Source organism: Melozone crissalis, unplaced genomic scaffold, assembly GCF_028551555.1.
Source record: "Melozone crissalis strain CALT ecotype California unplaced genomic scaffold, PUWL_Pcris_2 ptg000043l_1, whole genome shotgun sequence".
Lineage (NCBI taxonomy): Eukaryota > Metazoa > Chordata > Aves > Passeriformes > Passerellidae > Melozone > Melozone crissalis.
This window is the reverse complement of record NW_026535821.1, coordinates 1,173,846-1,245,325: the sequence shown is the minus strand read 5'-3', so window position 1 is coordinate 1,245,325 and position 71,480 is coordinate 1,173,846. Positions and strand designations below refer to the sequence as shown.

Sequence of the window (71,480 nt, the reverse complement as noted above, 5' to 3'; positions counted from 1 at the left end):
CTGATCAGCCACCAGATGATCCACAATGGGGAACGGCCCTACGAGCGCTTGGAATGCGGGATGAACTTCAGCCACAGGTCCGACCTGGTTGTCCACCAGAGGTTCCACACTGGGGAGAGGCCCTAAGAGTGTCCCAAGTGTCAGAAGAGGTTTCACACCAGCACCCACCTCCTTGTACATGAGCGGATTCACACAGATGAGAGGCCCTTCTGCTGCCCCAACTGTGGGATGGGCTTCAGGCATAACTCCACCCTCGTCACCCACCGGCGTATCCATGCCGGGGAGAGGCCCTACGAGTGTCCCTAGGGTCAGAAGAGCTTCTCAGACCGCTCGTTCTTTACCCGACACCAACGGAGGCACCGGTAAGGGGAGCCCTGTGAATGCCCCAACTGCAGGAGGAGCTTCATGCACTGCTCCAGCTTCATCCCCCATGGGAGGACCCACATTCCCAGTGATCTGCATTGAGCAGATGGCTGGGTATTCTTTTGTTTTGACCCTAATTTTCTTTGGATTCATCTTCATCCCTTTAAAACAGAGAAAATTGGGGCAAAAATCAATAAATTCATCAAAGGCATCTGAATCCTCACTTTTTACTTGTGTTTCAGGGCAATTTGGGATTCAGGGAAATAATTGCCAGAATTTGGGGGTTTTGGGGGTATTTGGTTTAGTTTTCTCCCTCTCTTGGCACTCAAAGAGACAAGAGGGTTTGATCTGTCAGCTCAATAGCACTGAAACTACTCACTCCCACCCCAAAATTCCAGCCTCTTGGTGTGGAATGGGGTTGGAAATGGATTGGGTAAAGTGGGATGCAAATCAGGAGGGGTGAGATGGGCATTGGGTGGGGCATGATGGGTGGGATGGGGTTTGGGAAGTGGGAAATGGGGGAAATACAGCTTGGGTAGGGGGTCATGATGTCCACGAAGGGTGGGATGGGTTGGGGTTGGGACTGGGGAGGTGGATTGGGGTCTGGAATGAGACAGCCAAAGTTTGGGGATGATGAAGAGAGGAGGAGCCCATTACTGAGAGAGTTTTTGAATAATCCACATTCCTGAAGAGATTTTGGGGTATTTCATGTTTCTGAGGCAGTTCTGAGGCACTCTTCAGCTCTTGGGGGTTTCCTGAGAGCAGCTCCATGGAGCCCCATTGCCAGGGGTGGTTGCCTTGGGCATGAGCACAGAGCTATAGCCAGAGTCTGTTGCCTCAGTGCTGGAGAGCAGAGAAATGATGAACGGCCCCCGACATCTCCAGTGTGTGTTTGGGGGCAGGGAGGGTTCTGCACAGGTGGGGTGGTCACTGCCCCATCCCAGACACTGCAGCCTCTGGCCCAGGCCCAAACTTGCTGCCAAGTCCCTGGTACCCCAAAAACCTCACCTGTGAGAGGAACCAGAGCAGGTCAGGCTGTGACACGGGTGTGACACTGTCACATCCGACGGCCTTGGAGCTCACAGCTACTGAGACCCAAGACTGACTGTGGATCTCTCTCTCCCTCTCTCTTCTCCTGACTTCCTCTTCTCGAAATCTGGATAACTTGAAGTTGGACAGTTTAGAGTTTGCGGAGTCAATGCTTTATGAAGTGCTTTACTGTAATTCAATGCTCCTCTCCCCCTGAGGTACCTCATTCTCTGAAGTTTGCACTAGAAGTTTGTTCTCCACCCTCCTGAGAAGTTTTTCTCCCCTTGGCCATCTGTCCTGCCGGCTGTGCCCCCTGGGCGTGCTGCTCCTCTGCCCTGGCCGGCTGCACTCGCCCATCTTGCTGTGCCCCAGCATTTCTCACCCAGCGTTTCTGTGCCCTCCCTGGGCTCCCTGCACCCAGCGCTGCCGGCTCCTGGCACACAGAGCCAGGGCAGGAGCCCACCCTGCCAAGGGGCTCTGGAGCAGGGCGGGGGCTGCAATGGCTTCTGAGCTCAGCAGCTGCTCCTGGCATGGTTCCATGGAGACCAAGCATAGCAACACTGCTGAGCATTGTCCCTGCTGAGGGTCACACACTGCCGGAGCACATTCCCTGCCTGCAGGATTCGGGCCTGACCCCAGCACTGCACTGATGGTTCCAGCATTGCTTTCCAACAAAAACAGGGGAAGGCAAACTGTGTGGAGCTCATGGTATTTTAGAGTGTCTAAAACTCACTAAAGCATTGATCATAAAGCGAGATCCATTTGGAACTCATGGCATGGAGAAGAAGTGCAACATGGAAAAGGGGAGCATAGAAATAAACTGAGGAAAACATTTCAGATGATTTCTTTCTATTTTCATTTCACTTCTGGAAAGCTGGTTCAGTTTTCCAGGAACCTTCTCCACAGTCCTGTCTGCTCTTCTCAAAAACCTTTCCTGGACAATGAGGTTGAGCTCCTGTCACAAGATGTGCCACCACCTACAGCTTCTCTTGGCTTTCCACACTGTGCATGCAGCAGGACTCTTGCACCAAAGCAAGACAAAGGTTTGGAGAATTTGACAGCTTGTCCTTTTATTTTCCTGGTGGACTGGGGAGTTGTGCCATTGGTGTGGTTTTCATTGTGACTGTTCCAATCTTGGAAAACAGGAGGTGGTACCAGGACTTGTTGGGGAATGCAACCCTGACTGAATTCAGAGAAAGAATCTCCAAGAGCTGCAGCCAGAAATGGAGAGTTGTGTGATAATCATTCACACATCTCCATAGACACCTGGAAAGTGATCTAGAACATGAAAATCGGTTGTCAGAGGCAGTTTCTTTCTGTTTTCAGTTTAGATGATTCTACATCTCTCATGCTGGTATAAATCAAGAGCACAATCAGTTCATGATAAGCAGCAGAACAAGCTGCACCTCCCAGAGTAGAAGACTGAAAGAATCTGAAAAGGAGAATTGCAGGGAATGACTTGGTGAACCTCGTCTGTAAGAAGGGTAATTTTTCCGAAGAATTTCTAATCAATTTCCTTTTGCTTTTCTCCTTTTTAATATGGCCATTTCCATCCCAGATTCCTCATGAAATGAGAAGCCTGAGCTTGTGGAAGTGCCTGAAACATGCCCTGTTCCTCTGCAGGGACAGTCAGGGTGAAACAGGAAGCAGTTTTGAAATAATGGTGTGATAGATCAGTAAAGCAATGGTTGAGTCACACAATTAAAAGGCAGATAACATGGATATCTTAAGACAAGTTTTATAGATTTATAGTTATGTTTTAGATTTATAGTTATGTTTTATCCCCCTTGTTATCAGAGGGTTACCTGGTAGTTGGGGTATTTGGGAGGGTTGGCTTGTTACTATGGCAACACCTGACCTCCAATCAAGATGTAAGGAAGTGACCTCCACTGCTGGACAGCGAAGAAAGAGTTTTATAACAAGATTTTGAGAGGGGCTAAAGGGTTAAAAGGTGAAACATCCATTGTGTGGACACGGAAATGGTGGGAAAAAATCCTTTGCTCGAGGTGCCATAATATTTTCTGTATTCAGTCCTGTGTTGTATTTTTTATAAGGTTTTAATAATCCTTTTAAATTTTTGGAAGTGATCATCATTTCTCACAAATGGGGACTCATCCAGGAAATACAACTGGTGGCCTTAGGAGTTTTCAAAAGGGGCATCCCCTCCCAAAGATTGGGCGGAGTCTATTGGACTGTCCCAGTTCCACCAGTGGTTGCAGGTTGGAAGCCCAAAGACACCAGGAGACTGGATAAATAAAAGAGGGGAAGACGGGGTGAGTACCACCCACATAACTATTTTTGGCCAGATTGTGACACCATTATTCCGGTGTATGAAAGTGAGCTTCGCATTAGTAATATACTGGATCCATCCTGGTCCCTTGAAGCATCAGGATATTGGACGGTAGAAAGGAAAAAGGAACAGCAGGATGCATGGAGGGGGGAGGAAAGCGGGGATCCCATAGACAAGGACCCCATGGCCGGCGGGGCACGTAGGGTTGAAGGGTTTGTGGGGACTTGGGAGCAGGGTTCACCCATCGGGGAAACCATGTTTGTGCCGGGATGGGGACCCACGGTGGGATTCCCATCCAGTGCACACCAAGGGACCTGGTGAGCTCCACATTGCGCGGCGGCTTACATGGTGCTCAGAGCGGGGGCAGCCTCTGGGGCGCAGTCAGTGCTAAAATTTCCAGGGCCAGGTTGAAACTGGGCTGGAAGCAGGGTGACTGCCAAGGGGTTTGCTGCAGGGGGTCACCCAGGAGCCAGTGGAGTAGTTTCTGTGCTGCCGAGCCAAGGGGGTCAGGGCAGTCTGGCCAAGCCAAGTTGTGTCAGGGCGGAGCTGCCAAAGCGAGGGGGTCAGGCTGGGCTGGCTGCTGAGCTGAGCCAAATCGGGGCAGGCGGAGACACTGAGGCTGAGCCGAGTCAGGCCAGGAACAGGAACTCCTGAAGTGGAGCGGACTGAGCCTCTGAGTTGAATTGGGGTGAGCACAGCCACCGAAGCTGAACCAAGTTGGGTCAGAAGTTGGATGGAAGCCACTGAGTTGAATTGGAGTGGGTGGAGCCACCAAAACTGAGCCAGGCTGGGCCAGGGCTGGGACTGCAGCAGCTGAGGTGAATTGGGCCAGGGGCAGGCCACAGCCGAGCTGAGCCAGGTGAGACAGAGAGTAGAGTGCGACCGTGGGACCAGAGCTTGGAACCGAGGAGGAGAGGAAGGGCAGGGACCAATCCGGTGATATGGAAGCCCCTGGATCATAAGATTTTTTTAATTTTTACTTGTCAAAAGAGAAGTACAGTTTTTTGGTTTTTATCCCCCTCTTCCCTTTCCTTCTCTTTCATCCTTTCCTTGTTTAGTTTTTTCCTGGCCCCCTTTCCTTTTCCCTTCTGAGAAAGGCAGGCTCTGTCCGGAGGGCCTGTGGTTGGAAAGGTGGGATCTGTCGGAGCAGGGCCTGTGATCACCAGTCAGGATGGGACTATGGGCAAATAGAGAATCCCCAAGGGGAGGAGTAGAAATTGAAGAGGTACCAATAGGTATGCCCCCAGATAGCCCACTGGGAAGGAAGCTAGCCCGGTGGAAATATGACCCAAATACCAGAGATAAGGATCAGCTCAAAGTGATTCACTATTGCATGGTAGGATGGACCAGAAGGGAAATTAGGAGTGATTATGTATACTAGTCGAGATATGGGTCAGATGAAGGGTGGATGTGTCAGGCATTAAACATTCATGTAAGAGCTAAGAAAGCAATCAGGAAGAGAGTGACTACGCTGGCTGCTGGGAGGGGGAGAGTTCACCCTCAAAGGTGAACATGTTTAAGGTTTAAGAAAATAAAGAATGGGACCCATTGGAACACTTACCCCTCCACCTCCAATAGCCCCAGATGCACCTCCCCTACCCTCTGATGGGCCTAGTCAAAACACCAGAAACAGGGTGGCACAATGAGCAGAAAGTAGATCAGGGGATGGGAATCAAGCAGCGGGATTATGTCCTGTGAGGGAAGTACCCCTGTGTGGGGTGCAGGGAGGAATTAGATTTGTAACCGTGCCTCTAAGTTCTTTTGATGTGAGAATGTTCAAGAAATAATAGTAAGGATTACTAGAGGACTTCACTGGATGAGTGGAACAGTTTCTGGGGCCCAATATTTATACATGGGAGGAGATGCAATTGATAATGATTTAGTTGTTTACATCAGAGGAAAGACGGCACAAAGATGATCCAAATGGCTGAGATATGGATTTGGGAAAGGGAGCATGTGAAAGGACCTCCTGGGGACCTGAAAATGCCCATAGTGCACCCCACCTGGGACCAAAACAGCACTGGGGGGAAGAAAGACATGGAGGAATACAGAACACTGATTACAAGAGGTATCAAAGAGGCAGCTCCATGTAATCAAAATGCCCGAAAGGCTTTCTATGAGCAGCAAAGGAGGGAAGAAACCCCGACAGAGTGGCTAGAAAGACTGAGAAGGAATATGAGGCAATATTCAGGGGTTGACCCTGATACAGTGGCTGGACAGATCTTACCAAAGATAAATTTCGTCACTCACATTTGGCCAGATACATGTAGAAAGTTAGAAAAGTTAGATGGTTGGCAAGAAAGGAGGTTAGAGGATCTTTTAAGGGAAGCACAGAAAATGTATGCAAAGAGGGACTAAGAGAAGACCAATACAAAAACCAAGGTAATGGTAACTGCCATTAGGAAAGGAAACCAGCATGTAAAGAACAACCTATGTAAGGGAGTGGGACACCAAATGAGAGAAGATAGACTGGCAGGGAGAGGCAGCACCTTGGGACTGGACACAAAAAGGAGTTTAGAAAACATGGAAACCTAGGACCAGTTTGCTTATACTGTAAAGAGAGTGGGCATGTCAGAAATATTTGCCCCCAGAAGGAAAAGGACCTGAGGGTCGATGAGACTGAGCAAAAAGGAGAAGTGGAAGACTAGGAGTGTCAGGGGCTCTACCTCCTGGGGACAGAATACCATCAGGAGCCCTTGAGAACTTTAAAAATAGATCTCCAGGAGGAAGAATTTGAATTCTTAGTAGACACGGGTGTAGCCATGATATTTTCTGAAAAATCCTTTCCTTAGGATTTTTTCTCCTGAGAAGCTGAGAGGCCTCAGGAACAAAATGTAAACAATGGTTATCTGCTGCTGTGGAATGCAAAGGTGGATCTGTGATTGGTCTCATGTGGTTGTTTCTAATTAATGGCCAATCTCAGTCCAGCTGTCTGAACTGTCTCGGTCAATCACAAGCCTTTGTTATCATTCCTTTTCTATTCTTAGCTAACCTGATGACATCCTTTCTTCTATTATTTTAGTATAGTTTTAATATATATCATAAAATAATAAATGAAGCCTTCTGAAACATGGAGTCAGATCCTCATCTCTTCTCTCATCCTAAGACCCCTGTGAACACTACCACACACGAGGGCTGAAAGAACTTGTGTTTGTAGAATCCAAAAGGGTGCAAAAAGGGCCAAGATACCATGCAAGTAGTAAGTGCTAAAGGGGAAGGGTTCAAAGCCTCAGTTATGAAGCAAATAAAGTTTGAATGAACAAATAAAATAGGAATTGGGGATGTTCTAGTAGATCCAGAAGCAGGGTGAAATTTATTAGGACAGGATTTACAGGTTTAGTTTGACATTGGAGTGCTCCCAGAGAAAGGGAAAATGGTAGTTAAGCTTCTCCAATTAAGGGAAGAAAATGAGGAGAAAATTCATGAGATGGTGTGGGCAAAACTGAAAAACTGAGGTAAATTAAACATCAAACCTATAGCAATAAAAATAGTTAATGAGAACCATCCAGTTCAGGTACAACAATATCCACTCTTCCTGGAGGGGAGACAAGGACTACGGCCACTGATCCAGGACCTACTTGAGGATGGGATCTTAGAACCATGTATGTCCTCCCATACATGGTTCTAATACATCCATATTACCAGTAAAGAAGTCAGATGGGACTTACAGGCTTGTCAAAGATTTGACAGGAGTGAACAAAAGAACTGTGAATTGATACCCAGCAGTGCCTAATCCCAATACACTACTGAGTAATATCCCCCCAGCACACCAGTGGTTTAGTGTCATAGACCTAAAAGATGCTTTTTGTGTGTGTCCACTGGCAGAGGAAAGTGGGATATATTTACCTTTGAATGAGAGGACCCTGATTCTGGGAGGAAGCAACAGCTTTGGTGGACTAGGTTACCCAAGGGTTTTCCGAATCCCCAAACCTGTTTGGTCAAGCCTAGGAGAAGTACTACAACTCTTCTCCATTAAACCAGAGATAAAGTTCATACAATATGTAAATTATTTGCTTTTCTCAGGACAGGAAGAAAAAGAAGTTTGGGAATCCACCATAGTGTTGTTAAATTTTCTGGGGGACCAAGGACTTCGGGTATCAAAAGGAAAGCTCGAATTTGTAGATTGAGAAGTAAAATACCTACGACGTGTGACAAGGGAGCTGGCAGCTGAACCCTGAGAGAATTATGGGGATAGTCTCACTCCCACGGCCAAAAACTAAGAGGGAAGTCAGAAGGTTTTTAGGCCTGTTGGGATATTGTAGACTATGGATTGAAGGATGCATGCAGGCCATCCAGTTCTTGTATGAAAAGTTAAATGAAGAAATGAAGAAGAGATTAGGTGGGAAAAAGATGATGAACGAAAGTTTGAAGCTTTGAAGCAAAATTTAGTCAGTGCACCAGCATTGAGTCTTCCTGCCTTAGACAAACCCTTCTATTGTTTCTGGATATAGAAAAAAGTCGTAACACATGGAGTATTAGCCCAGGACTGGAGATAATCCAGGAAACCAGTGGCCAATTTATCAAAATTACTAGCTCTTGTCAGCTGCGGGTGGCCAATCTGCATTCAGGCTGTGGCAACGACTGCCTTACTCATATCAGAAAGCAAAAAATTAACCTTTGGGGGAAAATTGAAAGTATACACCCCTCACTTGCTGTAGGAAGGAGACCAGGACACCAGATGGTTCATCACAGGTCCAGTTTATTAAAGAAAGCATCGAACACTTATACAGCAAATAATAAGCTCATGAATATTCTGTAAGCCAAGCAATCTATTGGTTAAACTATACCATTAACTCATCCACATTCCTTTGGGCCTACGCTCTCTACTTCTCACACCTCGCTGTCCATTTCTTTATCATCCTCCACTAGGCCCAAGGACACATTATCTTTGCAGGTGCAAGATTTGGAATTAACCACTGTCTTGTACTTTTCCATTCTTTAGCCTGCTACTTTCTCAACAGACACTCTGCCTGCAAAAAGGCCTCTGCCCTAGTTAGGACATCTCTACCAAATCAATTCGGCTGTGTCCTCTCTCCTCAAGTCACTCTTTGAATAACTCTCCACACTGACCCCACAGGCTGAGCCCTGCTTTTGTAGCATCCATTCATGGGAAATGGAACCATGTTGCTCTAAGGTCCTCCAAGGGGAAAGAACAAAGCTACAGGACAGAAGAAACCCCATGAGCCATCTGAACAAATGAGGGAAATGCTGAAGGAAATGCAGCAGGCAGGACAAGGTGGGTTCATTCCCTCAGCCTTCACCTGGGGCTCAGCAGCCGAGGGCTCTGGCTGCACATCTGGACACGCTGAGCCCGGCACAGCAGGAAGGGATCCATGGCAGCCTCGCTGCCCCGCTGCTGCTTCCACGCCCTGCAGGGCAGTTTCCCAGCCTGGCCTGGCTGCAGCTTCTCCCCAGCCTCTGCAGGAAGGCATTGGGCATCAGCTGACAGGCAGACCAAACCGCACCACAGGCATGAGATTCCCTGCAATTTCCCATCTCCAGGCAAATCAGAAGGGGCACCTATATGGAGAAGGGAGAGCCCTGCCCTACCCAAAAAGTTGAAAGGGATTTCCTGAATCTTAACCATGTCTTTGAGAGGCATACCCTGCTCCAGTGTGTCCTGAGAGGGCTTGGCCATGTGCCCATGTGCTGGGGGATTTGTCCCAGGGGAAAGACGGTTGGAGGGATAGAAGTAGGTAGAAAGGGAGGGAGAAAGGGCAGGAGGGACGGAGGGGGACAGGGGGATAGCTGTGGCACTGCCTGCTGCAGTTTTCCCCAGGGATTTAGCAAGAGTTGCAGCTGTGGAAGTGAGAGCTCCCAGGGCCCTGGGTTGCTTCAGCCGTCCCACCATGGATGTTGCACAGCGCATGGAAAGAGGGTGCAGAGTGACCAGGAGCCTGCCCAGAGCTCCCCCGGCCCCTGTGCAGTTTGACCTTGCCCATTCACACCTGGCTCCCACGGCCTTACCCGACCCCGTTGCAGTGCCCAATTCCCAAAGCAGAAGGAGATCCCAACACACCCTGAAAAATGTTCTCATCTGTGCTCCGTTCTAGATGAGGGTGCTGGAAAGGCTTCCCCATTAGATTGGTTGAAAAAAGTGTTGAAGCCTTTGGAGCCTCCTTCAGGTATGTTCTCACTGTCCTACACAGTAATAATTGTTGACAACTTCACAGCAACCAGGTTACACAAGCTACTGTGGCTGTTGTGTTACAGATGTGTCTGCAGGGAGGACTTTTCCTGCCTCTCTGCTGATTCCTACCGAGAAGCCTGGCTCCCATCGCAGGGGTGAGTAGTGTTGTCCCTGCTGACCCCACAGGCTGAGCCCTGCTTCTGTGGCATCCATTCCTAGGAAATGGAACTACTTTCTGTTAAGGTCCTCTGAGAGGGAAGAACAAAGCCCCAGGACACAAGAAACCACATGAGCCAAACAACATCTTGAAACGAATAGTGACAGAACTGCTGAAAGGGAATGGTGAGAGCATTTCCCTCAGCCTTGTCCTGGGGCTCAGCAGCCGAGGGCTCTGGCTGCACATCTGGACACGCCGTGCCCGGAACAGCGGGAAGGGATCCATGGCGGCCTTGCTGCCCCGCTGCTGCTTCCATGCCCTGCAGGGCTGTTTCCCAGCCTGGCCTGGCTGCAGCTTCTCCCCAGCCTCTGCAGGAAGGCATTGGGCATCAGCTGCCGTGCAGCCCAAACTCAGCAGGGATCCCCTGCATTTTCCCGGTCCCCAGTAACATCCTGAGGTGTGGCTGCTTGGAGGAGGGAGGGCCAGAGCTAGCCCCAAAGGCCAGGGGGTATCAGGATTTTACCGATCCTTATCCATGTTTTGGAGAAGTATTGCCTCCTGAAGAGGCCACTTCCTGGATGTGCAATGATTCCATCTGATCCAGCTGTGCCTCTTCCTTTCTCAAGGGATGGACAGAGGGGCTCTATGGAAGGTGGTATTTCCTGCAGGAAGGGAGGTGATGCCAGGCACAGCCACAGGAGGTAATTGCTGTGCCTCTGGGCCTGAGCCCTGCTGAGGCTTGAGCTGCCCTCTCTGCTGCTTGGCACTGCGGGAACAGCCCGGACAAGACGGGCACAGCCCAGAGGAATTGTCCCGAGCAGGCTCAGGGCACTCGGATACTGAGCTGTCCTGCTGGGCTCCCTCTGTGGGAGACATGTCCCGAAACCTGGGAGCGGCTGCACGGGGTGCCCATGGTGGGGAAAGGGCAGAGGGGGAGAGCAAGGCTCCAGTGTGTCCTGAGAGGGCCTGGCTATGTGCTCGTGTGCTGTGGGAGCTGTTCCATGGGCAGGTGGGCAAGCAGGAGGGAGGTACGGAGGTTGGGAGTGACAGCTGTGGCACTGCATCTTTCCCCAAGCATTTAGTGAGGGTTTCCTGTGTGGGAGGGAGAGAGCCCCAGGGCCCTGGGCTGCTCCAGCTGCCCCTCCAGGCATGTTGCACAGGACCTGCAAAGAGCGTGGAGAGTGACCAGGAGGCACGGGCTCCCACAGCCTTACCCCACCCCCTTGCATTGCCCAATTCCCCATGGCAGAAGGGGATCCCAGCACACCATGGCAATGGTTCGATAGGATCTGTGCTCCCTTCTCGACTAGCACATGACTTGGATTACTTGGAAATGCTGGTGAATGGTGCTTTAAAGACCTTGCCAGATGTTGAAGACAAGGTCTGAATGTACCTTTCCTGACAGAATAATCTGTGTCAGTGGGGCAAGAGCTCACTCATGAGCCAGTTCCCTTAAGTTTCTCTGAAGGTTGATCAGTTCTGGAAACCTTGCCCTGATCCCTTCTGGAGCCCTGAGGGATCCCACAGGATCACTGTCAGTGGGAAGAAGGAGCATTTATCTGTCCATCCTCCTCCCGTGTGCAATGCCACTGTGGCCTTCTGTGTGCTCTGTGCAGCCACAGAGAAGAGCAGAGAGGGAAGGGGCTGGGCCCAGGGCTGTGCCCCGGGGCTGAGCCTTTCTCAGCTCATTTCCTGCCCCGAGGGAGCCTGAGCTGCTCCTGCTGCCTCTGCCAAGCCCTGGCCCTGCCTGGGGCTGGGTTTGGAGGTGCTGGCAGCTCCAGAGAGTCCTTTCTGCCCCCGACTGCCCCGCAAGGGGCTCCTTCAATCCCAGTGTGGGGCCACTGCAGGCACGAGGTGCCCCTGGCCCTGCTCCTGAGTGGAAGGCAGAGCCAAGGGAGTGCCTTGGAAGGCACCAATCACCCAGGTGCCCTCACTGCCACTCGGGCCTGAAGGAGAATCTTCAGCAGTGCCACTGGACCTGTTGTGTCCTGCCTTTCTTTGCAGCTGAGCCTGTAGGCAAAGGTGATCTGGCTTCCCAGCCCACATTCAGGATTGAGCCTCTGGGAGATGGTGAGGGTAGGCCAAGGCTTTTCCCCTGGGAGAGCTGCCAGCTCAGATCCCAAAGCTCGGCCAGGGGGCATCGCTGCAGGTGCCAGGACAGAGCCATGGCTGTGTGTGCCCTCGCCCTGCACGATCCACTCACAACTTCTGCTCAGCACTGGCAGCTGTTTGGAGGAGGGTGGGCCCTAGCCCAGCTGAAAAAGACCAGATGATTTGTTGATTTTATCCGATTTTGCATAAGCATGACATCCTGAACATGCCATTAAAGAAATGGAGAATTTCTCCATCTGTTGAAGTGTACTTTTTGTTTCTCAAGCGATGGGCCAAAATTCAGGACAGAAGGAGGTGTTTCCCCAATGAAGCAGAGGCCGATTGGGAGCCGCTCCTGCCAGAAGGAAGGCCAAGCCAAACACAGGCATGGGCACAGGCATAGGCTCAGAAGGTAATTGCTGTGCCAGGTTCAGCAGGGCTGAGAAGGGCTCAGCCCTGTGCAGGGCTGAGTGGCTTCAGCTGTTCCCCCAGGGCCTGCCCTTGCACGGCCCAGCAGCAGCCAAAGCTGGAGGCGCCTCTGGAGTCCTTGAGGCCTCTGGAGCTCGTTCAGAGCCCCGGGAAAAGGGGACTCGTGCACTCGTCCCTCCTGCTGCAGCTGCTCTGGAGCTGGCCCTGAGTGCCCAGAGGCCCAAGGCACAGGAGCAGCCCCGAGCGAGAGCCCTGCCGCGAGCCCAGGGCCAGAGCCAGCCTTGGCTCCCGACTGGGCAGGGGCTGCACTGGGTCCTGACAGGGCCTGACTCTGTGCCCTGGGGCTGGGGGAGCTGTCACGGGGCAGGGAGGGCCAGGGCTGGCAGTGGCTGCTCAGGGATGGTTTTGGCCGGCGTCCCTCCAAGCAGCGACTGCCCAAGAAGCTGCACAGCCCCCAGGCTCTCCTCCCGGCCTGCTAGGCTTTGTTGAGTGGTACAGCCATTGCCAAGGGGCAGCAAGGTGCCTGCAGGCCACAGCTCTGGGGGAAACGGAGAACGTCCTGCCCGCATCCACCGTGCCGCCAGCTCAGCAGTCCAGCACAGCACGGGCTGACGCTCCCCATTGCTCCCACAGGTGCAGCTGGAACCACAGCACATGTTCCTGATGCCCAGAAGGGCCTTGGAAGGGGTTTCTGTCAGGGAAGAGGCTGCTGGCTAGGGTTACTGGCAGGCCTGCTTGTCTTGGAGCTTATCTTCATCTTATGCTGTGTCTGAATTTGGACTTACTGGAAGAGAAAAGGGTGAGTGTTTAGTTCACCTTTCCCTCAAACAGCTTCTTTTGAAAGTCTACTGTACATAGGAAACATTCCCAGTGAGGCTGCAGTGTAGGTGTGGCCAGTCCATGATTGTCCAAAGAACTCTGCTGAGGGTTCTGCTGCTGCCCAGAGCTTTCATTGGCCTCCTAATTGCTGGGCCTTGTCCTGGGGGGCCCGCTGGGGCTGCAGCCAGTGCTGGCTCCCACTGAGGCTGCCTGGCCAAGAGCAGCCCCAGGGGCACAGGGCGGAGGCAAAGCACGGTGGGGAGGAGAAAGAGTAGGGACGACATTGCCCTTGAAAGGCAGAGGCGCTCTGGGGCCCACTCCTGGCCAGGGAGCCTGGCCAGAGTCGTGCCCTGCTGGCCGGGGCCTTGAGGGACAGCTGTGCAGCTGAGCCAAGCTGTGCCAGCAGCTCCAGCAGTGCTGGGGAGCCTTGCCAGCTCTGGGCCCTGCTGTGCAAGAGGCTCCCTGTGTGCCACTGGCAGCTGGGGCCTCAGCCACCTCCTCTTTCCACAGTTCCACCTCTGGACAGGAGTTGTAAGATGGTGGCTGCACCTCACACCCAAAGAGCAAGAGCAGCTCCTCCAGCAGTTAGAAGAGCCTGGGTAGCCCTGTCAAGAGTTCTGAGAAGAAGACTCCAGAACAGCCATTGTCAAGGAAATCTCCTATTCTCCTGGAGATGCCACTGCCACCTCCTCTCCCCATGTATATCCCCAAGCTACTTCCACCTCTTTTTTGATCCTCCTCTGACCCGTCCCGACTTCTTCTATAGACCCCAGGAGCAGCCCAGCACCCTCCAGCCCCTCCTGAGACCAACATGTCCCTTCCTGTGCCCCTGAACCCCCTGGTCCTGCCCTCTAAACAACACTGAAGTTATCCCCGCTCTCTGCCAGTCTGGGTGATGGCCCTTTCTTTAGTTGCACTACAGGGAAGGTGCCGTCACCCCAGTGTCTGGGTGGCAGCAGCAGCAAAACCCAGCGGGCAGCAGCACTGGCTGAGCTCCATGGCCAGGAGCAGCCGTGGATGCCCACGGTGTGGGCAGGCAGGAGCCAGGCAGGGGCTGCTGTGACCAGCGGCGGGGTCCCCAGGGCTGGGGGAGCCCAGGGGGCAGGCAGCAGCATGGGGCTCCTGAGAAAAAGCAACCCCATTTGCTTAGTTTTTCACTTTTCGATATTAGAAATTTGTAGAAATATTTCAAAATATTTTTTCTGTAGACAGACACCCCCAAATATTTCTTCCCAATTCCTATAGTAGTTAAAGATTTTTCTAAGTAGTTTTAGAATCCAAAAATATGACCTAATTTTGTCTTCACTTTTCATTTTTAAAAATATTTAGAAATATCTCTTGTATAGAGAAATCCCCATATGTTTCATTCCTTTTTCCACAAGACATCTGTATTTTTGAAACTGGTTTTAGAGGTCTGGAAAATATTTTCCCCTTATACAATAAAAAATAAAATTGCATTTCAGTGGTAATCTTTATTTTAGGAAGAAAAAAGACCCCTTCAGCCCGCCAGCCTGCTGCAGAGGCTCTTTTCCCACAGGAGCTTTTTATCTGGTCACAACCAACATACATAAAACCATTTCCCAGATATTTCCTGGGATTTTGGACAAGCTAACGTCTTAGTCTTCTCAGACAAACTTTGAGCACAGTGGGAATGTCTTTAAGTTACCATCTTTGTTTGCTTCTGGTGGAACTCCCTCAGTTCTAGAGCAGGGCCTTCTCTCAGCTTCCTGCTGCACCCGGGCTCTCCTCCCAGCCTGCTGGGCTTTGTTGGGTGGCACAGCCTGTGCCAAGGGGCAGCAAGGTGCCTGCAGGCCCCAGCTCTGGGGGAAACCGAGAATGTCCTGCCCGCATCCACCGTGCTGCCAGCTCAGCAGTGCAGCACAGCACGGGCTGACCCTCCCCATTGCTCCCACAGGTGCAGCTGGAACCACAGCACATGTTCCTGATGCCCAGAAGGGCCTTGGAAGGGGTTTCTGTCAGGGAACAGGCTGCTGGCTGGGGTTCCTGGCAGGCCTGCTTGTTTTGGAGATGATCTTCATCTTACGCTCTGTCCAAATTTGGACTTACTTGAAGACAGTGAGTGTTTAGTTCACCTTTCCCTCAAACAGCTTCTTTTGAAAGTCTACTGTACATAGGAAACATTCCCAGTGAGGCTGCAGTGTAGGTGTGGCCAGTCCATGATTGTCCAAAGAACTCTGCTGAGGGTTCTGCTGCTGCCCAGAGCTTTCATTGGCCTCCTAATTGCTGGGCCTTGTCCTGGGGGGCCCGCTGGGGCTGCAGCCAGTGCTGGCCCCCACTGAGGCTGCCTGGCCAAGAGCAGCCCCAGGGGCACAGGGCAGAGGCAAAGCATGGTGGGGAGGAGAAAGAGCAGGGACGAGATTGCCCTTGAAAGGCAGGGGAAGGGAGAATGTCGCTTATCGGAGGAAGCCCCAAAGAGTGGCTGGAAGGGGTGCCGGCTGATCAAGGACCCCCAAGGAGTGAAGGGAGGGTGTATAGGCTGATGGAGTGTCCCGAGGAGCGGTTGGGGAGTGTAGGGGTGTCCGTTGGTGGGGAGGAGCAGCCGGAGCGCTTGCACGGTCCGGTGATGGGGAGGCCGGCGGGGCCTGTCAGAGTAGGCTCAGCCCGGCCGGTGGGTACGGCTAACGCCACCCACCCACAGGACCATGGCGCAGTTCCTGTTCGAGGCGGACCTGCGCGGGCTGCTGAAGCTGGACACGCTGATCCCGAATGCGCTGCCTGCGCAATGGCAGCGCAAGGCCAAGGACAGTGGCCCCGGGCCCAGCCCCATCGGCGTGTCACCCATGAAGCCGGCCAATTGCTCCCACAGCTCCAGCAAGATGCTGTCCAAGACACCCGGTGAGCGCCGGCCCCCAGCAACAGAGGTTGAGTGCGGGAGCCTCGCCCAGAATGCTTGTCTGTAGCCATGGGGCTCTGGGCTCCCTGCCACGCTGCCCTACTGACTGCTGCTGAGGCAGGAGGAGGTGAGCTGTGCTCCTGACAGCCACCCACCTCCTTGCCAGCATTAGGGGCAGAGCTCTTAGCACTGGGGCTGGCGAGCTGCTGTTTGCCCAGCTGTGCCTTGCTGGCACAGTTGTATGCTAGGATGAGTGTGGGCAGGACTGTTAGCTGACAGCTTTACATCTTGTGAGCGTTTTAGTATCTTCCCCTTATCTCTGGACTCTGGAATTGTTGCACTAGACCCAAGGTGTTGCACCACACTGTCCCTAACCAACTTGGTGGCAGGGAGGAAAATATAAGTTAGTTGTGACTGGGTGGCATGAGACCTCAGAGTCCTACTTGTCTGGTGGGTGTGATGTGGAGGAGTGTTGGGTTTGCTCCCGTGAAAGCTCTAATACAGGCTGTTAAATAGCTGTAAGACAATATTTGCATATGTGAATGCAGGTAAATCTGGATCCAAAATTCAAAGCACCCCCACAAAGGCTGGGGGGGATCGCTACATTCCCAAACGCAGCACTATGCAGATGGAGATGGCAAATTTCCTCCTAACCAAAGAGAATGACCCTGATGAGGATTCCCCTACCAAGAAGGTGAGCATGTTGCTAAGTTACAATTACTTCACAACCGCTACTCCTTCCTTCCCCTTTACTCTATCAAGTGGGCACGTGGGACTGACAAGTCCCAGCCATCACTACTTGCAGCTCTGGGCTTCAGGAGCCTAGGATGAGATTGAAGCTGTAGAGACTGCCATGCACTCTAAGCCTATGCTGCTTCTGGTAGCAAAATTTAGCTTTTGACTAATGAGGCTTTAAAACGTAGCAGGCAACAAAAACACAAAGCTGTGAGCCTATGCAAAGTGAAACTGCTGGTGGTAGCTATTCTAGGACAATGTCTCCACAGGGAACACTTCTGGAATGTTTTACACTGTGTTCTGAAATCTGTTTATGAAGCATTTGGTCGCTTTGTGGCTGTGGCTTTTCCCACTGGCAATGACACTGAGTTTGCCATTGTGTGAAAATGTGAGCAGGACGATGCATGTAAGTCTGAGGGAAAACTGCTTTGACCTGCCTCTGTGTGACTGACCCTTGCAGCACAGTCAAACATCTTCAGATTCTAAGAGAAGGGGACTTAGGTGTCTGTTTAAATTGCAGTGTGGGAATTGTTTTAAATGCATTGCACTGAGGGTGATTTGTCTCTGTAGGAGCAACAGAAAGCCTGGGCAGTGAATCTGAATGGTTTTGATGTAGAAGAGGCAAAGATCCTCCACCTCAGTGGAAAACCACAGAATGCTCCAGAAGGTATGATACAGAGTCGTTGTGAGCTGAATCAGCAGCAGAGATCAGGTTAGGGGAACAGCAACACAGAGGCTCTGTGTGTGGTCACAGGAGAAATCAACTGGTTTCTGAGAGCTGTACAGGCTGGAGTCTCCTTTCTTACGGTTCCTGAGGTCGAGGGAGGGCATAACAGTTACAGTGAATTTATTTAGGAGAGTTGCTATGACTGCCAGTTGGTCACCTGTTACAGGGCTTGCAAGGGTCTTCAGGGTGGAGAGAGAAATGAGAATCTGACCTCATGTTCAGAAGGCTTGATTTATTATTTTATGATATATATTACATTATTACTATACTAAAAGAAATAGAAGGAAAGTTCTCAGAAGCTAGCTAAGCTAAGAATAGAAAAAGAATAAATAAACAAATTTCTGTGTCTCAACAGAGAGTGAGACCCAGCTCTGCTCTGAGTGGTCAGTAAATCCAAACATTCACCCAAGACCAATCACGCATCCACCTGTTGCATTCCACAGCAGCAGATAACCATTGTTTACATTTTGTTGCTGAGGCCACAGCTTCTCAGAAGGGAGAAAAATCCTAAAGAAAGGATTTTTATGAAAAGATGTCGGTGACAGTCACCCGCACTACAGGTTCCAAGCCTTCATGAAGTCTGTAAGAGCATCAAAGTCTCTGCTGTGCATTTTCTAGCTTAAACTGCAACTAAATATAATGGGATTCAAAAACCCAAGTGTTTGTTAAATTTGTTTCCATGAATGAGCAAATTGTAGCTCACCCCTGTTCAGCAGTTCATTCTGCCAGTGATTTTCGTGCACTGCAGGCTTGTGAGTGTTTCTCTTAGGACTTTATTTTCACTCCAAGGGATTCCTAGTTGGGTGAGCAGCACTCAGCTGGGAGGAAACTAACTCAGGTTAACAAACCTGTTCCCCTGCACACAGGCTATCAGAATAACCTGAAAGTGCTCTACAGTCAGAAAATGGCACCTGGATCCAGCAGGAAGAAGAGCAGATATATTCCCTCAAAGCCAGACTGGGTCTTGGATGCACCAGAGATGTTCAATGACTACTGTAAGTAGGCTACAGGGTTGAGTGCTGGGCATCCAGAACATTCTGCATTGGATTGCTGTTCCTAGGACAGTGTGACTGGGCTGTCTGTATTATTTTGTGTACCCAGGCTAGCACAGACCACTTCTGGAGTGTCCCTGTGTGGCCTTACAGGGACAGTGGTCTAGGGCACTGTGTAGGTGCCTTGGAGCAGGGTACCTGGCCCCAGCAGCTGGGCATAGTGACACTCAGAAGGCTGCCCCTCACCTGTACGTGTGTGTGTGCACATGTGCACCCACACCTGCTGTATCAGCACGGGTGAAGGGCAGGGCTCTCTAGCCAAGCATGGTGTGACCTGCATTGCTCTTTCAAATTGTAGATCTGAATCTCGTAGACTGGAGCTCCCAGAACTTCCTTGCAGTGGCTCTGGACAATGCTGTTTATCTGTGGAATTACGGTACTAGGGAGATTATCCCCCTGCTGCAGACGGAGCATCCGTATCCTTACATTTCCTCTGTGTCATGGATTAAAGATGGAGACTATCTTGCTGTTGGCACAAGTAGTGCTGAGGTTCAGGTGAATGCAGGACTAAAACTAGAGGTGTTTTCTAGGGATTGACAGAACTGTGGGGCCTTGGCTGGCAGAGGAAGGATGCCATGCACCTGACTTGTCTTCCCTGGTGTGGGGTGGAACTGCCCAGTGTGCAAGGCAGGGTTTGGTTTGGGGGTTTTCTGATAAGTAGCGTTACCTTCTCTGCTATAGTCATGAGATACACATTTTCTCTGTTCCCTTACTGAGTAAGCTGAGAGAGCCTGTGCAGTGAGGTTCCTAGGCATAGAAACAGGATTGGGTTTCTTCTGAAGAACTTTTTGCTTTGCCTCTCCAGCTATGGGACGTTGAGCAACAGAAATGTCTCCGAACCATGACCAGCCATTGTGGCCTTGTGGGAACCCTCAGCTGGAAAGCTGCATCCTCTGCAGGTAAAGCAGTGGGTCAAGGGCAGTTTCCAGTTGTTGCAAACTCCTATCCCTCAATCTACGTGTGGCATGGGTTAGGGATGGCAGAGAGAAGTTTGTCCTGGCTTGGGATTCTTATTTAGCCTTATCTGTTGGGGCTGTGAGGAGAAGGCCTCTTTCCTGTATTGCAATTTGTGCTGAAGTTGTAAAGAGCTTGTGTGGCTGTTTCACTCACACCAACAGACCTGTGTTGCTGGTAACACTGGTTGAAACCCAGTGGCAGGTATAGCAGTCTTGCAACAACAAAAATGGATTTGGGTGAAAATGTGCAGCCTGACTCTGTAAGCCTTCTCTTCTCTCTGCAGTGGTGCACGGACTGGGCACATCCATCACCACGATGTCCGAGTGGCTGAGCATCACGTGGCCACCCTTGCTGGCCACACAGAGGAGGTGTGCGGACTCAAATGGTCTCTGGATGGCCACTACCTGGCCAGTGGTGGCAGTGACAGTCTGGCGAACGTCTGGCCATGCACCCAAGGTGGGGGTGGAGACTTTGCTCCTGTACAGACCTTCACTCAGCACCAGGGCGCTGTCAAGGTGAGCACAGAGCTGCCACGGGCGGATATGTGTGTGCAAGGCAGGCATGCAGCACTGGCTGGGCGCAGGTTGCCTCTTGTATGTTTTAAAATGAACTCTCCTCGCTCAGGCCTGGCGTGGTGCCCATGCCAGATGAATGTTCTAGCCACTGGAGGTGGCACTAGAGACAGACATATCTGCATCTGGAACGTGTGTTCTGGCGCCTGCCTCAGTGCTGTTGATACCCGTTCCCAGGTGAGATATGAACATCAGCTTGGAGACAAACACCTTCTGGCAGCACACCTACACAGAGCTGCTGGCTCCTCAGGCCCAGAGGCACAGGGAAGGAGGGGGACCATGCTCACCTCCGAGTGGTGAGCATCAGCGCAAGGACCTCGTCTCACCTGTGTTACTGCCTCTGTGCAGGTCTCTTCTATCCTATGGTCAACAAACTACAAGGAGCTCATTTCAGCCCATGGCTTTGCACAGAATGAGCTGATTATATGGAACTATCCAACAATGACCAAGGTTGCAGAGCTGCAAGGTAGGTGGACAGGGCCTGGGTGTGGGGGGGCTGTTAGAAGCTGAAGACAGCTGCACTCCTTGGTTTGAGCCTGCAGCATCACTGATACAGGACAGTATCCGGGGCCATGCTGCTAGGAGTAAAGCATGCCCACGGGGCTGTGCAAGAGATACCACTGATCCAAGTGTGTGCTTGGGGTCTGAAATCACGCTGCCACAGCCACTGGGGGGACAGCTATGCAAGCTGGCAGGGCTCATGGGAGCATACAGGAGTAAATGTGCATGTGCTGATCAGCTCAGCCCGGATTGCACATTCCTTCTCCTCCTCAGGTCATACTGATAGAATCTTGAACCTGACCATGAGTCCTGATGGTACAACAGTGGCCTCAGCAGCTGCTAATGAAACAGTGCAGGTCTGGAGCTGTTTTGAGATGGATCCCATAAAGAAGAAGGAGAAAAGAGAAGGCAAACAGTGCCAAAAGTGGGATTCTTCACCAGAGCATCTGCTGAGAGCACGGGATTGTTGTGGGGAGGGGGATATTTGGTTTTACACACTGTACAGTATTTTAAATGTCAATGAACTGCTTAACTTGACTTTTTCTTAATGGAGTCTGATGGAAGAAAAAGCCGTGGCTCCTAAACCCAAGTCCTTCTCCCTGAGGCTGGGGATCTGGGCAAGGAGTGGAGACCTAGGTCTTAAGGGCCAGTTTACAGGCCCCTGAGCTTAGCACAGCCTTGCAGAAGGATGCTGTGCAAGGGCTGTACTTCTGTTTCTGTCCCAGCTAAGACAGATATGTCACCTGCCCCATCTGGATGCTGACTACAAGCAGAGCAGCTCCACCACAGGCTCAACTGAAAGCGCAGCATGGCTATGGCCTCAGTTTGTGTTGTCCTGGCCTGTCTCACAAGCCCAGAGACACCTTACCATGGCTCTGCAGGCAGATCTCAGTTTGTCTTGTTAGCTACAGGCAGCCATCACTGCCTGCCTATGGTGCTGGAGTAGAATAGCTGTTGGAAAAAAAAGAAGGGAGAGAAATATAGAGCAACAGCTGTAATCACCCCAAAGGCTGGAAAGGGGCTGGCTCTGGCATGAAGCCTGATGCAAAACAAAAGGTTAGCTTACACTGCCACAGCCAGCCTGGATGTCATGCAAGAGCCACGCAAAGCATCACCAACCCTGTGCTCAGCCTTCAGTCACGTATTCTTCCAACAACTCTGATCTCCCTTCCCCTCCTGCTGACAGGAGGCCCTGGTGCCTCACTGAGGCTTCATGCAGGGGAGCCAGCACCAGGGCTCAGCTGACATTTATTGGGGCTTGACTCCCCTACACTTGGAAAAATGCCTTTTTTCCAGGCTGAACTGTGCTGGAGCAAGTTGCAGAAAATATATTTGAGCCCTTACCTGATCAACAACCAGCTCAGCCATGCTGCTTTGCACGGTGGAGCCGCAGTGTCTGAGGTTGTGGGGCTGCACCAGACCCATCAAGCCTGTCCTTCAGCTGCACCAGCATGGCCAGGGGCTGCTGGGGACGCTGCACAGCTGATAAGCACCTTGGCCTGTACAAAGCAGCTCCACCAAGCCTGTGCCTCCCATCAGCCCTCAGTGATTAGCTGAGGGTGGATTATTAACTGTTTTCACCTTTCCCTCAGCACAGTGCCACACTGTGCCTAGCACCAGCTCTGCCTCCTGAGCCTTACAGCAGCTGGAACCTTCCAAGGTTCCGACTTGTGCTCTGCCAAGGCCAGTGAGTGTGTAACCACACCCACCACAGCACCCCCCCACACACACATAAAGCTGATATGGGGGGCACAGTCTCAAAAACAGCCACTGAGCCAGCACCTTCCCAGCAGTGCTGCTGGTGCATCCCCATTTGGCCACCTGGGAAAGATCAGGAGGTCCAAGGATGTGTCTCCCTCAGACACAAATCCTAGGGCCACAGCTGTCTCTAAAGGGGAAGCAGGCAGGAACCCAGATGCAAGGCTGGGCTCTTCCACAGAGCTGTGCTGTTGTTGCAGGAGCCCTGCCCCACACCCCTGCACTTGGTGCTGGGAGTTAGCACAGACTTGCTTTGTGGGGCCACAGCTGATTAGGCCTTCCCTGGTCCCTGACCTGGAAGGAAAGCTTTATATGCCAAAAAGTTCCTGTCATTTTTGCAGTCCCATGTAAGAGCAGCTCAGCTTTCTCACAGACTCTTTCTTTCTCCTTAGCACATGCCCCACACCCAGATGCTGTGCATTACACAGCCCTTAGAGGACCTCTGAGCATTACTAGAGAATAATGATACTGCAGGGTCTTTGACCCCATGCTGGTCTCTTACAGTCCTGGAGTGAGGAGGAGCAGAGGAAGGAAGTGGGCACTGATCCAGCAGGCCCAGTAAACACAGCCCTGTAAGGTGTGAATTCAGTTCACAGCATGACAGCATATTAATTACCAAGTGCCATGGCCAGCCCATAGAAGAGCACACCTAACAGTGTTATGAATCAGAAGCTTGACTAGGCCAATATTCAAGCAGCAATCAATTTATTATTTGATATGGCAAAGTATGAGCAATACAGCGCTGGGTACAGTGGGGGAAGTTTTCCCTCCAACTGCACACTGATAATTGAGGATTACAGGTATTTATAGGGGTACTCATCAGTTTTTTTCAGCAGTTTCTATTTCCAATCTTTTACTCATCAGCAATTTTTGTTCGAAATTATTACATCACAATTCTATACACTACTGTGATTTTAATTTCTCAGGATGTATCTCAAAGGAGTATCCCCAGATGATGACGGTCCAGTTTCCAAAAGAAGAAAGATGAATCTCATCTGGTGGGGTCCAGCTCCCCAGATGTGTGTCCACCTTTTAATTGCAGAGACTCCAAATCTCATAACAGTGATGTCCAGCTTCCCTTTGGTCGAAACCATAAATCCTTGAGGTGATGTTCATCTTTTTTTCTCAAACTGTTTTTCTCTGCTTCAATAAGGTGTGAGATAGGCATATTTCCTTTATATATATTCCAAAGCTACAGTTTCAAGGATACAAGTAATATTCTAAAATTATACTTCAAAAGGTTATTATTGCAGAACTCTTTATGGATTAAATGCAAGCAAAAAGCAACATCTATAACACTTTAATTCAAATGCTCCTAAATCAACTAGGGTTAATTTGCAAACAAAAGATAGGTTCAAAAGTCTTTTTCCATGCTTTATTTTCCTCAGTTATTATTAGAATTCACAGCTCTCCCATTGTTGGGGTCCACACATTTTGCATTCACAAATACACACATCGCCTGTTTGTGCCTGACACGAAACACAGCTTTGCATCTCACAGCCAAGAAAATGCACTCCTTGCTCTTCTGACACAGCTCTCTCTGTTCATGATGTGGGACAGCGAGTGCTGATGATGTGCAGGAGCTGATGCAAGGGACAGGGATGAGGATGCAGCAGGCACAGTGCCAAGCTGACAGAGGGATGATCTCTGGCAGTGGCACTGAAGGAGAAGAGTTTGCAGGCAGGACAGAAAATGGCTCTTTGTTTCACCTCTTCTTTCAGTGCTGCTAAGAATGTAGCCTGGAGCAAGCTGGGAACACCAGAGCCTGGAGCCCTTTCCAGGCAGGGCTGCATCAGACACAAACCAGCAGGGGACTGAGGAGCCCCTGGGGTGGCAGTGAGCAACCTCGGGCTCTGTTCACTGCTGCTGGCATTTTCTATTGACCCATCTCCAAGGACATCTCTTGAGCTCTGTATTTCTAAGGGTTTCCCCCCTTGTTTTTTTTTGTTGTCTCCTGCACCTTTTTTTCTCCAAATTTTCCTACCCTGTCAGCAGCAGCCCCTGTCCAGAACTGGCTCTAAAATATCAGCAAAGCAGCTAGGAACAACAATGGGTGGAATCCTGCGGCTCAGGAATTCGTATGCCAGAGCCCTGCCTCTGCCTCATGCTTTGTCAGGACCTCCTTCTCTGTGCAAAACAAGGGACTAGTGGAGTCTTTTTGCCAAAGAGCTCCTGAGAAGCAAATGTTGTGCTAGGTTTCTCAGGAGTGTATCCGTTAAGTTCATTGCTGGCAAACAGAAAGTAAGGCCAGGGTAGCAGAGCAGCTGGGAGCTGGTCACTCCCTGCAAAGGGCTGGTGCAGGATGTGGGAACACCAGGTTCCAGGAGGGGCGAGCAGGGTCAATGTGCTCAAGGTGCTGCAAATGAGGTTTGGGTTCACTTAGAGAGTAGTCAGGAGCAGTGAGCACTGCAAGATCCAGCTGCAGTCCCCATCCACGTCCCTTTCAGTGCTGGCTTTAGGGTGTCTGCAGCCTGGATCCAGAGCGCCCTGGGGGGCTCCTGAGGCTGCCTTTGCACTCAGGGTGAGGATGCCCAGGAGCCCCTGAGGCCGGCAGTGGGGACCAGGGCTGGGGCTTGTGGCCTGGCAGGTGTGGCTCCGGGGGCTGTGTCATGCTGGGGCATGGGTCACTGTCACTGCCCTCCGCAGCCCTGGCTAGCTCTGTGATGCTCCAGAGACAATGGCAAGAGGGGGGAACTGGCTAGGATAGGGTTTTGCCTGAGCCAGAACCTCTAGGCCAAATGCCAGCAGTAGAGACCCCTGGAGGACCGAGTGAAGGAAGCAAAGGAGGCTCTTCGGCAGTGTAAAGGGCAGCAATTTCATCAGGAGAAATAGGGGGAAGGTTCACAGCTGAGAATTCCCAAAGGAACAGATGTTGCAAAAACCCCCACCATCCCTGTGACCGGATTTTTAAAATCTTTCAAAACAGGGAGTGGACACCATACAGTAACCAATAAGCGACTCTTGGGGTGTGGTTTTGAGGGCTACAACAAATCAGAACAAGGGGAGGAGAGAGCGTTGGCATAGGGATTGGATCGAAGGGTGAGGGACAGGGAATTTTCTGGAGCAAAGGGTAGGGTTTGGGCTGATGGATGGGGCAAAGGGGCCGGGTTGTCTTGACAGACAGGGAAAAATCTGGTGAGGAGGGAGGGGATTCCTCGAGGGACACTTGGTTAGGAGAGCATAACATAGGGGAGGAGCTAACTGTAATAACTCGGGGAGCACTTGAACATACGACTATATAACAGAACATTTGGCTCAATAAACTAACACAGTGCAACACAGAAATTCAGGCTTTCGGCAGCTGAGAGGTGGCACTGTTAGAACCCGCAGCAGCTGGTGAAAGCCATCTCTGTCCTTCAGGTTCTTGCTGTGTGGGAAGGTGCTGCGAGTTGTGGTGGCTGCACTCCCCCTTTGCTGGGAGGATGATCTGTACCAGGGCAGAGCAGAAAGCTGCCATGGTGAGCAAAACATGCTCGGAGCATTACAGTTCAGAGAATGGCACTGCCCCTGAAGCGCAAAAAGCTTGAAAGCATAGAATTCTGTGCAGAACTGTTGCACAAATTTTCTCTTCTAGAACATGCCCATTTTTGTATACTGTAGATGAATACTCTGGGTTTTATAGAATACATGGGGTTTTTTCTTAAGTTTTTTGGGAGAACTCTCAAGTTTATTTCTGTTTGTATTTTACATCCAGCATGCATACAGTTTTTTTTTAATTATTATTATTTTTCTTCAGTAAATACTTAGGGAAAAACACCTAAGCATTTTTTAATCCTTTGGGATATTGTGATTAATATTCTTAGAAAGAAAACCTTGTTGAACAAGTGTGAAAACACAGAGAGAGGGAAAACAGTATAAAAGTCTTTTAGAACAGAGCATGCAATAAGGACTGCAGAACTGAGTAATTCCTCCAAGGGCAGAATTAGCAAGATATATCACCAAGAACACCTGCCAAGATACTTCCTTAAACCAAGGGAAATGTGACCTGCAGCCATACGAAGTACAGCCAAAGCGAATGAAAACCTTTGGAAAAGAGGGAATTTTGCCAGTGACATCAGTCTGTCTGCATAACTGAGGGATGCCCATCAATATTGCACTACATTCCTCAATATTTGCAAGGTCTTTTCTCCCAATTTCTGTGAAATGAATAAGCTGCAGTTGTTTACCATTAACTTAAGCTCTTAGGGGAATTACCAAGCACCATGTATGTTTTTCTGTAGCTGAGCAGGTCTTGAGTTTCCCAAATCATCTACAAAGCAGAAGGGAATCACACAGTTACTTGTGCTAATGTTAATGAAGGATTTCATGAAAGCAGGTGAATGAGAGCATTGCATTGTAAAACTTCCACATGCAAGAAAACAGGAGTCCACCTAGAATAAAACATAGAAGGCTAGCATAACATCAGAACAGGATAAAATGAAATTGCTAGACAGGAACTGATGCGTCAGAAATTAGGTGTATCATTTCTGATACATCTGCATGCATTTGCAAGCTAAAACAGAAAAGGAAGGGCAGAGATAATAAGGAACGAAGATTTTAAAATTGCACTGTGCAGAAGAGACACACAAACCACCAGTGTGAACACAGCTGCGAGATTCAGCTTGGAGATGGATTAGAGTGGAATCCATTCACTGAAGGTCTCTGGTGCACATGAGTGCAAAGACTGAGGAAAAAAGGAGAAAAGTTTAATTTCTGAAAGCTATTTAGATTCCTGGAAGCATTGTCTAGAGATCTAAAAATCTAAAGCCTCAGAGAATCTGAACCTAAACCATCCCCAAATGGATTGATCAGGTATGATGTGCACATCTCTGCTGTTTTCAGAGTCAATGAAATTGTCAGTTAGTGTCTGGAAATTAGGAATGCCCACCCAGATTTTATCTCCCTTACTTTAAGAACACCTTAATAAGGCACTTCAGGAACTGAACACTGACATTCTCACCCTGCTCTATTTACTTTACATTTAAATACAGGCTGGTAGAAGGAGAAATCGGGCTTTAATTTCTCCCCAAATTACCTGTTGCACTTTCAGGTTAGGAGTAGATGTAAAATTCAGCTAATCACTCTCTCTATGCATGAATATTCCACTAGTGAACTGACATACAGAACATCCTCTTTCTCTTTTGTACCTTCCTAAATGGTGCCCAGTGAACAGGACTCTTGCATAAATCTCACAGAAAATCACCAAAATTGCTGAAATTAACACTCAATTCCCTGATAAAAGCTTCTGAGAAAAGGCTTGAGCGAATCACTGAACAAACTGAAACTTGGAAGAGAAACACACATTTCAGCACTGATCAAGGGGAAAGAAAAAGAAATGCTGTAAAAATTCCAGGTGGAAGTTAAGGAGAAACACAGGAAGCACAGAAAGAACAAGGCCCTGTCAGATGACCTGTGCAAAGTAACTTTGTGCCCCAGCACTGTTAGAGGTCATTCCCTGTCATTGGTGCAAGCAGCTGGAGACATAAATGCTGATTGATTTGGGGGCCACAGTCTTGATAAGTGCAGAGGTAGTTCAATAACCTGACATGAGGGAGTTCCCTCAGAGCAACTGGGATGCCAGAAAGAAGTGAACAGCTCACCACAGCCTGGCCCGCTCGGCTGCTTTTCCTTCTGACCCTCCTGGGGAGGCTCTGACATTTCCTCTTCCCTGATGGAAGCGCAGCCGCTGCCAAGGGAAACGTCCCCACACTCACTCAGTGTTCCCTTTGCTTGGCAGATGTCCCATCTGCTGTCCCTGTCCAGGAGAGCTGCTCTGCTCGGGAGGAGGAGCCCGAGCGAGAGCCTGGGAACATCGGCGGCTGCAATCCCTCCTGATCTAGCGCTGTTTATGGATGTGTAGCTAGATTCGGATAGTTACAAGTATAGGGATATTTACATACACTGACTGATATTTGTATAGGGATAGTATGTGTGTATATTGTTATATTGATGCGTGTATATTCATCTGTTTACATACTTGTACAGCTCTGTAGCTGTGCATTTCTATTGCTGGGGTTGTATGGATTTTTTTATTGGTCCATTGATATTTGTGTATTTATAGACAGGTTTGTTATATTTGTATTATATTGTTGTGTTATATGTCATGAAATATGTAATGCATGTTTACATCTCTGTATTGTTATGCCTATATATGTATTTACTTCTATTTATTATGTATGGAGTTGTATAGTTCTAAAATTCTATTTATTTAGTTCTGGATCTGAGATTCTTTGGAAAGGGATATTGATGTTTCTGTATTTGTATATGGGCTGTATTGTTGTAGTAATATGTAATAAATTTAATTGTTAAACTTCAATTCAGTAACTTCAATATTTGTGTACAGTGAGTTGTTGCAGAGGGTTGCAATAAAGTAATTTTTTTTTCACTGAAGTTGATATTTGTATATATTTACATAGCACAATTATCAGAATAAATTAGATTTTAATCATAAATTGATATTTCTGTGTTTCTATATTGGTAACAAAGGTGTTGTAATTTATAATAAATTTCATTTTTAAACATAAGTTAATGTTTGTGTATTTGTACATTAGTAGTGCGGGTGTAACTGTCTGCAATAAATGCAATGTTTCAATGAAAGTAAGCGTAGATTTGTGCTACCCAAATCCATGGGCAGATGTAAATGCTGAAGGATTTTGGCCATGCAAATCTCCGGCCATGCCCAGCACATGCCCCACCTGCACTCAGGCTGGGCAGGGGAAGTGCAGATTTGGGCTGGCAGCAGAGCCCCACGTTGGCTCAGAACTCGCTGCAGAGGCTGCTGAGAAAACTCCGGGGCTCCATGAGCACAGAATCCAAGCAGGAGCCACCCGGGGAGGACAAATCCCTCATCCCACGGGCAGCTCTTTAGGAAAGTGCTCCAAGTGTGCCCCTGAAGCTCATCCCGGAGACCAGAAGCCAGCAGGGATCCTGAGCCAGCTCTGCTGCCTTTGGCACCACTTTGGCAAATGAGCTGCAGCAAGGGGGAGGCAGCAGCGACTGTGACTGCTGCAGGCCATGGACACAAGTGCTGAGATGCCCCAAAATCCAGAGGGAGGCTGGAGAGCCGGGAATCAACTTGGCATTTCAGTGCCAAGCTCTCACCGACACTGAAATGATGGAATCCCTTTGTGTGAAGTGACCTGGAAGAACTGACAGGGAGTTGCTGCTAGGATCAGCAGTAGCAGAAAGCAAAAATGTACAAACACTAGAAGATCATCTAATATCCCCCACAAGCAATGGCTTCAAAAATGATCTCATGTATATATTATATTATGTTATATTATATCATGTTATGTTATTATTATATTAATCAAAATATATAATATATAATATGCATGAAATTTAATGAACATGTATTTTTGGACAATTTTATTTTTTGATATATATTTTCATTTAAGATGTATATTTGAAATAGTCTTTCAGCTTGGGATAGTGAAGATTTACAACAGTGCAAAACCATCTGCACACACAGCGGTCAGCCCCCGGGTGTGTGCATGCACACCCACCCACTGTGCTTGCTCTTCTCAGCACCTCAGGGCTGCTGTTTGCACAGAATTGGGATGAATTTAACTCAACAGAGCCACGAGTGGGGTTTCCAGCTTGTCATGAACACTCATGTGGCAATGAACAACAGAGAGCTCTCAAATCCCATTATCACATGTCGCTTCATTCCTGCTGGGCACTGCGGAACTCTTAAAAGACACAGAAAAGGGGTGGAAAACATTGGCATCATGCTACTGCTGGTGTCCTCCTGGAGGAAAATCTGTTGGGTTTCTTAAGGTGGTAGCTTTCCAAAACCTAGGAATACTGCTCAGTAGTGGTAGCCCAATTCTGAATGGTTTTCTTGACTTGGCAAAGCTGGGGTGTTAACAATGGACTCTGTCCTTGGTCCAAATCACCTGCCCTCACCTGCAGACAAAAGCACCACCAGCAGCAGCAGCTACATCTGTCAGTTTTCTCAAAAAGCTGTGTTAAATTTGGGAGAGGAAAGGAAAACACGACAGACACTGTGGATTAATGACAAGACTCTGAGGAGCAGTTCCAAAGCAAAGGGCAGCAGCTTCTCTCTGGGCCACTCCTTGTGCCCCAAGGCAGCCGGGCTGCCCTGGCTGCCCAGGACCCTGCGCCCCGCGGGCTCTGCAGAGCTGCACAGCGGGGAGGCAGCTTCGGGCACCTCAGCCCCTGGGCAGGAGGGGCTGCTTGCTCTGCAGGGCTGCCTGGGGGCAAAAGCAGGGTGCTGGCCTTCTGCTCCTGGCCTCAGCCTGGCCTTGCAGGGCTAATCCTGTTCCCTGTCTCAAATGTGCTAAAGACAGACTTGTTTGTTTGCAGCTCTGCACAGGTGTGATTTGCACCACAAAATACTGAAGGACTAAGGACTGAACAACAGACCCTGACTGAAGCCTCAACAACATGACCTGAGCCAAAGCTGCCCTCTAGGTGACCTTTCCAACCCAATATTCTATGTATCTGCTCCTTAACCAAGTGTTATTATCAAAAGGATTGTTGCATCCATCCACTGGTGAAACACGTCTTCACCTTTCTGCATGAGGAAAAGGGACAAGGCCACACCTGGCCTTGGTTCCTCCTTGAGCCCTGGCACGCCCTGGGGAGAAAACCAAGAGGAGAATGACACCAGCTGTGCCCCCAGCAGAAGCTCTGGCACATTGCTCGCCCAGCACTGTCAGAGCCGGGCTACTCTCACAGCGCACTCGGGAGCCTCGTGGCTGCCAAAGGTGGAGGCACCGCAGGATTTCCCGGTTCCCGGCCGTGGCTCTGCAGGGCTGGGCTGGGACAGCTTCCCCCAGCTGATGTGCAGCTCTGGATGAAGGGGAAACCATTGGGCTATCTGGTGATGGATCTTCCTTAATCACCAGAGGCACCCTTTTGTAATAATGCTGAGGTGCATTGCTTAGCTTATCCTTTCCTGACTCTTTTTTGCATTTGTGCATTACAGTAAATTACACTGTTCCTTCAGCTGGTGTCTGTGTCTGCATCTCTGACCCTCTCCACCATCAAAACAAACACACAGCCCGTTTAGCATGTGTGGTGGTTTGACCAGGAAGAAGCGGGAATTCTGGGATACTGTGGTCAAACCAATGGGTGCTCGGATTTTGATATTGGCACCTGATGTGGCCAGTGGGATCTGGACACACCTCCGAGAAAACACAGGGGTTAAAAGCAGAGCTTCCCTGGGAGGCTCTCTTGGGACTTCGAGGGACGGAGGTCGGATCTCCCTTCCCCCGTCCAGCCGCTGCTGCTGGGCAGGGGAGGGGCAGCCATGTGGTACGCCTGGGCCTGGACAGAGATGGGGGGTGAGGAGGCCCTGGAGGATGGAAGGGTGGAGGAGCCCCAAGAGACGTCAGGCAGCCATTCCCCCCCGGAGAGAGAGAGGGAGAGCTGGCGACGACGAATGTGATAGCAGCCGGCCCAGGAGGGGAAAAGGGGGGGAATGCAGCGAGGGAGGAGGTGCCCGGCCGGAGCAGCAGCAAGTGTGGGAGTGCCGGAGTTCTGGGACAGACAGAGACTGAAATTTTTAACCCTTTTCTTTCATGATTGGGGCCTTGCAAAAAAATGCTGATCCTCCTCGGAGCTGAATAAGACGGGAGATAAGAGATGAGATGAGACAAGGATCTGGCCCGAAGGACATGGAGAAGGCTTGCTGAGTGGAGAGAGAGATGATTGGAGTGGCCTTTTGGCTGGACTCTTCTTGTGTAGCCATAGACTGAACCAGTTTTATTCCTGTGGCACAGAGACTGCATTTAGGGGGAGGCAGTGCCTCAGAACCAGGAGGGTTCATTGTGGGGACCCCTCGGCCCCAGGGGGTTGGATAAAAATGGGGGGGACAGATGTCCCAAAGCAGAGACTGTGCCTTTTTGGAGTGAGACAAGCCATCCTTAAAAGACAACCCTAAAAGCAGCTCTGGTCCATGCACAGTGGTGAGAGCACTGGGCATGGAAGGAAGATGTCACAAATGGCAAAAGGACTTTCTGGGCAGTGCTGAGTGACATGGAAGCACACGAGGTTTCAGCGTGTTTCCAGGGGAAGCCTGTGGTGTAAGAAGGACTCCTCTCCTCTTCATGGACTGAAGTTTGAATATCCTAAAGGGTGGTGCCAGACTGGGCAGTTGGTGATTTGGGGGAATGTATCGGATTGGGAAATATTGGTGGTGGGGAGGAGGAAAGTGCTTTTTGTAAGGTTTTCAATTTTTTCCCTTATAGTTTTCTTCCTTCTTCTCTTGTAGTTTAGGTAATAAAGTTTTCTTTTTTTCTAAGCTGGAGCTTGCTTTGCTTATTCCTGGTCACATCTCACAGCAGACACCAGGGAGAGGGTATTCTCATGAGGGCACTGGCTCTGTGCCAGGCCCAAACCATGACACTAACCCAAAGGGAAGAGGGAGAGGACTCTTTGTCAGGAAGTGTAGTGACAGGACAAGGGGGAATGGGATCAAACTGCAAGAGGTGGAAGAGATTTGATGATGGGAAGAAGTTCTTTACTCACAGGGTGCTTGTCCCGGACACAGGGACCAGTGCAGAGAGGCTGTGGATGCCCCATCCCCAGGAACATCCAAGGCCAGGTTGGACAGGGGCCACAGCAACCTGGTGTGCTGGGAGGCTGCTCAGCTTGGAACCAGATGAGCTTTAGGGTCCCTTCCAAGCCAAACCATTCAAGGATTTGATCATTCTGCCATCCCCATCTCCCACTACGCAGTGGGCATGGAATTTCAGTGACATCACAGCTCCCAGAGGGTTCCAGGTGGAATGTCCAGGACCTGGAAACGAGCAGAGCAGACACTTCACTGGCTGCCAAGGGTCAATTGCCACTCGCTGTGTGCTCTGCCCCTCACTGCTGAGGTGTTGCTGCTGACTGGGCTTTTCCTGCCGCCTACTCTGGAGTGCCAATCGCAGCAGGATGTGCACTGCTGTGCCAGTGGAGGTACAGTGCCATGCCAGGCAGGGGGCACCTGGCTTGGGCAGGCTGCAGCCATGTGGGAATGGATGGTGTGGGACAGGAAGCCCAATGGGGGATTGTGCTGCCCCATGCAGAGTGCCAGAGACACCGTGGAGGAAATGGAAGTGGATATGGAGCTGGAGAGGGAGGAGATGATGGAGGTGGACGAGAAAGATCCTGTTGAGGACAGGGAAGTAGAGGAGGGGGACAACATAGAAGAGATGGAGGTTGATGAGGAGGATGACATCGAGGTAATGGAAGTGGACGAGAAGGATGAGGAGGAGCCCATGGTCCTTGGATGAAGATGGAGCCCCACAGGTAAGACAGGCAGATGCTTCCCATGCCCTGCCCACACACACACTGGGTCCCCTGATGCCAGGCTGGGGCTGGGCTGGATGGCCCCGCTCAGGGACATGGTGCCTAAAGGGGGTCTGGATTGTGGTGGCAGAAGCACCAGTCCCGGCCTGCCCTGCGCTTCCCTGGGGCCACGCCAGCCCTGCCAGGCCCGGCCCAGCCCCTGGGGCCCAGCTCCCAGCCCTGCTGGGCCCAGTGCTGCCAGCTGAGTCCAGCTCTGCTGCTTCCTTTCTTCCAGGACTCATGCAGACGATGGCACAGTTGGGATGCCTTTGTGAATACGTTTCAAAGTTTGGAAGTTGCTTGTAAATACGTTCAGTATATTAGAAGTTTTCTGTAAATACGTTTGAAGATTGTTAGTCCATCAGATCCCATGTAAATACGTTCTGTACATTGTTGTTGTTGTTGTTATAAGGATTGTTATAATGAAACTTGTTCTGTAAATCCGAGCTTTTGCCGATCTTCAGCAAATAAATACTGTTTCTTTTTAAAACATCTCTACTTTTTGCCATTCTTTTGGGCGCAGGCAGCGTTTGCACACTTGTGGGTTCCTCTTCATCCGAGTTCGCAGGGCTGGAGGTCCCTGGGGGTGCTGGCACAGGCACCCTGGGGCTGGGGGTCCCTGTTCACAGGGGCTCCCACTGACACCACTCCTGCCACTGGGCACTGCTGCTCTTCCTGGCCTGGGGCACAGCGCTGTCCCCAAGAGCTCAGCTCTCACCACCTCTCACACAGGGGGCTCTCACAGCACTGGCCCCTGCAGCCATGCCACCAAAGCAGCCAGCAAACCTTCAGCCACCCTTCCTGCTGCAGCCACAGGGACTCCTGGGCCCAGAGCCGGCAGCAGGCCACAGCCATGCAAAATCCACCTGCACACTCTCAAGGCCACCACAGCCTTGGCAACTGGGGCACCTGCATCTGGGCTGCTGCAGGGGCTGATCTTTAAGCCTTGCAGCCTCCAAAGGCCCTGGGCTCTGCTTCCCAGCCTGCTCTGCACTGCCCTGAGCCCGCCTTGCTCAAGAGACAAAAGCCAAGCCAGGGCATCCTCGCCATGCCCGCATTCCTGCTGCTGGCAGTGGTCACTGGCCCCTGGGCCCCATTCGGGTGACAGCTGCCGGGACAGGCCTCTGCTTTCAGCACAACTGAGCTCCTCACCCAGCAATGAAGTCTCAGGAAGTAGTAGTTTTGTGGAGGTCCAGGGGCCTACCACTGGAACCGCAGTACCTAAGGGCAAAGATAATGAATTAAAGTGAGACACTCCTCTAAATGCAATGATCTTGCCCAAAGGCTTTTGCAGGCCTTTGGGGATTCAACAGGGTTTCTTGGTATGATGAACTTTTTTTTTTCTTTATATGTACTCCCCCAAGTTGTTCTCACCTGTCTTTTCCCCTGTTGGTCCTGGGTTGCTGCATATAAGACCCTTTTATCCCCCATATAAACCCTGTGTTCCCAGCGCCATTTTGTCTCTGGCCCTGGACCCTCTTCAGCACAATCCACAGTGTTTGGAATTCCACACAAAGACCCCTCTCTTGCCTCGTTCATCAGCAGTTTAAGCGAGCCTGCTCCCAGCTCTGGCAGTGCAGGTGTCTCACAGAGGCTGGCTGTGGACATGCCGCAAAAAGTGCTGCCCAAAGAGGGACCATCTTTGAAAATTCCTGAGAGCGACTCCAGTGATGATCCGGCTGTTCCACTGTCACTGGATAGAAAAACGCCTCGGGTCAGCCTCCGCCCTGGAGTGGGACCTGAGTTTTATCAGGGCTTGCTGAAGGCAGCGTTGGCACCCTCAAGGGGCAGGAGGGCCAGCTCAGCTGGTGAAGCCCATGGAACATTTTGAAACACCCGCATCCAGAGCGCCAGAGCAGTGAGTTGCGGGACAGTGCAGTGCAGGATCCTTGGGTGATATTTTAGTCCTGTGGGTGGGCGACCCTTTACATAAGGGGCAGCTATGGGTAACCAATTATCCAAAGCTGAGAGGGACATATATGTTCCAGTTAGGGAGGTTCTCCTTTCAGAGGGGAACACTTTTACTAAGGGAAGTTGGAAGCCTTTTGTTCATTGGCTCTTTAAGGAGTTCCCAGACATTTCTGTTGATTCAGTTCTTCATGGAGCATTTTGGGACTCAGTTAGGGGGAAGACTCTTTCTTTTGCAAACTCAGGGAGTGGTAAGAGTCACAAAATTTTACCCAATTTTTCACATGACTTATAGAGTTTTCTCAAGGGTTCAAAGTTCTAATATTCAACCCAGATTTTGTGCTCTGCCCCCAGCATTCCTGAACCCACTGATACCAAGATTAAGATGAGAGACAGAAACTGCTCTAAAGCACAGACGAGCCACCTGCTGTCTGCCATCTCCTCTCCTTCTCTACCCCCTGTCCAGGTCTGTACTGATCACACCGGCCTGGATTCTACCCTAACCCATTCTTCAGTACCTCTTCTCCCTAGATCCCCTTCAGATAGCTCACAAAATGTCAAAATCCCTCCCACCCCCAGGGATGTCTCATTGGGTCATCCCCCGTGTGAAAAATGCATATATTTTATGATTGGCTTTTCGGAAATATTAAAATGAATATTATACGTGTTGTGTTAGAAAGCAATGCTGTATTAATTTTCTTAAGTACTGTGTTAAATATAGTTTTAGGTTATAAAAATTGTTAAAATAGAAACTATGCTATGTAAGATGCATTGTTTAAAAGAAAGGACTTGCAGCAAGATAGCAGCCACAGGACACCTAGATCTTTAAGAGAAAAAGAATTTATTGCCTTCTTATCAGAAGAAACTAACTTCTTCCAGCCTCAGAGGCGCTATTAGGATTAGAGGGAAGAAGTTGACACTGACCAGACAGAATCCTGTGTTTGAATGGAATTTATGCATCATGTATGAAGTGCATTAATATGCAACAGGCTGTTGTTTTTGAGGGTTAATGCTTTATTAACGGGTGTCCTTTTTTGGGCTCGTGATGCTCAGAAAAAGGTACCCAGACATCCGTAAGTCTTTGTTTTTATTGCCTCATATTGTCCTAATTCAATTTGTCCAAATCGTTATTACTCTAATTGTGTTACTATTTTTATAACCATTTTACTACTATTAAGCTTTTAAAATTGTAAAAACAAATGATTGGCATTTTTCACAGGGAAAAACACGTTCACTCTCCTGTTAAAATGTACAAAGTTTAATAATGGATAATGGGAGACCAGGACCATGGAGCAAAGGTTATTACGGTCAGGTGCATCTTGGCACTCAGCCAGGAGCACCCTGTTACCTTTGGGGATCCCCCTGAAATACCTTTCCTTTACATCAGCCTGTTGCATATTCATAGAACCTCACGCATATCCATAAACTACTTTACATATTCCAGGAACAATTTTACATGGCCCCTCTTGGGTCTGCCTTTTCAGAGCATGTGTGTTTCTTGGCTGTGGTTTTGGCTCCTGCTCTTTATCACCGCCAGTTTTTGGGCCTTGGTCCACTCTGCCTTCAGACGGGGAGTGCTGATAGTTGGCAGATCTATACAGGTGTCCACATCCTGTGTGCATTGGATGTGATCCCATCCAAGCAGGCAGTTTAACACAAGCAGCTATTCCACTGAGCTTAATTAACAACAGAAATAAAAACTGTATCTTTACAACAAAGTTACTTTAACACCACGCATATAAAATCCATTTTAATATTTGCGAAAAGCCAATATTATAATATGTATCTATAACATTGCCCATATCTGTCCTTACCCTTTGGTTCCCCTGAGTGCAGCAAGGAGTGGGAACTGCCAGCACGGCACAGAGTTGCTGCCGTCTCTCCATCACCCCGTGTCCCTCTCCCGTAAGAACCTGAATGAGAGATGTGGGACTCCAGGCAGCTCTTCAAAATACAGTTTATTGTATCCAAGATGTTACAGCAGTCCAGGATCGTGGGTGGCAGTGCCTGTGCCTACAGCTGTCAGCTCCAGCTGCACACAAGCCTGGAGACCGTTTAGCTTTGGTTACAGTGCATTATAGACTCTTCTTTGCTGAGCATCTTCACACAGAAGAACCAATCTATACCTTTACTTTTACCTATAGCCTATCATAACTCCTGTAATTACCATATTGATGTTACTATTCTTCAATCACTAAAAGTTAGTATGTGTGTCTCCCTGCCTGTGCTGAGAAGCCCTGATTCCCTGGAGAGCACTGCTTTTGACCTTTGTCCATGGAGAAAGCTTCCAAGGCTTTGGGATGAACTGGAATCTACGAGTGTGTGAAATAGATAGTAGCGTAGTTTATCACAGGATGAAAAACTGAGAGCTTTGGGATTTTAGTATGAGGGTGAACAGAAGACAGGATGGAGGATTTTGGGCATTGTCTGATCTCCTTGTCCTTCATCTACTCCATTTTCTCCTGTGTTGGGAGCACAGGGTGATTGGTTGGAAAGAGCGGCAATGCAGATGCTGAGTGGCAGACAAAGAATTAGTCACTGGCTGAAAGGTAGAAATAAAATGCATTCTAAGATTTAATTGGACAAAATCGTTTTAAAACACCTTGAACCTTGTGTCCTGTGACTTTTGGTGCCTTCTCTTTTTACGCTAAGTCTGGTGTGCAGCCAGCGTGCTGAACTGTTGACGATAGAAAAATAAACAACAACCTAAAGACAAAAAAACCCAAAAGTCCCGCTCGTTTCTCAGTCCTGGCCCAAAACTTTTTAGGGGTGTCCCCATCAGGGGATCCTCGGGGGGGTTTCACACCTCCTTCCCTCCCCCCCTTCCTGCCCCACTGCTCAGCCCCCTCCAAGCCCTGCACCCGGGGCCCTCACGCGTCACAAAAGGACCCAAAATTATCCCAAATCCACCCAAAATTACCTCAGAGCCCATCCTGAGGAGCTCTGGGGGAATTTTAGGGGAGTTTTGAGGGAATCTGGGGAGATTTTGGCTGGGTTTGTGTGGGGGCCTGAACATATGTATGTATTGTTATGGAGAGAGTCCCTGTTAAGATCTATGTGTGGGTCCTAGTTACTCCAAATGAGCTACAGCTGCAAAGTCCTTAGTTGGGCAGCAGCTGTGGCTCCTGAGGGTAACTAGAATAAATAGGGGTGGGTCGAGAGCCCAGGAGGAGCCCCTGAGAAGACACACGAAGAACTGCACAGCAGAAAAGAGCAGCTTGGTGCAGTGTGTGGGACCTGAGAAATATGACTACAACAAGAATGCAACAGGTTTGCATCCTACGTCAAATTTGTTGTCCAGGAGGTACCAAAACCACCCAAAATCCACCCAGAATCGACCCAAAATTACCGGAAATTAACCCAAAATTACATCCAAATCTATCCTGAGGAGGTTTGGGGAAGACTTGTAGGGATTTTAGGGGAATTTTAAGGGGAATTTTGGGTGGGTTTGAATCCTATGCCCACTTCGGCATCCACAAGGTGCCAAAATCACCCAAAATTACCTGAAATTAACCCAAAAATTCATCCTGAGGGGGTTGGGGGGAGGTTTGGGGGCGGAGGAGTTGAGGAGATTTGGGGGTTTGGGGGGCAATTTTAGGGGTGTTTTTGGCAGTCATCATCATCCAAAACACAACACCCCATGCCAAAGCCAAGACCAAACCCTAAGGACTGTGCCCCTCGTGAAGGAGAGATCAAAGAACTGCACCCCTTCTGGGGAGGAGATCAAAAGCCAGAGGAGACTGAGCTATTAACTAAGCAAAAATGTATTCATTTCATCAAGTATCATCATTTCTGTTACTTTATCCTTTGTGATTAGGTCTGGAATGCTTTTCTAGTCCTTGTTAATTTAGCTGAACAATATTCATTTTGGTTTCGTAAACGATTAAGTTATATTCCTGATGTTATATATGAAGTCCCATATGTCTAATTTAATAAACCACAAACTTAAAATTTAGCAGCAGTTTTACTGAGATAAAATAATACAATCAAATAGAACCCAGTAGTTACAAGAAGAAATTTGGCAGTGGTTTGGATAAAGCATAAGCAAAACCGATCGATCGGGGTTTGGGGAGGGCTTCCCACCCTGCCTCACATGCAAAAGGCAAAAGAATCCAAACACAGCTTATATACTGTGTGCTAATACATATTCATCAATATTTTCCTGTAAATCTCCTCCTATTTCCAATTCCTGAAATCTACATCACCACACATACAGCACATGCTCCCGCTGTGGCTAAGGGGGCTTCTGGCTCTTTGGTGCTCTCCTTGGATGAAGGCTGACAGTCTTCCTCGCTGTCCTCTGAATAACTTGACAGGTTGTGCCTGTGCCCCAAGTCCTGTGTTATGTAAGTAAGCACTATGCTCCAATTAAGCCTCATTATTTTATAGATAAGAGCACTATTTTAGACTCCCTGTCTGGAATTGTCCCAGCGTTATTCATGTCACGGCCGATCCTGTCCTGGGAGTTGTCTTAACTTTGTCTTGATGCCAATTCTGACTTGGGAGGCTTCCTAAATTTTGTTCATCAAGGCCATTCCAATCTCCTGTATCCTGTTTCCCACAGGTATCATCTACAAAGAAACCCATTTTCTTCATAACATTAATCACATATACCTTTCCAATTATTTTCCAAAAATATTGAAATAATTACAATTTTGTTAGAACTAATCACATCCATCTATCACAGGAGGCCAAAAGCTTGGAAAAGGATGAAAGAAATTCTCCAATGATGACGATGACAAAAAAATCCCAATTTATTTTTGACAGCAAATGAACACCGGCCACCCTCCAGCCCTCTCAGCCTGGCAGGCCGAGCGGGGCTGTTCCCATGGCATGAGGTGGTGGCAGCCTGCGGAGAGAAACCAGAGAGCCACGGTCAGTCACAGCAGGCTCCTGTCCCCCTGTTCCACCATGGCTGTGCCCAGGCCAGGCTGCTGGCTGTGCTCAGAGCCCAAACCTCCCGAACCATTCTCTGTTTTTAGAGAAGGGCAGTGGGGCAGGCAACGTTCCACCTCCTCTGCTTAATCAGGGCACAGCAACCTCCTCAGCAGCTGCAGGAGCGGCATGCCCGTGTGCCCGCTGCTGCTTGCCCGGAGCCCTTCTGCCAGCCCAGCTGTGGAGCCGGGTGCCCACCTCTGGAGAGCTGCTGCCAGGAGAGGAGCCAATCATGCACCAGGTCCTCATCCTTCTGGAAGGGGCTGTCTCTGCAGACCCTGGCCCCTGGGGTAGCGCTGGCACTGGACGCGCTCCCCGGATGCTGCAGGTGCTTCCCTGTCCGGTCCGGGCACCAGGTGTAATCCTCCTGGGGAAAACAAAGAACAATTGCATTAAAGTCAATTCAAAACAAGACCTGGAAACAAGAAAAAGCACAAAGCCTGTCACTGTTTCACGGGCCTGAGGAGGGTCTGACCACTCCATGGGAGAATTAAATCTGTCCACCTTTCCCACCCATAAAGGCACTCCCCACCTTTCCCACCCATAAAGGCGCTCCTTCCTCAAGGGCCTGCAGAGCAGGCCAGCTGGGGCACTGCTTCGGAACTTGCCCCCTCTGCTGCCCCTATCCACATGGATGGATGCTTTTGTCAGGCTGGGTGCCCCCACCTCAGCCCGTGCCAGGCTGGCTGGCAGAAGCTGTCAGCAAGGCCAAGATCTGGCTTCCCTTCCACAACATCAGTCCCGTGTCCCGCCAAAAAGCAGCTCAGCGGCCGGCGGAACAATTAATATTCCCCAGTGCTGCCGAGCGGGGAACCTCCGGTGCATGGCCAGGCCGAGCCCTGCCGTGCCTGGGAGCACCAGCATCCCCCCGCCCCGGTGCCGGCTGGGGACTCATCTTGATTCCATCGGGGCGCAGAGCGTGTCCTCCAGGCAGGGGCCACAGCCAAAGACAATGGGCTCCAGGATGGTGTTCCCAGCTCCACGTCGTGCTCCAGAAGAACATGTCAGCTGTACCTCAGCTTGTGGGGACGTCACGATGCCATTGAGCTGCAGGGGGATGTTTCCCTTGTCCCAGTCTGTGGCACCTTCACCGCACTGCCACCACTTCTCCAATGGGATGGGCAGCATCGATCCGCTCCCTCCACAGCTCACGGGGACCAGCGGAAGCATCTCCTCGGCTGCGCTCTCTCCTCAGCGCTGTGGCCACAGGGAAATGCTCTGGGGTTTTCTTCCAGCGCCACAAGACGCGTGCCGCTGCTACATGCTGGCTCCTGGATCCTACTGTGCACAGGGATGAATCTCTGCTGTCTCCTGGGCCAGGCAGGGCTCCTGCAGCCAAGAATGCTCAAAAAGGTCCTCCAGTGATGGCCCGTCTGTGGGGTCCATGCATAAACACCACCTGATGAGGTGCTGGCACTCTGCGGAGAGAAACCAGAAACCGCCGCTCAGCAGGAAGGGGCTCCTGTCCATGCTCTCCCACATTCCACAATGCCCAAGCCACCAGGAGTGCTCAGAGCTACAGCCAAAAGCTTCCTATTGATCCTCTCTTGCAGAGGACACCAGCACAGAGGCACAGGTGCCACCTCCTCCAGCTGAGCCCAGGAGATCCACTCCTCACCAGCTGCAAGAGTAGGACGCTTATGCGCCAGCTGCCCCTCCCAATCCCGTTCTTCCCCTCATGCCTTGAAGGTGCATCCCCACCTTGAGACACCCGTGGCGGGAAGAAGAGCTGGTCCCGGACGATGTCCTCATTGGTGTGGAATGGAAGGTGCCTGCAGACCAGCTCATAGAGCAGGATGCCCAGGGACCAGATGGTGGCTGGCTGGCCATGGTAGCAGCCAAAGAGGATCCACTCTAGTGGGCTGTACTCTGATGTTCCTATGGGACATAGGCGCAGCTCATCAGGCCCATGCTACTCCCTCCCTCCCAGCCAGCTCCCGTTCCACAACAGCCAGCCCCTGCCCTGCCAAAAAGCAACTTGGCTACAGCTGGCTGAAGAAGGATTCCCCCTCCTTCCCTCCCTCCTTCCTTCCCTCCCTCTTCCCCCTCTGCCAGCCGAGGGGGGAACTTTGCTGCCCTGCTGGGCCCCGGCTTTGGGCTCACCTGACATTTGGGTGTAGAACGTGTCCTGGAGGATCGTGCTGCAGCCAAAGTCGATAAGCTTCGCCTCACCTGTGGCCAGGTAGATGAGGACGTTCTCGGCCTTGATGTGGCGGTGCAGGACACCCCGGCTGCTGCTGCACCACACGGCCTCCAGCACCTGGCGGAGCAGCCCCTGCACCATGGCCTCCGTCAGGAACCGCCGCTCGTGCAGGAAGTACCAGAGGTGCTGACAGCACTGCGGATGCTCCATGAGCAGCGCGAAGCTCTCGGGCACCTCGAACTAGTCCAGGAGCTGCATGACGCCGCGGAAGCCAGGCCGCGACACCTTCCACAGCAGCGCCGGCTCCAGGGGCACAAGGGCGCCCTTGCACTGCGGGGGGACCGCAATGCCGTCAGCGGGGCCGATGCTGCACCGCACCTCGGGCAGCCCCTGCCCGGCCCCGCCACGGCTCGCCATGGCCTGGCCCGGGGCGCTGCGCGGCCTCCACTCACTCCACGCTTGCGCTTGCTGCCCTCGCTGCCGCCCTGCCGGGCCTCGCCCGGCACGCCCCGCCGGCTCCTCCCGCTGGCCCCGCTCACTCACCAGCCGCGCCCACTCCGAGATGCGCTCCTGGGACACTCGCTTGATGGCCACCTGCAAGCCAAGGCAAGCGGCGGACTTAAGATCACACTTGGTTAAGAGCGTATAAGCCAGAGAACACGCAAAATAAAAAAAACTTTTTTCTTCTCGTACCCTGATCACATGTGTATTTCACGTCTGGCCTAATGGCGACAGTTGCCCCATCTCTGGGTCAAGAAACAAGTATTATCTGACAGGTAACTTGTCAACAAACTGAGAAAGAAATTAGTACCTGGGCATGCAGATTTCTGAAGGGAGGAAAGAAAAGTGTTGACAAGAATAAGCCTGAATTTTAAATGCCTGAAACACTCAAAAATGACATGTTTTGGGATATTGTACCAGATGTTACACAGAGTTCAAGCAAACCACAACTCATTAGTATCTGGACTTCATTGCCCACTATGCTTTGAAATGTTGCTTGAAGGCACTTTGTGTCAAAGATCCAGTTCCTGTAGGCCACTGTAGATGTAGATCAAAATCCTACCAAAAAATCCATGTCCAAACCAGCAAGAGTGAGACTTTTGTCCTTGGCAGTAGCTTCCAGGTGCTCCTGGAAATCCCCAGGCCTAGACACAAAGATGTGTATTCAACGGAGGGAGAGAAGCATCATGCTTAGCTCTAACTGTGACCTTTGCTAGCAGATCTTACTAGCAGGTAACAAATTCCATTTGTTCTGCTCTTAGCCAGAGCCAAGGTGGGAATCACAGTTTAGATCACAGGAGAAGATCACAGGAGCCTCAGCTTTTCCAGAAGAGGAGAAATACAAAGGATAGTAAATTTGGGTTGGGTTTTCAGGGTGTTTTTACAAATCCATAGACAAGTGATGAAGCTTAAGAGATGACAGCAAAGGAAAATCAACAGATATGCTGAAAGTGAGTGAAGAGGAAGGAGACTTTAAATTCACTGAAAAGCTGCACAGAAAGCTTCTCTACTTTTTGCAGTTGCTTCAAATTTGAAATGACAAATTCTTGTAGCACTTCCAACTTCTTTTTATTAATTCTAGATTAAAGACAATCAAAACTGTGTACTCCTGCTTACAGTATGCGGTAAAGCACAGGAAGCCATTAGAGTAAGAAAAATTGTGTTTAGAAGGCTGAGGCAGCCTTAGGGGTAGGAGGAATGGGGAGGTGTGGAAATCAGGCCTGTGGGCACCATTCAAGGAGCATCCAGGCCCTGAGCAGTCCCTCACAGTGGGTATCCCAGCAGATGGAGTCCATATGGAGCCACAGCTGGGTGGGAAAAGTGCCGGGCTGGTGAGCCGTGGTTAGCAGGGGCTCCTGCATCAAATTGCTCCCTGATAGGTGTGGTATGCTGTGTGTGTGTGTGCCCAACAGCTGGCAACAGCAGGCTGGCCCAGATGTGGGAAAAGGCCAAGGAAGCAGCAGAGTGGGAATGGGGCTCTGAGGAGGCCCTGGTGGTTGCACACACCCGTGGGGGATGAGGCTGGCCCAGATGGGCCCTGGGACTCTGGGTTGAAAAGGGAGGAAAAGAGAATCAGGGAGGAAGGGCCAGAAGCCGCTATGACAATGCCATTCCATCCCATAGGTGACATAGTGAGAGGAGGGTGGGAACCAAATGGTGATTGCTGCTGATCACCCTGACATCTCCAAGACAAGAGGCCCAGCAAGGACTGCACATCTGCCTCCTAGTGTTGTCCTGAATGTGAGCTCATCTCCTGGCGTTCATTACCCACAAGTCTCTCAGCTTCCCACGGGCATTCCACACTTCAGGCAAGCAAAGCTGCTTACCTCACTATGTTCTTTGGGCCTCTGAAAGGGACTGTCCCCTTAGCTACAGCCTGGCAAGGAAGGGAGTCTTACAACACTCTGGATATTTTAGACTTTTATTGGCACTCGGGTTGAAACAAAGTATCCCCTCGCCACTTCTCCATCTTCATCCTTCTGTCCTGCAGGTGGCCTGTTCAGGCTGACAGATTGGAGCACCTGCAGGCTCCAGTTGGGCTGCAGCCCAGCTTTTCCTCTCACAGCTTAATTCTTATTATGACAATTCTTTCGTTTCTACTTAAAAGATACCTCAGAGCTTCCCTAAATTAACAACACTCTACTCTAAGCTAAACAATCCTCTATTATCTAAGCTATCTATGTTCCAAATGTTGGGATTCATAAAATTTGAGGGTTTTGAGAAAGTGGTAAAAAAGACAGGCCTCAGACAGCAGATTTGTGAACATTGCTAATACAGCAAAAAGTTTTCTAAGCAGTAGAGCAGACATGAGAAATAGAACAATAAGCCCCTGTGATTTACCCTTATAGGTTGCAACAAGTTTATTTAATGTATATCTTTAGAAGGTTAGTATGAATGAGCCTCTGTGCTTTGTCTCTCATAAACGAGCCATTGTGTTAGAAAATAAGTCCTTATTTTGTTAACTACTGTTACGTGTGTTTCATATGATTGGATAGAATTATTGTCAATATGTTTTGCTCTATGTGTGATTGGCTGAAACTTAGGCTGAGAGGGTTTTATGCTACCCTGTAATGTGACGTTTCCTTGGCATTCCATTTGAATCAGCGAGCTGTAAACATATCCTGTCTCCATTGTCCTAACAATGTACTGAGACTGATGTTTGAAATAAACAGCTCATGACACTGATTCAGAGTGTCCCATTCCGTTTGTGGCTGTATATAGTGTGCCAACAGCACCATAGTCCTTAGAAGTTGATCCCTATATTTCCTAATTTTTTAAACGTTCATCTTTTTGAGAAAGAAAAAACAACAGAGTTTTAAATGGAACCTAACACACCCAACCTAACCTAACCTAACCTAACCTAACCTAACACACACGTAATCTAACCTAACCTAACCTAACCTAACCTAACCTAAGACCTAAACTGAGCAAATATGAAAAATGTCACATTTCCTATCTAGGGCACAGCTCCTCTTAATACTTGGGGGATGGCTGAAGCTCTGCCTCAAGATGACACATCCCCTTTTCCCTCCTCTCAGCTGGCGGGGCATAAGGGTCTCCTCAGGTGCAGGTGTCTCCTCTCCAGTCTTCCTGCACTTGCTTGGCTGAAATGATCAGAGCAGCCAGGATGGAGGCAGGATGGCCTGAGGTCACAAAGGGATGCTGCCCAGAAGAAAAAGAACAAAGAAAGGAACTCTTACTTTCCAGGACCCATCCTCACGGGCTCAAGCAGGATTCCCTGGCTACCAGGAAGACACACCAAGAGCACCGAGGGCAGCATGTCCCCCTGCACCTTCCTGTCCTGGGAGCTGTCTGCGCCACGTGGCCCACACTCCTCCTCATCCCTTCATGCAGGTGTCCTCAGCTGATAGGGCTTTTTGCCCCTTTGCTTTTTCTTACCTGCAGGAGTTCCTGGGCAGAGCAGCGCCTGTCCTCGTCTGCCTGCAGGCAGCAGTGGAGGAAGTTGTGCAGGAGAGCCGAGTGGTGCCTGGGCTTCTGCAGTTTTGGGGGCCCATTCCTTTCTATCAGTTCAAAAACCTACAGCACAAAGATGCAAGAGGACACTGCACCTGCTCCTTTGCTAGCCACATCAGCTCTCTCCATGATAGTGGAGCTCTGGGAAAAGTTAAAGATAGAATCTAAAATGTTAGGCTTCGTGCTTTCCCAGATCAACTGCACCTGCGTAAGCAGTATGATAAAGTACATAATTGTTAGATGTGATGATTGTTTAGTAATTAAATATAATTACTATATAACCAGAAGAAGAATAATGAGAAAATATGTTGGAAATTCAGAGAGGGGCTAAATTTATGTATACAATAGAACAATATAAGTTTAATAATTAACATGAAAGTTATATAGAGTATAAAAACATGATCATTTTGGATGTATGGTTGGAATCAAATTTGGGTAATACCCTGATTCCCAGAGCTCTTGAATAAAAAGCACCACATATAATCCCTACGTGAGTATGTGTTTTTGAACACTAACATTTTGGCGACCCAGATGGAACCATTGTGAGTGCTGCTGAGTGAGTTCGCGACTTGATCACGCTCCAGCCGGCACCGAGGGATTCTTGGGGAGCCCATTGGCCGTGACCGCTCCTGCCGCTCACAACGTCCCCAGGAGAAAGGTAAGGTGCTTTTTTTACTTTGGTTTGGTTTTGGATGCCTGCCAAATAAGACACAGCAAAAGCTACGCTTGGTTGGGCTAAAGGAATTCCTGGTGGTACAAGCCTAGGCGCCGTTCCATAAGACAATCACAAAAGCATTGCGGGTTCAGCATTTGTGGTGTAATTGAAATGGAGAAATTTAAAGGGATTTTGGGCAGTAACACCCCTATCCCGCAAAATTCTCCTTTGGGGTGCTTATTAGCACATTGGAAACAGGGTAACTTTGGGGAAGAATTACGTAAAACTAAGTTGATTGATTACTGTAATTCATGGTGGCCAGAATATGCCTTGGAGAATGGCAAAAAATGGCTAAAATACAGTACTCTGCAATATAACACTATTTCGCGATTAATGTCGTTTTGTAAACAAGAAGGAAAATGGGATGAAGTCCCATATGTTGATCTGGTTTTCTATTTACAGGGAAAGCCAGAATGGCAGGATGAATGTGGATTATTAGTGGTTAAAACATCTGCAAAGTGTGGGGTTTGTGAGGAACGTTGTTTAGAACACTTGGCATTGAAAGAAAGCTTGAGTAGGGAAAATTATACAGATGTTGAATTACAAGTAGCTCCAATAGGAGCTAAGAAAGCTACAAGAGAACCTAACCCTATCCCACCTGTTTCACCTGTTTCACCTGTCCCTATCCCACTACCTGCTCCTCACCCACCTAGTCCTGAGCCCGTCTCGTCTAGTACACCTTTCCCTCTTTATCCTCCTCTCCCATCATCACCCGGTCCCTCTTCCTCGGAAGATGAGCAAAACCTAACTGTGATAGAAAGGAGAAAGAGGTATGCGAATGAAAAAGATAGCAATGGTAATGAATCAGTGACCCCAGTTGCCCACAGAACCCGGAGTCGGTCAAAGCTCGCCCCAGTTGTGCATAGAAAAGGCATAAGCAAACAAAAACGGACTGTGATTGCCCCCTTACAACAAGGTGTCGGAATGGAAGGGCCAGTATTTGTAAAAGTTCCTTTTTCCGCTGCAGGCTTAGTTATTTGGAAACAGTCAGCCGGAACTTATAGAGAAAATCCTGATAAAATGGCACGCGTAGTAAAAATGGTTATGAAAACTCAAAATGCTGACTGGGATGACATACAAGTAATATTAGATACTCTGATGGATTCTACTGAAAAAGAAATGGTACTTAAGGCAGCCAAAGAGAGGGCAAGAGAAGATATTAGATATGGGCTAGTAACAGGGAATTTAGATGTGAATTTCCCAATTGAGTATCCAAATTGTGACCCTAATTTATTGTGCGATATGAGGAAATTATGTAAATATCAAGAGTGGATCCAAATAGGAGTTCAGAACGCTGTGCCCAAAACTATAAATTGGTCCAAACTATATGAGGTTCGACAGGAAAAGAAGGAATCTCCCACTGCGTTTTTGGAAAGGCTTAAGGAGGTAGCAAGGAAATATACAGACCTCCAAATGGATACAGAGCAAGCAAAGGTTCAGCTCACTCTTATATTCTTGGGCCAATCACAGGATGACATTCGTAGAAAATTGGAAAAATCAGAGGGGGAAGAATTAAGGAATTTGGATAAGTTACTTGAGGTTGCTTGGATGGCATATAGCAAACGGGAAAAAGAAGCTAGTAACAGACAGCAGCAGAATCTATTGGCAGTAATACAAGGAGAAGGTGACCCAAATTTCAGGGGATGTAACAGGAATATCCGCGGTAAGAGACCAGTCACACAAAGGTTAAGCCTGAATCAATGTGTGTATTGTAAGCAGGAGGGGCATTGGAAGTGAAATTGTCCAAGCTTGAATAACCAGTTTGACCAGGGCAATCAGTTCAAGCAGGGAAATGCTGCCAAAGCCATGGTGTTAGGAGAATATAACTAGCTGAACCTGTGGAACAGGTTCAAGAACTCACCACAAATATAGAATAGAATTTAATCCACCAATATTTCCAGTAAAGAAAACAAATATCTGAATATAGGTTAGCGCAGGATTTGAGAGCAATAAATAAAAAGGACATTTATCCAGTGGTAACAAATTCTCACAAATTGCTAACATCCGTAAAGGGGATTTATAAGTGGTTTACTGTAATTGATTTAAAAGATGCCTTTCTCTGCATACCCTTTGAGAAAGAAAGTAGGAAACTGTTTGTTTTTGAGTGGGAAAACCCAGGGAACAGAAGAAAGACCCAGCTCACCTGGACACGACAAGAACTCGCCGACCCTATTTGGAAACTAACTGGCAAAGGAACTGGAGATTTGGACCGAAAATGGGCTAGTACCAAGAGACCAATACTTATTGTTGCAGTATGTTGATGATATACTAATAGCTACAGAAGAAAAAGTAACCTGTATAAAGGTAACCATTGAGATTTAAATTTCACAAGGGCAACAAAAACTAGGTACTAACCATATCCAAGCTATTTGTGCTATTCCAGAGCCCCAGAATTTACATGAGCTGCGAGTCTTCCTCGGGATGGCAGGATGGTGTCGCTTGTGGATCATGGACTGTGGACTGATTGCGAAACCCCTGTATGAAGCTCAGAAGATGCAGCCATTCACCTGGGGCAACCACAGAAAGAAGCCTTCCTAAAATTAAAGGAAGCACTGACAACTGCTCCAGCATTAGGGTTACCTGATCTGTCTAAAGATTTTCAGTTGTTTGTACATGAAAGGCTGCGCCTAGCACTGGGAGTCCTGACCCAACATCTGGGAAGCTGGAAAAGGCTGGTGGGCTACTTTTCCAAACAACTCGACAACATAAGTGCCGGGTGGCCCCCATGTCCGCCGGCAGTCGCAGCTACTGTGATCCTGATACAAGAAGCCAGGAAACTTACTATGGGAAGGCACATAGATGTCTGTGTACCACACATGGTAACCACTGTCTTAGAACAAAAGGGGGGCCATTGGCTATCTCCCAGCAGGATGATGAAATTCCATGTAGTCCTGACTGAGCAGGATGTCACATTAAAAACAACTAACCTTTTGAATCCAGCTTTGTTCCTAGGGACCACAACTGAACAAGGCCCATTAGAACACGACTGTGTAGAAGTAATAGAGTACACCCATTCAGCAAGAGAAGACCTGAAAGATGTCCCACTAGAGCAGCCTGAGTGGGAGCTGTTTACAGATGGGAGCAGCTTCGTGGAAAACGGAACCAGATACGCTGGATATGCAGTAACAACAGTCAATACAGCAGTGGAGGCAAAGGCATTACCACCAAATACATCTGCCGTGAAGGCAGAACTGGTTGCTTTAACCAGGGCACTAGAATTAAGTGAAGGGAAAAAGGTAAGTATGTGGACTGACTCAAAATATGCTTTTGGAGTGGTGCATGTACACGGAGCACTATGGAAAGAAGGAGGACTGTTATCTTCTCGGGGTATGCACATTAAACATCAGGATGCAGTCCTGCAATTGATAAAGGCAGTGCAAAAACCTGAACAAGTGGCAATCATACACTGCAAAGCACACCAATCAGGAAACTCCAAAATCTGTGAGGGAAATCGAAAGGCAGACTGGGCAGCCCGACAGGTTGCTCGAGAGGTACAAACAACAATGGCATTGATACCTTTGAAGCTTAATATATCCCAATTCAATTTGCCTCCAAAACCAAAATATTCAGTAGAAGATGAGAGACTGGCACATTTGCTAAATGCACAAAAGAGATCACAGGGATGGTATGTGACTGCACAAGGACAAATAGTGGTACCCCCCTTGATAATGAGAGAAGTTCTATAAATTAAACATAATGAATGTCACTGGGGAGCAGAGGCATTGGTAAAATTGCTAAAGCAGAGTTTAATTTCAGTACGGATGTTAACAATGGCAAAATCAGTAATGACAAAATGTGATATCTGCTTGAAAAATAACCCAGTGGCCAGGCGACAAGCACAGCTAGGAAGAATTCGGAGAGACCCCAGACAATTGGACAGGTAGAGAGGATGAATCAGACACTAAAAAGGCAAACCAGTAAAATATGCCAAGAAGCCAAATTGCAGTGGCCCCAGGCTTTGCCAATAGCACTGTTGAGGATTCGGATAAAGCCTAGGAGTGGGATGTCAGTCAGTCCTTATGAGATATTGTATGGGAAACCATATGAATCTCCTGAACCCTAATGTACACATCACAGGAAAGAAGGAAGTGTATAATTATGTTCTGTCTCTTGGGAAAACTTTAGCTCGGCTCTGGAGTATCCTCGTGTGGAATAGACCACTGACTCTCGAGAACCCAGTCCATAACATACATCCAGGAGACGAGGTGTACATCAAGAACTGGAACGAGGAACCGCTGAAAGAAAAGTGGAGTGGACTCCATCAGGTACTACTGACCACCTTTACAGCAGTCAAAGTAGCCGGTGTGGACCCCTGGATGCACTATACCTGAGTGAAGAAAGTCCATCCTGGATCACAGACTGTATAAACTCTGGAATGAACAAAGGCTGCAGATAAGATGTGTTTAATTGCTTTCAGAATGCTATCAGTAATTGTGCTAATGTTATGGTTATTAATATCTTTGGGATGTGGAGTGCAAAATGATCGACTAACCATTCTTCATTCTAGAATGAAGAGAGAGGTACAAACAGAAACACAGGTGATAAAGGTTTCTAATGCAGTTCGGGCTTAGAATGTAATGATTGGATTAGTCAAAGATTTTGCCAAAATGCAAAACACCAGTCGAATAACTGCCTGTCTGCCAATGCCAAAGACAGCAGGAGACCCAGTAAATTGGAGAATCATAACATCAAAACTACCTGAAATGCAAAAGAACAAAACAATTACATGTAAACAGGTACCCGAATCGAGGCAAGTTACAGAAACCACTCTTGTATGGAAATGTGAGGCCAAGGATAGGAAAGATCAGATAGAACCTTGGGACAGTGTGTGGTGTGTGAGTATTCTTCAAAGATTCCAATATATGGCAAAAACCCCTTGGTGTATTAAGTGGGAAGGCCCTGAGAATGAAACAGATCCAGCAATAACGAACACTGACACTAGTAGCAGAACGAGGGCAGACAAAGTAAGTTGGTGGACATGTAATAAAACTTTAAACTGCACTTCAGATGATGTAGAGATAAAGCAGATGCCACCCCTGACAATAGCCCTACAAATTGGTTGTGCTTGCAGAGGGATCAAACATAAACAAGGCAGAGTAAATTATAGAGTAATTATAGGGTGTACCAGGGTTATAGTCTGAGGTCCAGGACAATTTGTATGGGCAGCAAGTGATGGTACCTGGACAACATATCTGCCTGTAGACGGGAAAGTAAAGGAGAATACTTTAGGCCTCCCAACCTTATGTCCAATTTGGAAAAAGTCCCCATTTAATGGAAAACATGAACTTCTGCAGATAAGAGCAAGACGAGAAGTTCTAGACGATGAAAATCCAGATGACATTTGGCAAGAACCCTCTAGTGGAGTGAAATTTGGATGGGCCCTAGAGTCATTGCTTGGTCCTATAGCAAACTATAAGAGCAGAGAGATGCTGTACAAACTTACAGGTCAGGTAGGTAGACTGGCAAGAGTCACCTGGGAAGGATTTAAAGAATTAAATATACAATTACAAGCCACCACAAAAATTACTTTACAAAATCGATTGGCCCTAGATATGTTACTCCTGAAAGAGCATGGAGTATGTGGATTCTTAAAGGGACAAGTTGATCATTGCTGCGTTCATATCCCAAATGTAACTGCAGATGTTGAATGTGACATCAATCAGTTGAAACAAATAGAGCATGAAGCACAAGAAGAGCAAAAGGATTTGGCTACAAGTTGGTTAGGAAAAATCTTTAATAGATTAGGGTGGAATGTGAGTTCATGGATTAAAATCTATCATTGAGAGCGTGATAATCTTACTAATTGTATTCTTAGCAATTTGGTTCGTTTACAGCATCTTAAAGGGAGAGATACAGAAGAAAACGTCCTGGAACCAGAGGATAATAAAGGCACTAACACGAGATCCACGCCCACCATCTTCTGGTTCTCCAGTTCGTAACAGCATCCACGACAATGTTTACATCAACCCTGGATTTGAAGAACCAAGTACGAACTGAGGAATAAAGGACTGTATCAAGTGAACATTTACACCTATAGTGAAGTGAAAGTGCTTTCAAAGGGGGGAGAATGATAGTGGAGCCCTGGAAAAAGTTAAAGATAGAATCTAAAATGTTAGGCTTTGTGCTTTCCCAGATCAACTGCACCTGCGTAAGCAGCATGATATATTATATAATTGTTAGATGTGATGATTGTTTAGTAATTAAATGTAATTCTTATATAACCAAAAGAAGAATATTGAGAAACTATGCTGAAAATTCAGAGAGGGGCTAAATATATGTATACAATAGAACAATATAAGTTTAATAATTAACATGGATTTATATAAAGATAAAGTATAAAACATGATCCTTTCGGATGTATGGTCGGAATCAGATTTGGGTTGAATATACCCCGATTCCCAGAGCTCTTGAATAAAAAGCACCGCATATAATCCCTATGTGATTATGTGTTTTGAATGCTAACATTGCCAGCAGTTGCTCCAGGTGCTCCTGCCATCAGCCCCTGCAGGAAGGAGCACAGCCCCTAATGCATGTGGGCTTTGGCTCCCTGTGGCACAGAAGCCCCTGGGGGCACAGGTCTCTGGGGCAGCAGACGGGCACCAGCACTGCCAGGGCTCGGGGGGTGGCAGCTCTGCTTGGCCAGGGACTCTGCTCCAACTGCTGATGGCAGCGCTGCCCAGGCCCCAGGGCTCAGAGCAGCATTGGTGCCCGGGCCTACACGTTCCTTGTGCGTGTCACACCTGTGGGTTTAGGATGGCCACGGGCCGGGACGTGTCCCAAGGAGGCCCTGCCAGCTTCCCTGGAAGGCCCTGTGCCCTTCCCAGCGTGGCTGCGTCGGCAGCCATGGGGGCTCCTTCTGCTGCCCTGATCCCGCAGAGCACGGCAGTGTTCGCTGATGCTCTGAGCCCTTCCTAAAGATCCTGTCAGGCTGCCTTAGACACCTGGGGCCAGGCATTCCTTCCAGCCTGGGCCACTTTGGCTGGGCTGGGGGCAGCCCCAGGGCAGGCGGCAGTGTGTGCAAGGGCCCTTGGTGACACACTGCAGCACGGTCACTGTGACATGGAATGGAACCCGGTGTCCAAGGTCCCTTTGTGACACGTGAGAAATAGAAGCGTGCCCGGGTGCTGGGAGAACGCAATGGGACAGGACAGGACAGAGCGGTGCCGTGAGGAGCCCCCGCACAGCGCACTCGTTCGTCTCCCACCTGGAAGTTTTCTGAGGCATTGTTCTTTTAGCTGAGCTCGAGGCCAGACCACAGGACTTGCTGACCCGTGGTCTCCCTGAGGCTTCTCTTTCGCAGCTGCCCTTGAGGGCAGTGTGTGGGACTTGGTGCCCTTGGAGCATTTCCAAGGTATCTCTTCTGCAAGAAGCTAGTGTCACTGACATGAAGCACAGAACCCCAGGAGTGCCCAATCTGGCCTGGGGGGAAGAGGAGGAAGAAGGCCCTGGAGCTGCTTCACCACTGGTGACTAAACAGTTGGAGCCATTCCAGCCACCACAGGAGGGTGAGTGGCAGAGCTAGGCCACAGGACTAGTGCCTGCAGCCAACCTGACCCCATGCCATGCCATGCCGTGCCATGCCATGCCATGCCATCCCCTGGGGACATGCCCAAGGACAGGACGGAAGAGGGGCCGGGCAGACACCCCGCAGTGGTCGTGCCCCATCCCCTGGGCCATCCCGGGGCTCTCCCTGCCTGGGGATCGCAGGGCTGGGCTGTGTTCTCTGACCTCTCCCGCAGCCCCTCATCTCTGGCTGCGCTTGCTCTTTGCCAGATGCAGCCCTGGAGTGCACACAGGAGCAGGAGTCCAGCCGTGGCCGCTTCCGCAGAACAGCGCAGGTACCTGCAGCCACCCCCACCTGGGCTGGGCCTGCTGTCCCTGCTCAGCCCAGCACCGTGTGTGCAGCACTCCATGCAACATCCCCGGCTTCTTGCCCTTCTCCTACAGTTCGTTTGCAACTTCCTCAAGAGAATTGAGGAGCAAGAGACCATCGCCACGGGCGTAGGCCTCAGACCGTACTCGCCCATCTTCCAAAGCAAGACCAGTGCTGCCTTGCTCTCTATGCTTGTAGAGGAACATTTATACACTCCAAAACAAGTAAGCAGCCTGTGGCCAGGCTTTGATCCTCCCAGCAATTGCTTGGCCTCCCCAGCCACGCGTGCTGGTTGCTGTGAGCCTTTCAGGCCACATGGCAATGGAGTGGGAAGGGAAGCACTTCTCTGGGGAAGCTGGGAACATTGCTCCCTCTGGCAGCTTTCCAAGTCTCCCCGTGCCTTCTCCAGGTGCCTGCCATGGTGAGCTACATCCACCAGTGGCTCATGGCAAATGATTCTGCTGAGCACAGGCTGGACAAGACCCTGCTGCATCTCACCGAAGCACAGCCAAATGACGCGGTCATGACGCTCCTGCGTGTGGCCCCATCCTGTGACAGGTACGGGGCCCACCTGCCCACAGAGCTCAGGCCTCCCCAGCCCATCACCCTGTAAAGCCTGCCCAGGTGTCTGAGCAACAGAGACTTCCAGGGCCCTCTGGCTGCTCCCTTTCCCAGCGCTGCTACGACAGCCCCTGAGCCTGCTGCCATGCTCCCTTGCCACCTCTCAGGGCTCTGTCCCCACAGGCCTGGGCTGTCGGGCTGCTGCTGGCAGGGGGGCAGTGGGCCCAGGCAGAAATGGCAGCCAGCTCAGCTGCCCATGGTGCTGTGTCTGACACCCCCCTGAGACACAGCTCTAACCCTGCAGAGCTGCCATGGCCATGTGGAAGACCATCATGGGCTCAGCCAGGACTGTGGAGCTGGCGCAGCTGATCCTCCTGGATGTGCTGGGCAGCTGGCCAGAGTACAGCACCTGCACCTCCGATGGGGACGAAACGGCTGTCTTTGCCCTGGCTGTGAGTTTCTGCAACTGGCCTTTGCTGGCCCCAAGGCTGCCTCTCCAGCAGCTCTCCATCCTCCTTCCCCCACTGCATCTCCCTGCCTCAGGCGCTGGCCTGAAACCTGGCCCAGGGGCAGCTTCAGGCCCACCAGGCCCCGTGCTCCCCCTGCCAAGGTCTCTCCGGGCCTCTCCCTGCTACGCTCGGGCCCTGCCACACGCACACCTCGGCACTGAGCGCTGTCTCGGTGGGCTTTGTCCTTTGCAGGCAACCGTGGTGACGTGGAAGATCCTCCAGGTGCCCTGTCTGCCACGGATATTGAAGGTGTATTTCCCCCGCCTATTGGCGCATCTGCTATTCCAAGTGTTCTTCAGCACTCTGGATATGCCAGAGGTGGTGGACACCTTCTGGAAGGCATGCCAGGAAGAGCACGGCCTTGCCACCAGCCCCAACAGGTGCTCCATGCCACTCCTCCTGTCCCTGCCACGTGGCCTGCCAAGGAGCCAGTGCTGCCAGTGTGACCTGGGCTTTGCTCTGCACACAGGTTTGCAGTGCGCACCCTGAAGTCCCTGCTCTGCCTTCTCCGCTGCGAGGATGTGGTGGTGGCAATGGAGCGCAGGTGTGCCTGGGACACGCTGCTCTCTCTTGACACTCACCACTTTGCCATGGCTCTGCTTGCCAGGTGAGACCCCCTTCTCCCCACTGCCTCTGACATTGCTGCTCTGTGCCCAGATGGCCCACAAAGTGTTTGTGGTGGCCATGGGCCAGAGGGCCTTGTCACTAAAGGAACGGCCAAGCAGACTGGAAAAGGCTGGCAGAGGAGGGTGCCCATGAGCAACCAACTGCCAAATGGCCCACGCCCCTTTGCTGGAAGGGTGCTGGGGAAAGATGAGAACTGGATGAGTCACGCCTGGGAGAGGTTTGCCTCACTAGCTCAGGCTCTTGTTTCCTTTTTCCCCTCTTCAGAGAAATTTGCCGCTTAGCCATCCACTTTTGTTCCGCGGTTGCATTCTACCTGCTCGCCATGCTCAGAGAAGAGATGCCATACTGGGATTTCCCTGCCCTGGCATTCCTTGTGGAGGTGAGCCTCAAGGCCAGCGCTGCCTGGCTGAGCTGCCTCCCAGCCCTCTGCCCACTCACAGCCACAGCTGCCAGGACAGTGTAAGCCCGTGCCCTGTGCTGCTGCCTGGGCCCGGCCCTGTGCAGCTCCGGGCTCCTGCCGGACGGCTCCCCTGTCACTGCCCTGTGCCTTTCAGGTCCTCGAGTGCCTGGACTTGAGCCAATGCAGTGACAGCATTCTGGAGATCCTGGCACAGAACCTGCAGAGCGAGCACGTGGCCAGGCGTTACTTAGCACTCCGAGGCCTCGTAGTGCTGGGCAAGAATCCCTTGATGGTGAGAAGGGGGCAGTGGCTGAAGCCGTGCAGGCAGCGGGGGGCTGGGCAACATTGTCGCTTGGCCTTGCATGGGCTTCGGCCGCTAGGTCAGCTGCTCCCAGCTCTCCTGCCTCCCGCTTCAGCTGCCCCAGTGCTTTGGGACAGGCCTGTGGCCTCTGGGCCCTGCGGCAGCAGGGCGGCCTTTCACAAAGTGGTGTTCCGCACAGGCCGAAAAACTGCGGAGCCTGACTGGAAGTCTTGTGGAGCTCCTGGAGGAAAATGACAGTGACATCATCAGGATGAGCATTCTTTTACTGAGATATTTGCTCCTGGATAATGGTGGCCCCATAGCCACCCCCATCGCCCTGCAGCTGGTGGAGGCGCTCCTGCCACTCTTTGACAGCGTAAGGCTCTGTGCCCACAGCCACAGCCACTGGCTGCTGTCCGGACCCTTGGTGCCCTGTGCAGATGCAGGCCTGTGCCCTGGGGGGCCTGAAGCAGCTGATGCCTACGTCTTTTGCCCTTTCCTTTCATCCAGGATGATATCCAGCTGCAGCTGAGCTCCATGGCTGTCTTTCAAGAGATGCTGGACTTATTAACAGAAGAGGGAAGAAAGGCCCTCAAGTCTCACGTGCGCCAGAGCCTGCTCCCTCTCTACTTCCACTGCCATGATGAGAATCAGATTGTTGCTGAGGTGAGCACTTGTGGCCACCTGCTGTCCCCCTGGCAGGGGCTTGGGCTGCCTCCTGCCCTGGCACCTTGCGGGCTGCAGCCTCCTCCAGCCTGTGCCACTGGGATGCTCCTGTGCCCTGGACTGTGGGGCCATCTCTGCGTCTCTGCTGCTCTCCAGGCCTCCTGGGAAACGCTGCATTCCTCAGCCAGATTCCTGAAGAGGAGGGACATCGAACAAATGCTACACCTGGATCAGAGCTTTGGCAAGTGCCTGGTAAGAGCAGCCGAGAACCCCCAGCCTCAGCATGGCCAAGGTCCCTGGGGGCGGTGCTCAGTGTGCGGGGCTGGCAGCTGTGCCCGCTGCTGCAGCCCGAGGCCACGCGGGCTCTGCTCCAGGCTCCCGTGGGCCCGAGCCGCGTGGCCTTGGAGCCCCGGCCCGGCAGGGCTGCGGGCCGGCACCGCGGCTCCCCGGGCAGCAGCCGGCCCTCCGCCCCCTCCCCTCGGGAGCCCTTGGCCAGCGGCTGCTGGCCGCGCCTCAGGCCTGTGCGAGCAGGGGAGGCCGGCGCTGGGCGCAGGCAGCACCCAGCCCAGGAGCTGAGCCCACGCCAACCCTTCCCTCCTGCTGCTCTCTCCAGTTGGCAGAGGACAGGAGCCGAGCGGCCGAGCACCTGCGCCGGGCTCTGCGCTACCTGCAGAGCCCACAGGAGCCCCTGCGAGAGGCGGCCGTCAGGTTCCTGGGTGAGTCCCGAGCCCGGGCTCCTCCCCGGCCCGGCGCAGGTCGGCCCTGGCCCCGCCTGCTGCCCCCGCAGCGCCAGCCCGACTCGGCGCCGTGGAGCCCCGCCTGGCCTGGGCATTGCTGCTGCCGCCCTCTGGCAGCCGTGCCCTGGGGCGGCAGCGTGCGGCAAGGGCCCGGGCTGAGCCCTGCCCGGCCAGCAGCCCGTGTGGCCACAGTGCCGGCAGCGCCGCTGGCAGGGAGCTGTGCCGCTGGGACCGTGACAGGCTCTGTGTTCACAGGCATGGCCGGGCGGCACCTGAGGGGGCAGCAGCAAGAGCTCCAGCTGATCTGCACTGGTGAGTGAGTGAGGGCAGCGGGCTGACCGCTCCAGGGGGCTGGAGGGGGCAGCTGCAAGCCCTGCTCCGGCTGCGGAGGGATCTGCACCCGTGGGCAGAGCACACAGAGATTTCAGGGCCACGTGTGCCATTCATGTCCAGCACCTTCGGGCTGATCCCCTTGCTCCCTTCTCCCTCCTGGCCATGGCAAGAGCCAACCGGGATGGCCCTGGCAGGGGGATCTCCTCGGCTCCCTGCACATGCGGGATCTGACCTTGCCTCTGTTCCTCTCTCTTGCAGCCCTTGAAGAAATGGCCTATGACAGCAGTCCTGCAATCAGAGATGCTGCAGTTGAATCTTGTTTAGTTCTCCGGGCCGTACAGAGAGCTCCCTACTCCCCATGGCGTAAGCTGCGAGATCAATTCCGCAGTGCATGGAGGAAACGGCCTCGTCTGTGCGGCACTGCTTTGCTGTTCTGCTGGAGCTCCGCAGAGAGATGACCTGCAAGACTGTCTGCTGGAGCCATTTGAGCCAGCAGGGATTTTCTTTTTGTTCTTCGAGATTTTTCTGTTTGTATTTTCCTTTTTGTTGAGTATAGAATATCTTAGAGTAGAATAGAATAGAATATCTTACAATACACAGAGTCCCAGGATCTTTCTTTTCCTGCACAGGGTCAGTAGGGCATAGGAGAAGAGGGGGAAAAGGGTGCTTGTGCTCAGCCAGCTGCCCAGGTGTGCGGTGTTGCAGGGAAAATAGCCAGAAGCTCCTTGGCCTTTGGTGGTTCTGCTGAAGCCTTTGTGCCCGCCACAGAGCGACTGGGCAGGGGCCGGAGCTGCGGGGATCTCTGCCAGAGCGGTGCCTGGAGATGGCATCAAGCCCTGTGCCGGGCAGGAAGGGCCATCCGTGTCCTCCTGGCCGTGTGCTGCTGGCTGCATTGCTGAGGGCTCCCAGGCGCCTCTGGATGGGGCTGCTCCGGCGCTGCTGTGGGACTGCGGCGCTGCTGCCGGGAAGCTTGGCCAGGCTGGGGGAGACCCTGAGGGGCTGAGGCACTGCTAAGCCCTGAGCAATTGGCTGTCAGAGGCCATAAGCAGCCCCCTGGCAGCCGCCTTGATCCTGACAGCCGGCTGCTCTGGTGCTTCTAGGTCAGTGGCTAGTGGGAGGGACCCCCTGGAATCAGGCGTGGAACCCTGGTCCTGGCCTTTCCGGGCTGTGAGGCCAGCTGTTGTGGGGCTGGGCGTGTGCCCTCCCTGTGCTCCAGACTGGAGGCCCCTGCCCCTGAGCCTTAGGCATTGAGCTCCACTGCCTGATATCCAAGTCTTGTTCCTGTTGCTGTGGGGGAGGCCGAGCTCTGTGGCTTTAGGCCCCATTGAGCCAGAGAGCAGCAGCTTTGAGCCCAAAGGGGCCACAGAAAGGCCCTCTTGGACCACGGACATTCCTGTCCTTCCCAGGCCAGGGACACATGAGAGTGAAGCAGGCACCTTCAGGGTGCCATGCTGGCTTTGCACTGGGCCACCTCCCTGTGCTGCGCACGGCTGGCTCTTTGCTTTGCTGCTCTCGGCCTTGTGTCGTCGTACTCCTTTGGCTGCCTGCAGCCCTATCAGGAGGCTGAAAGGCCCCATCTCCAACATCTCAAGGGGGAAATGGAGCTCTCCCAGCCCTCAGCCCACGCTGTAAGCAGAGCAGAGCCTTTTCCCCAGCCCCGATGGCTTTCTGCCTGCTTCTGGCCCCTGGCCACCATGACCCTCTGCACTCGCTCTGAGTCACCTACAGCATGGCTGGTGCCTCTTGATTTGCTGACCCTGGCATGTGAGGCTCACTGAGGGAAAGGTGGCTGTCCCAATGCTGAGGGCACACGCGGCTCACTGAGCAGACTTGAGGCTTCCCCAGCAGCTTGCAGGTGCCTTAGGTGTCGTGTTACAGTGCTTGTGCTCCTGCCTCTTCCTGTCCCTCTTCTCACCCTCACCCAACCTGCACCCTCTGACCTACCTTCAAAAAACCCTGTTGCATCAGACACTGTGTCAAGAGCCCTCCTTCGGCTGCCGGTCGAGCGCACATTACAACCTCCGGGCCTGAGAGCAGGGTGGGCTGGGGGAGCTGGTCTCTCAGACCATGAGGGAACGGCTCTCGACAGCACCTGCCCATGGACCTTCCCCGCACCAAATAAAATCATCTCCAAGCTTAGCTAGTAAGCTAGTAAGGTATAAACCATTAATTGCCTGGAAATCTGGCACTAGTCTCTAAGTTCCATTAGGTTTCTTTATTGCTGATGTAGCAGTATTAAATTTTGGCTGCCATTCTTCCAATAGTCCTGATGTCAGGGATTTCATTGATTGTTGGCTCTATTCCTTTCCTAGCTTCTAATCTTCAAGGGTATTGCTTTCTGACTACTGCCTTAACTCTTGTCTCTAGCTCAATTTTCATAGGGTCTGCTCGTTTTGATTTTCCTGGGCTATCAGTATCCCATACTCTTGGGTATAACTGATTCAATACTTCCTCTAACTAGTTCTTCTTGTTTGTTGGTCTGGTGTCAGTTGTCAGTCCTACTGCTAAAACCACTCATTTGTGTTCAGGTACCTTCCATTGAAGTTTTCTTTTTCTAAACGGAACTGTTGCTTCCAAATTTTCAAGCAAATCCCTGCATAGGACAGACTTGGGTGAGTTTGGTAAATAAAGAAACTGATGTATTCCCATTTTCTACTTGATTTTATATTGAAGTGGTTTCAGGAAGAATGCATTTTCTGGCTGGCCAGTGGCTCCTAGTGCTTGAAGATAGTTTTCACTTTTGGGTATCAGTGCCTGATTCAAGAGTGAAAATGTGTCTCCACAATTAGTTAAAAATTCAACTTCTTTATTATTCGTTAGCTGTATTTAAACCGGTAACCTGCTAGGGTAAGAATTGCCAGTCTCGGTCATTTCTTATCATCTAGAGTGGCTGCAAGAGTTTTGTGTACTTTGTCTGCTAACTCTGGGCACTGGCCTTATTTCCAGTGTCCTGATTTCTTACAAGATGCACATTGATTTGGCCCCAGCTTGGTCTGTGGCTGCTTTGAACCTCCTCTGCCTCTGCTCTTTTCGTCCCTGCCTCTGCTTCATCCACGCCCACGTCTGGCCTCTGCCTGGTGCCAATCCAGAGCTGCCACCATGGCTGCAGGGAGCTCTTTTTTATTTTCTCTCTCTTGATAAACACTCACTTTCTATGCTTTTCTCATTCACGCCTTTAAGTCTCTCTTGACAGGCTCTTTCAGCTTCTGAAATTTCTGCCTGACATCTGGGCTAGATTGCCCTGACATCAGGGAAACCCACTGCTGCTTCTTTCCCATATCCGACCAGGGATGCAGGGCTGCGCATTTACATGCAGCTGCTAAGAGCCTGTCCACAAAGTCAGTGGGTGACTTGTGCTGTCTCTGTGTAACGTTATCTCTTACTGACCAAGTTATTGCTTTTGGAAGGGCATTTTTTAATTCCAATGTGACTACGTCCTGGTATCTAGTTAACATTGCACAGCTGCCTGCATTGTTCGCGTCCCACAAAGGGCTTGCAGTAGGACACAGCTGGTCCATTGTACCTTGCAAGGCTCCACTAGCAATTTGTCCCTGCACACGTGCTCTGGCCACCTTGATCACCAACTCTTTTGCTGGTTTTGTTATCTCTGTCAATATGAAATCACTATCACCTCAGTCTGGCTCTTGACTCTTGACTATGAACTCCAATCTTTTTGCTGCTTTGCTAGCGTTTTCTCTATCCTTTTCAACTTTTTGCCACCAACTCTTGAGGTCACTAGTAGAAAAGCAGATGTTCACCCACATGGCTTCTCCTGGGGGACTCAAGACTTGCCTTAAGGGGGTGACTAAAGGCCAAGCTTTCTTGGTTTTATTCCTTGTGTTGGTTGTCACTGGGGGTCCCTGAAATTGTCCCCTCACCTCGATTATTCATCTCATCCTCACGGCCATTTGGCTTTCATTCAGGTGCCGGAGTGGTTGCCTGAGGTGGAGTGTACCCGTGCTGGCCTGGGCTAACTCAGCTCTAAGTCTTGGACACCTAGAACACAATCTTCCTGGTGAATTTGAGCCCATTTCAAACATCTCTGCCTTATGCTGAGTGCTAAATGACATCTCTTTCTTTTCTGCCTCTTATCTGTTTCCAAAGTTAGGACTAAAGGTCTTGTGGGACCAAATCAAAGCCACATTCTTTCTGACACTTGGGTTTATTCTTCAGGGTAAAAACCATGTCTGCATATATCACTGGATCTCATTTTTCTCCTTGTCTTAAAAATAACATCAACTGTAACAATGGATCATAACGTTCCATTAGGGGGTCACTTTTCAGCACTTTCTAATTGATACTAAGCCTACCATTGGGTAAGAGTATTTCATCAGATTACCTTACATGAAAAATTACCCTCTGGGCCTCCTCCCAAATCTTTCTCATCTGCTAAATTACATTCTAGTGGACTCTTATTAATACCATCTTTACTTCTTGTGTTATTCATTCTTCATGCTAGCTAAATTTCCAAACTTAGCCGGATGTATTAGTACTTGTTGTTTCCTTCTCTTTATCCCCTGTAGACTACACTTAACATACACAGGCTGTCTCTGAGTCACCCAGCACGAATATTCTTTTTGATAGTCCTAACAAGCAGTGAAAACAAAAGGATTCCACATTCCACACAATCTACAAGGATTTGGGGTATGATCGGACATAAAACGAGTTTCTTAAAACACTGCCTAAAGTCATACTCAGGAGTATATACTCATGTAAACCTAGAGGTCACTACCCTTGACTTTGGATGTAGTGTCTAAAAGCTTGAGTGACTGCTCCAAGTTGTTCAAACACTTCTCAAACTCAGACGGGATTGATGCTGTGCCCATTTCCCTGGGGTGTTCCGGTTCGTGTTTATTTATCAGTTATGGTAGAATGGTTTCTTTTCATGTACCCCGTATTTTCCCCAAGTTGGTTTACCCCTAGGTTTTTCCCTCCCTCAAAGCTGTCCCTCATGCCATTCCCCGCTCTTTGTTCCAGCTCCTTCCCTGCCTCTCAAGATAATCCAGCTCTTTATTCCTCAACCTTCCCTGTCACTTTTGCCTTGGACCAATCCCTGACTGCACCACCCCTTTGGAATTCCCTATTGCTGGAAGCCCCTCTGGCCCATGTGACCTACCCTCTCCTCTCATCTGTCCTAATTACTGATGGAATTCCCTCGCTCCTCCCCTGCAGATTCCTTCTTGCTCAATCCTTTGTATCCGCCCCCCTGAGTTGTACCCCGATAAAATCTCATGCACAGAAGTGCTGGCGGCTCTATGCTGCTGAATCCTTCCCTTGGGATAAACCTTTGCCTGTGGAACCTCACCATGGAGGAGCCTCCTCCTTCTCTTTGGCTGCTCCGTGCTGCAGTTAGTAGATCCTGAACCACTGAGCAGTGGCTCAGCAGGTTCAGCCGCAGGCAGAACCCACGCCTTGGCCGTTGCCCACTCCTGGCGCAGCGCCGCAGTTTTCCCAAGAGCCAGCCCGGGCTCCGCTGGGCTGTGTCCATGGGGAACCCGTCCCAGTGCCTGACCGTGCTGCAGCGTGCCACCCAGGGCCCTAGCACACACTGCCTTCTGCCCTGGGGCCGCCCCCAGCCCAGCCAAAGTGGCCCAGGCTGGAAGGAATGCCTGGCCCCCCCAGGTGTCTAAGACAGCCTGCACAGGATCTTTGGGAAGGGCTCAGACCATCAGCAAACACTGCCCGGCTCTGCAGGCACAGTCCTATCCCCATATCTTTCCCTGAGAGCATTTGAATTTCTAAATGAGAATCATTTGAAGGGAGGAGATTTACATTTTCCATTTCAGAGAAGGCTTCTGCCTTCCTTAGCAGGCACCTCTCTCTTCAAACCAAGACAATTGTTTATCATTTTGCTGATGCGCAGTTGCTGGGGAGCCCTGTTTTACACCCGGGACCCGGAGAACCATTCCCAGCAACTGGGAAAATCCTAGGTGGTCCATCCACTCACAGATGAGGTCTCCAAATGTGCCCGAAATTGGGTCCAGCTCTTAGAGGCCTAAAAGAGCAAGTCCAAGTGACTTGATGATATTTTTAGCCCAGAAGGCCCTGCAGCTGATGGCACACTTCACAATCAGCAGGGGACACAGCTAGGCCAAAGCCCAGACCTCTGCTGGGAGCCTTTCTCCTCAAATACCCTTCAAACAAACCTCCATGCAAGTCACTTGGAAAGTTTCTTCAAATGATCCATTTCTGGCACATGACTACACAGGGTTAAGTGAAAGATTCTAAAGCAGCTGCTGTGGAGTCAAAGAGGCAGCACTAAGAGTCCTTGTCACCTCTTTGTAGCTAAATGCCACTTTGGCGGATTTGAGGGAGTTTGGAACGAGCTAGAGAGCAGAGCTCCGAGTTTTTTAGATGATGCCATTGCTTTTTCTTCACTTCTACACAGACAGGAAGGGTGAGGTTTGCTCACATCTCCACCGCACGGCTCACAGGGCCGCAAGACTTGTAGTTACAAGAGCTTTGAAGGATTTCTTGGCCAAGAAGACACGGCCAACAAGGATATTTGTGTTTTGGACCCAATCTCCAGTATCTCGTCTTATGGACTCGTGCTCTCGGGGTCTCTAGCTGGTCAGAGTGACCCCAAGATAAGTTTGAAAGTCTCTTTTCCCAGCCCGGCGGTCAAAGAAGGAGTCAGAGCTCTTCATTTCCCGGTCCCCAGGTTGTTTATTGTATCTTATCTATAAAATTCTTTCTCCTCTCTTCCAAGGTCCGCTCAGCCAGACAGTCTAAGGCACTCTGCCTCCCGTGGAGCGGTGTTATCTTTTTATACTAAAAACAACTACGTGTACAATATTTGCCATTACTTTCCCATACCTATCATCTACATTAGACAGTGAGCTTCTACTCTAAACCAGCCTAAAAGTGCCAACATCACAGCAGAAGATGGAGGCCAAGAAGAAGAAGGAGAAAGGCTCGACATGCCCAGATTCCTCATCTTCCCCCCTGAAGCCCCATTCTAAAACGCCCCAAAATCTATTTCTCCACTCTGTGATAAATTCACTGTCATTCTGCTTAAACCTTTGTGGCTTGTCATTCTTCCTACAAGGTTGGTAATTGTTTTTTCCAAGGGCTAAATCAAAGGCACAGGGGTCTTGGGCTCTGTTCCAAGGCCTCTGAGCCCTCTGACAGGGTCTCGAGTCCTGCAGGGCAGCCAGAGGAATTTCCTGGGTTCCCACATCCTGCTACAGTGTAAGCCTCCTTAGCCAATCATGCTATGACACACAAACCTACAGCACTGCATCCTAAACTTCTTGTTTACCACTGTAACTGATTTGATTTTTTCTAGATCTTGAACTCTAAAACTCTAAACTTTCCTCCACTTCAACTTTCCTCCCCATGTCTCTGCTATAAACAAGAAATCCGCATTCTCGCTTCTAGCACCTAAGTTTGGGAGCCCTTTCCAAGGTCTCCCATCAAATCCTGTGTTTAATTCTAAGCTTTGCTGCCAAGACCAAAGGTCTGAGATTTCCCTGCATTTGGATTTCCAACAACACTGATGCTGTTAGTTCCAGAGTGCCCAGGGTCCCTCTTGCAAGTCAACTCTGGCAGGAACAAGGCGGCTGGCAGGGGGCTGCTTGTGGCCTCTGACAGCCCATTGCTCAGGGCTTGCCAGCGCCCCAGCCCCTCAGGGGCTGCCCCAGCCCGGCCAAGCTGCCCGGCAGCAGCGCCGCAGCCCCACAGCAGCTCCAGAGCAGCCCCATTCAGAGGCACCTGGGAGCCCTCAGCAAGGCAGCCAGCAGCATACGGGCAGGAGCACACGGATGCGCTTTCTGCCTGGCACAGGGCTTGTGGCCATCTCCAGGCACCGCTCTGGCAGGGATCCCCGCAGCCCCGGCCCCTGCCCAGCCGCTCTGTCACCAGCACAAAGGCTTCAGCAGAAGCACCAAAGGCCAAGGGGCTTCTGGCCATTTCCCCTTGCCCACTGCACGCCTGGGCAGCTGGCTGAGCGCAATCATCCTTTTTCCTTCTCCTCCCCTATGCCCTCCCTACTCCACCCTGCCCCACCCTGCTCACCCCTGCGCCATCCTGCCCCACCCTACTCTGCTCCACCCTACCACACCTTGCACCAGCCTACCACACCGTGCCCCTCCCCTCCCCACCCTGCTGCAGCCCGGCCCTACCTCACCATGCTCCACCCTATACTGCGCCATCCAACCCGGCCCCGCCCTGCCCCACCTTGCCCCACCCAACCCCGCCCTGCCCCACCCTGCCCCACCCTGCCACAGCTAGGTCCTATCATTTCCTGGGGGTCTTTGCACAAATCACCAGCGGGACGGGACTGCTGGGGAACGCGTCTTGAGCTGTTTATCTTCCAGCATCAGTCTCATTACATGGTTATGACAATGGGAAAATGCCAGCAGCTCACATCTATCGCAGACATCTTTTGTGAAAAATCCTTTCTTAGGATTTTTCTCCTTTCTGAGAAGCTGCAGTTTCAGCAACAAGATGTAAACAATTATTGTCTGCTGATGTAGAATGCAACAGGTTCGCCTGTGATTAGCCCCTCTTAGATAATTATAATTAATGGCCAATCAAGATGGAGCTATCTCGGACAGAGTCTGAGAGAGCTGCCTGTGTTATCATTCTTTTCTATTCTATTCTTAGCTGAGCTAGCTTCTGAGGAAACCTTTTCCTTTCTTTTCTTTTAGTATAGGTTAAATGTAAAAAAGATATATATAATAAAATAAAAAATCAAGCCTTCTGAACATAAAGTCAATATTCTTGTCTCTCCTTTCACCTGAAAACCCCTGTGACCACAGTCACACACATCCCCAGAAGCAGACAAAGAACTTCATGTTAGAATTTACTTTAAAAGTTTTTGACCAATCACACAAAGCAGAAGCATATTGACAAGAGTTCTATCCAAGCGCTGTAAGCGCATGTACCTTCAGTCAAACAATGCTTGCTTATTTTGAATATAATACCTGCTTGTAAGCATTAACATACAATCCACAGGGCTTCATTATTGAGCTTAAAACTTCCTAATATCTTGGTAGATAAACTTTTCTGTAGCTTAGGGAGGAATTCTAGCCAAGCATTAATACTCAGACAATTGTCCTATTTTTCCTTAGTTTTCTACTTCTTATAAAAACTTTCTGCTGACAAATCTTATAGCTACTGCCTAACTCTAATCGCACTTCTGCTGTCTCTGAGGCCTGCCTTTTGTAGCAATCCTAAAACGCTCTGATTTTCAGGATGCCCACAGGCCCCGGCCCTGCCTGCTGCCCCGGCAGCGCCAGCCAGGCCCGGCACCGAGGAGCCCTGCCTGGCCTCGCCATTGCTGCTGCCACCCTCTGGCAGCCGTGCCCTGGGGCGGCAGCGTGCGGCAAGGGCCCGGGCTGAGTCCTGCTGGGCCAGCAGCCCATGTGGCCACAGCGCTGGCAGCGCCGCTGGCAGGGAGCTGTGCCGCTGGGGCCAAGATGAACTCTTTGTTCTCAGAGATGGCTGGGTTTCCCATGATGAAGGAGCAGCAGGAAGAGCTCCAGGATCTCAGTAAGGGTGAGTGAGGGCAGTGGCCTGGCCAGGCGAGCTGCAATCCCTGTCCTAGGTACAGTGGGAAAAACTCCACTCCAGAGAAGGAGATGTCAGGCCTGATTCTGGGTTGGAGGGATGAAAAGGACAAAATGCCCATCCTTTTGATGCAGGGGATGCCCTGAATGTGGGAGGCCTGCCTGCCCTTTCCACTGGAGCACCATGCTGAGATACCCTGAGAGCAGCCCAGTGCTCCTTGCTCCTCTCTGCTGACCCGTGAGCGTTTCTCTGCTCTTGGGATGGCCCTGGCTGTGTCAGGGCTGCTCCGTGGACACGAGACAGCCGGTCCTGTCGCGCTGGGTCGCAGCAGTGCCTGGCAGCAGCCCTGCACCCACGCCAGGATGCTGGCCAAGAGAGGCCCTGGAAGCTGAGGCAGCTGATTTGAAGCTTTTGCAGATCCACACAGGGGATGGCCACACACAAGGGATGGCCAACAGCACTCCTGAAGGGTCTCCCTAATTCAAAGAAATCGACAGACAAATGCATTGTCTGCCAAAAGCCCTTTTATTGAGGTGGCAGGAGGGCAGGGGTCTGCACGCCGCTAAAATGCTTCTCTGCCACATGTACATTTCAGTGGGATGATGTCAGAAATGGATCTCCAAAATACCATCCATCTTGTCTCTGCTGAGGTGATTCAATAGGCAGGGCGTTAGAAATACATTCTGTCAGATTCCTGTACTTGAAGCTCATGTCCAGGCACTGGCCAGGAGCGGCCTCCATGCCCTAAAGCAGCACTTCTTCCTCATGGCTTCCCTGCACAGGGCTCATTTTACACTTGCCCTTAGTTCTTCTGGTAGAATGTGTCTAAAGCTTTTTGTCAAGTCCCTCTCCTGTCAAGTTAGGCCAGTCAGGTTTTTCTAAAGCTAACTGGTGCTAAGTGCTTGTGTAGGTCTGTGCCAAGTACTTGTTTACTTATGTGAATTGCTTGTGCTTATGTCAAACAAAGGCCTTGTTTCATTCAGCTGTTCTCTTTATCCTGATGCAAATTCTTTTGCAAGATCCTCTGGACAGTCCACAGTACATATGTACTGCTCTGCTGCTGTTTTAATTTTCTACCACATCCATAGGTTTATGATGGTTAAGAGGAGAGGGGTAATTTTTTAAAATTAGAACTGGTTTGCTGAGGAAGCTAAAAATCTGAGGAGCTGTTGGTGGTTCCAGATTTGTCCATCACAAGAAGACATCTGACTCATGATGTTCTCTTTCTTTCTCTCTTTTGGTGATGATTTTGGTAACAACTTTGATACCGGATTTGAGTGTCCATCAGGCTCTGTGAGATGCATTTTTGACTTCTGCCACTAGCCATTCTATATTAGGCTGGTACGGCATTTGCTTTAGAATGTTAGCGTCCTGTGCAGTTTGGAATTTGGGCACTTGGTGGTACCCATCATGTGCATTCTGCAGAATCTCAAGAGAAGTTCTAGTGTGGTGCAGCTGAAGTCGCATCCACTTTTGGTTGTTGTGAAATTACAAATAGAGAAGTTAGTAACATTAGTAGTTTCATTCAAAGACTCTATTGTAATAGTTGTGCAAGCAGATCTCACACAGGCACAGCCCCTTCCCACATAACACACCTGTGATTGTGCACGGGTAACTGGGCTCATTTCAACAATACAAGTGCTGCCCTCAGCATGCAGACACCGATCCTCTCTTTTGAGGATCCCTTTGGAATTCCTCTATTGCTGGAACCCCCACTGGCCCATGTGACCTACCCTCTCCTCTCATCTGTCCTAATTAGTGCCAAGCAACTGATGGAATCCCCTCGCTCCTCCCCTGCAGATTCCTTCTTGTTCAATCGTTTGTATCCACCCCCTGAGTTGTACCCCGATAAAATCCCGTGCACAGAAGTGCTGGCGGCTCTTTCGTGCTGAATCTTTCCCTTGGAATAAACCTTGGCCTTTGGAACCTCACAATCGAGGAGCCTCCTCCTTCTCTTTTGCCTGCTCCATGCCGCAGTTAGTAGATCCTGAACCACTGGGCAGTGGCTCACCAGGGTCAGCCGCAGGCAGGACCCACGCCTTGGCCGTTCCCCGCTCCTGGCGCAGCGCCGCAGTTTTCCCAAGAGCCAGCCCGGGCTCCGTCAATGGGGAACCCGTCCCAGTGCCCGACCATGCTCTGGGTGAAAAACCTTTTCCTGCTATGGAAATGAAACTTGCCCTGTCCCAGCTCCCTGCCCTTTTCTCCAGTCCTGCCACTGGTCCCAACAGTGACGAGAGCTGCAGCAGCCCCTCTGATTCCCCATCAGGAGGACGTTGAAAACCACAATGACGCCCTTTACCCTCCTCCAGGCTGAACAAAGTGGCCTCAGCTGCATCTAGGCCTTCCCCTCCACACCACACTCCATCCTTGCAGTCCTCCTTTGCATTCTGGCTAATGGCTTCATAACTTTTTCTATTGTGCTGCCCAAAACTGCGCCCGTCTGCTTCCAGCGCTTCTCTTGGCTGCTGCTTCAGGGTGTGGGCACCATCATCAGAGACACAGAACAGCTTCTCCTCCCAGAGTTGTCCTTATCCTCC

At 50.4% G+C, this 71,480-nt stretch overlaps 1 pseudogene; it reads right to left on the bottom strand.

Moving 5' to 3' along the window:
• Positions 1-40,452: 40,452 nt before the first annotated feature.
• On the bottom strand, positions 40,453-46,514 carry LOC128942811 (serine/threonine-protein kinase pim-1-like; annotated as a pseudogene).
• Between the last annotated feature and the right edge of the window lie 24,966 nt (positions 46,515-71,480).